At 41.2% G+C, this 54,096-nt stretch overlaps 2 protein-coding genes across 3 annotated transcripts in view; one reads left to right on the top strand and one right to left on the bottom strand.

The window, feature by feature from the left end:
• Positions 1-25,158: 25,158 nt before the first annotated feature.
• Positions 25,159-43,155, top strand: LOC111868409 (serine protease persephone). The gene is made up of 7 exons (XM_023859013.2): positions 25,159-25,268; positions 28,886-29,071; positions 34,246-34,337; positions 38,284-38,405; positions 39,857-40,113; positions 40,259-40,416; positions 41,133-43,155. Exons 1-7 carry the CDS (start codon positions 25,187-25,189, stop codon positions 41,295-41,297), a joined length of 1,062 nt encoding a protein of 353 aa, XP_023714781.1. The 5' UTR covers positions 25,159-25,186; the 3' UTR covers positions 41,298-43,155.
• A 6,880-nt stretch (positions 43,156-50,035) lies between these two features.
• Positions 50,036-54,096, bottom strand: part of LOC111868407 (putative alpha-ketoglutarate-dependent sulfonate dioxygenase) — a 6,325-nt gene continuing 2,264 nt past the window's right edge. For both annotated transcript variants that reach the window (XM_023859011.2, XM_023859012.2), the window contains 3 exons: positions 52,368-52,609; positions 51,999-52,154; positions 50,036-50,323 (listed from right to left, as the gene is read on the bottom strand). In XM_023859011.2, coding sequence (XP_023714779.1) covers positions 50,180-50,323; positions 51,999-52,154; positions 52,368-52,609 — 542 coding nt within the window. In that variant the 3' untranslated portion in view covers positions 50,036-50,179. The remainder of the gene's footprint in view (positions 50,324-51,998; positions 52,155-52,367; positions 52,610-54,096) is intronic.

The raw sequence follows: 54,096 nt of genomic DNA, 5'->3' as shown, positions 1-54,096 counted from the left end.
GATGTTGAGAAATGGTGTCGACAGTGTGACACATGTGCAGCCAGTCGGGGACCGCGGACCAGGAATCGTGGGCAAATGCACCAGTATAATGTCGGTGCTCCCTTCGAGAGAGTAGCCATTGATATCGCAGGGCCCTTCCCACGAAGCGACCAAGGAAACCGATACTTACTGATCGCTATGGACTACTTCACCAAGTGGCCGGAAGTGTACGCCATCCCGAATCAGGAGGCTTCAACAATAGCGGAAGTTCTGGTTGCCAATTTCTTCTGCCGCTTCGGCATACCTCGAGAGTTGCACAGTGACCAAGGCCGTAACTTCGAGTCTCATCTACTGAAAGAAGTTTTGCAACGCCTGGGAGTGAGCAAGACGCGCACCACACCCCTGCACCGTATACACAAGGCATACTGTGTATGCCTTGTGTATACGGTGTGTATGCCTTGTGTGTGCCTCGCTCGACTACTACTGATCTCTGCGACTGCCACAGTACAACTCGACTCGGCGACTCTTACGTTACAACTCAACTCGCAGGCTGCTGCCTTGAGAACTGTTGATAACTCACTCGGCGACTGTCACATTACAACTGACTCGTAGCTGCTGTGCAGTTCCCTTATATAGGCGCAGTGGTGCCTGTTGCGTGTCACGTCACAGGAGTTGTAGACGGCTGCCTAGCAACCGCGATATCCCTTGGTGACGTAACCGCTGTTGACTCGCGTTGCATAGCTACCAGGTTGCGGGGGCTCGGCTATCTTCGGCTCCGCTCGTGACGTCACCGCGGGGAGAGTGGCGGGATGATGACTCGCCTCTTACGCGAGCGCTACGTTACCGCTACGTGCCGCTGGGGAGGCAGGGGTTCTTCGTTGCGCAGCATGTCACACTATATTTACTTTACTAGTAGACCAACCTCAATACTAGTGCCAATTAAAGCTCTTATGTTTCTGTTTATGATATTGTCGCGTATTGGGCGTATAACGCGACAAATAACTTCACGCCGTATTTGATATAGCGAATTTCATTTCACATTCGCACTTACAATCACACAATTGACAGTTTTAGAACTACTGCTATCTGCAGTATTACAAATACTACACTCCAAATGCCACAATACAACTGACTGGTTGCTGGCTAACTCGGTACTAACTCGGAGGTAGCTCGAGGACTGGCTGTGAATAGCCTTCACTGCTCCTCATGTAGCCTCGATCGGACAATACAGAAAACGGCCACGTAATAAGCACTCTTGTTGCCTGGCGCTGTGTTGCTAGTAACGCTAGCGGTAGTAACCGCTGTTACCACCGTCGTCTCTCGCAATCCTGTTTCCCCGCGCTGCCTAGCAACCCGCGGTACACTTGGTGACGTCATCGCTGTTGACTCGCATTGCCTAGCGACCAGGATGCTAGGACTCGGCTAACGTCGGCTCACTTCGGCTTCGCTCGGCGCAACACGGCTGGCGGGGGGGGGAGGGGCGTCATCCATAGCTCAACATATCACAATATCTATGTTATCACCCAGTAGATTCACATCATCAGCAAAGACCAGCAGCTGATATGTTCCATTTAATTGCAGCCCCACCTGGTTTTCCTGGACCTTCCTGATGTCATATTCTAAAGCAAAGTTGAAAAGCAGTGGAGATAAAACATCTCCTTGTTTTAGACCATTCTGGATATGAAAATTATCAAACAAATATTCACCTATACGGATTTTACTATACATTTTGTTTGGACACATTTTAATCAGCGTAACTAGTTTCATGGGTACCCCAAACTCTAGAGAATATTGTATAATACTTCCCTCCTAACTCAATTGTAGGCTTTCTTCAAGTCTATGAATAACTGATGCATTGTCTCATTGTGCTCCCATTTTTTCTCCAGTATCTGATGAATGCAAAAGATCTAATCAGTAGTTGATCTGTTATATTGAAACCCACGCTCATGATCCCAAGTAATTCCATGTATATATGGATTTAACCTTGACGAAGAATATTGGATAACATTTTGTATCAAGTTAATAGCAGTGATATCCCAAGATAATTACAACAGTCAGATTTATCGCTCATCTTCTGACTTGGTACCATAATAGACACCTTCCATTGATCAGGCAATTCTTCCTTATTCCAAATACATATTAGCAGTTCTATAGTCAAAACATACAGAGGAAAGAACGAACAGACTTACACAATATGCGTTCCTTTTACGCCATCTTACAAAAAACGTATGATAACTTTGTCAGCCACAGGCTTGCGCCTTTCTCTTCCGTGTAATAAATCCGAAAAGGGAAAAAGGAGAAGAATGTGATAGATTTTCATGGCAGTAAACGTTTGGATGTGTTCTTCTGGGTTGTTAAACCATGTACTCTGGTAGGTAGTTACCTGCTTTTCAGAAGAACTTCAGATGACAGAGCTACATAATTCGACAACTTCACCAACATTACTGGGACGACCAAATTAAGGATGATGAGAAGAATAGGATGCATAGTGCGCATTAGAGGAATGAGAAATGCATACACAGTTTAGTTGGAGAACAAGAAGGAAAAAGGCCACTTGGAGAACATGAAAGATTAACGACAAAATAGATATTATAGAAACCAGGTTAGATGATATGAACTGGATTTATATGGCTTAATTTAGGTTCCGCTTTCAAGGTCTTGTGAACATGGTAGTAAACCTTCTGGTGCCATAAATGGCGATTGATTTATTAATCTGCTTGTCCACTATTACCTCCAAAAGGAGTCTTGCTGTATGCAGGTAATTGTTCTTGGATGAACTTAATAATCATTGTAACCTGACATTCAAAACGTTTTTGGTCCATGTTTTTTTTTTATTTCAACCGTCTTCCAGTGCATACACTCATCTATCTCACTCCTCTCTCTCGCACTACATGTTTCGGCAAAAAAGTGCCATCTTCAGGTGCTTATTCAATTTACGTTAAACTAGTTCACTGCATGCCTTGCCGTCTTCATATTAAAATAACTAAAATATATATCTATCATATATATTGATAAATATCAAACGTTAAAAATATTAAAACTGTTCAGGATTTTTCATCCCCATGTCGCATCCCACCACGCGAGTCACACTTATCCTCCTCCGTCGAAACACTCTTTCCACTTTCGTGTGTGTATTGTGCTTTGTGTTGTGTCTTGCTCCTGTGACTGCGTGTGTTATACTGCTGGGCCTGCTGGGTATGTGTGTGTGTCACGTTTTTGGTGACATGTTATAATTTAATACATCAATAGTAGCTGCGGTTTTAGAAGCAATATTCTCAAATCCTTCCAAATCCTACAATACTGCACTCCCGTAGTGAATGCTTATACTGACAGTGAGGTGTGGTGATTGTGTATCCCATCAGGAGATGTCAAAGTAAATTTATGGATATTGAAACATAAAAAGTTATTATACAAAACTGTAATTTTGCCTATGGTGCTGTATGGGTGTGAAACTTGGTCTTTAACATTAAGGGAAGAACATAGACCGTGGGTGTTTGAGAACAGGGCGTTGAAGGGAATATTTCGATGTAAGAGAGATGAAATGACGAGGTTTTGGAGAAAACTACATAATGAGGAACTTCATAATTTGTACTATTCGCCAAGTATAATTAGAATGATCAAGTCAATGAGGGTGAGGTGGGCGGGGCATGTAGCACGAATGGGGGAGACGAGGAATGCATATATGATATTGGTGGGAAAGCCAGAAGGAAAGAGGCCACTGGGAAGACCAAGGCATAGGTGAATGGACAATATTAAAATGGATCTTAGAGAGATGGGATGGTATGGATTGGACTGATCTGGCTCAGGATAGGGACCAGTGGAAGGCTCTTGTGAACACAGTAATGAATCTTTGGTTTCCATAAAATGCTGGGAAGTTCTTGAGTAGCTGCACAATTGGCGGTTTCTCGAAAAGGACTCAGCCCCATGAGTGAGTGAGGTGTGGTGACAGGTGAGGTCTCACATTGACGCTAAACCATCTGCGCAGCCGCAAATGTAGATGGACAACCGGCTCTGGGTGCGCACAGGGCTGCCATTTTGCGATTCCGGCTATGGATACTATGAAACTGTTGACCAACCAGCAGCAGTGCGTAGGGGCGAAAGGAATATTCACAGCTCACACTCAGCAATTATCAAGGATACGATTACTACGGTATGAGTCACATTCAGAAATTCAACGCAGCCATATGGATATCTCATAAGGAAATGCATGGAATTAACGCATGGTGAGAGGTATTGCATATCTGTCTGTGTGTCCGTTTGGCAGCATATTGCAACTCAGGAAGTGCTCAGCTCATTTCTGCAAAGAAAATTGGTGTTGGGGTCGAGACTAGAACTAATCAGGCAAATATACAAACTAGTATGAAACAGATTCCTCTTAAAATTAACTTCATACATATGCACATGTGTACATCACAAACACCAACTGGCACGGTTAGTTCAATTCTGAATACGGTGCCGAAATTTTATTATAATTAGAACAGTGAACTCAATGTGGTTAAAATGGACTGGATATATATCTGTGACATGTTTATTTCTCGTCAAGTCAGTCTCGCATGCTTTTAACTTAACATATATATCATATCCACAAAACGAGTTGTATTCCTAGAACATATTTTCATAAAAGCGATGATTTGAATCCCATTATTTTAATGTAATTAGAATTTTAAAATATTGTTCTGTAACTTTTTCTCATACACAGGCGAACCACACGACCTCTGCAATGAAATTCTGTCTCAAAATTCTGACTCATTCCAGCGTCTGTTGTCTGTAGATTTATCTAAGAAACTATCTCACATTTATGTAATATTTAGTGTGTTTGAATATGCGAGGCGAATAAGGGGCACGCAAAATATTTTCGCTACACCCTATGAAACGTGAGCAGATCTGAATCATAAAATATTACATGGGCATACGCCAAAAAAGATTAATGTCGGATGGAGAGATATACATGTATAATTCTATGCATATAACTCGGAAATGATTTTCTTTTTTAGACGTTCAGTATGCACGTGCTTATCACAAAGTACATCTTTAGGCAAGCGGCACCCTTACATGTGCTTTCTATGTTTACATGTAAGGTAAGGTAAAGTTGTCCTGTGCTTAACTAATTAAGTAACACGCCATGAAGATGTATGGGGGAGTGTAGGTATAGCTTCACTATTCTTGGCCTCGGCATTAGATGGAGGTGAGTGGTTAGCTTCACGCACCCGCCGCTTTACCCCCGGTACACATTAGATAGGAGACTGGGTAGACCCCATAGCCGGCCTGGACTTTATGGAAAATAAAAACATTTTACCCTAGCCTGGAATCGAAACCCAGATGTCCAGCCCATAGTTATACCGACTGAGCTATCCCGGCTTCTTATATTTACATACATGAAACTTAAAACGGAAAAGGAACTGTAATTTTACTTCTTAAATTTGGTTTAAAGCTCAGTATTACACGTAAGGTTAGTACTAGCACTAGCTAGGGTACGGACTTGACTTATCTGGCTCAGAATACGGCCCGGAAGAGGAATCTTACGAAAAATACTAATGGATCTCGGATTCCATACAAGTTGAAGAATTTCTCGATGGTCTGAGATTGCCAAGAAGGGCTATGCTCGATTGAGTTAATAGCTGTGGATCTTAAAAAGAGAAAATGGGATACAGATTGTATTAAAGGGCTGCGGAAAAAGTCCAGTGGCGGGTTTTCGTGATTATTAATGATCTTTCAGGTTCCTTACATTGCAAGGAATTTCTTTGCCATCTAAACTACTATCAGCTTATAGGATTTGAGATTCTCACGGCAGTATTATGAAGAGTTCTATCTCCTGGGATATAACGCAGTGTAGTCCACTTAAAATCAACCGACGTTTCGGAGGATCATGTATTCATCTTCAGTATCGAAGAATAAGCCGCGCAAGAAACTATCTCTGGTCTGATCGTCCGAAACGTCGGATGACTTTAAAAGGACTACACGACGTTATTCCCCAAGAGATAGAATTCTTCGGCTATTAGCTTGTCAGAAAAGGCTGTTCTCCTTGGAGTTAGGCCACACAGTCGCAAAACGCTCAAACCGGACTTATTCTCTGACTAAGATTCAGATCACTGTGTATTACGTCCGGCCACTAGCTGCACTGGGCGGAGCAGGAACTGCAGCACACGTAAGCAGAGCCACGTGTCCCGGATAAAGGTTATGTCTATAGTGATCTAGATGATCCGTGATAATGAGGGCAGGAACGCATGAAAAAGGACGCAACACCTGTTCGTGTTTATAATGGGGGGATTCCCGCTCAGAACTCGTTACACTGTAACTTGAGTGCTGAATAAACTGTAAGGTATAATAAGGTAAAGTTGTCTCAGTGCCTAACTAATTAAACACTAGGCCATGTAGAGGTATAAGGGAGTGCATGTGTAGATCCACATTTCTTTACCTCGCCTCTGGTTGGAGATGAGTGGTCAGCTTCCCGCCCCGGCACCTTTCCCAGAAGGAAAGAGCTCCGGTACCCATTGGCTAGAGGTTGAGTGGACCTCAGAGCCGGTCTCGACGACTTGGAGAAGAGAAAATTCTTGGCTCTACCTGGACACGAACTCCGACCCCTTGGGCGTCCAGCCCGTAGCTAGTCGCTATACTGACAATCCAGTTGTCCAGCTGTCCAGGCTCCTATGAATAAATTGCTATTGGTAGAAAGGTTTCGCACTTTGGGTTTCTAACTAACTGGTAGACAGGTTTCAGCGCATAAAATAACAAGAAAACAGATCCTTTTTGATACAATACCAATATTGTTCCTGGACTTTATCCATCGCCCTGTTTTATTTAAAACACAACGTTGCGGAGTCTGGATTCCGTCTAACTTCTTCAGGTAAAACTTACACAGTTGATAGAGCTACTCTCGCTTTCCGGAAATTTGGAAGCATTTTTTCATTTCTATTCAATGTTCACGGTTCAAAGTTACTTCTCATGGCAAAGGTAAAGGTACAGTTATCCATGCACTTAAATAATTATCAAGCCATGAAGATGTATGGGGGAGTGGAGGTATAGCTCCACTATTCTTATACTCTGCACTAGATGCAGGTGAATGGTCAGCTTCGTATACTTGTCGCTTTACCCCGGCAAACAGTGCGCGGTGCCCATTGTATGAGAGGCTGAATAGACCTCAGAGCCGGTCTGGACGTTATGGAAGAGGGAATTGCTCCCTGAATCGAAGACCGGGACTCGAACTCTAATCCCTCAGTCACCCAGCTACCGAATGAGCGATCCTGAAAAATTAGTTCTAATGGAATGGTGAGGGTAATAATAATAATAATAAATTTGAGTGCTTGTCGACAGCGAGTAGCATACAACAGGCGAGCACTCATTGTATACAAAACTAAAGCTAGGCTAGAAACAAGACTAACTCTCCAGAGATTAAGAACTGAACGCTAAAATCTACAAGAATGCGGATAACACACTAAGAAAGCAACAGGAAACATGAACTTAGCAGGATTAAACAAACGAAAGAGTATCTTCAAGGAAAATAATGCGATTATTTACCGCAAATGTTAATTACGTATGAGCATATTATTTACATAGTACAAATTAACGCTACACTTTTATGTGGTATTACAATCCGTACTCACAGGTACTAAACAAAAAACTCCTTGGCTTTAGTCAGCAAGCGAACTATACCGAGCGACCGACGCTTGTCGGCGAAGTTAGTGCCAACCCTTGCGTATAGAGAGTGTCACGTGGTCAGCGCAACGGAAATCCACGGCCGTTAATCTCGGTTTTCTAGACCGGAGCCTCTATTTTCTTGAAATAACTCCTCAATTATCCTAACGAGGCTGAGTGGACCACGTTCCAGACGCACTACTCAGAAAATCTGATAGCACCGGGAATCATACCCGGGACCTCTGGACTTAAGCCAGGAACTCTGACCACTAGACCACAGAGGCGGTCCTCAACTGTACTGGGAATTCAAAAATATATATTATGCACAAAAGGTATGACTTTTTAAGATATATTTGGAGTCGCAACATAGATCTGTGTCCTAATCTCAGGGAGGTGTATTATTATTATTATTGGAAGGAGTGGGTTTCCCCATGCACCGCGACTAATAGTCTATTTACGTCCCCCTTTGATATTCTATCAGTCACCATACCCTACCGGTATTGGTGCGTGCTATCAGCCCCGTTCAGCCAACGAGGTCGGCCTTCGGTACGCGATACTTCCCCCATCTACCAGAGGCATTGGAAACTACTTGGGCGGGAAAGTTTTGCCTAATTTTGCTCAGAGGTCTCCTAGAGACATGAGGATCTTTTACGTGCCGTAAATCTACGACGCGGGACTCACGGCTTAAAGTCCCTCCCGGAGGAATTGTTCCCTGAATTTTTCCGCCCTTAAAAATTCCACGACCCCTAGACTACGGAGTCCGCTCAGGGAGGTGTAAGAGCTGATCCTAAATAGCCTTGCCCCCTTCCTCCCCGCTGTCTCTACAAATACTAGGTAAGGAGGCAAATTTGTCCTTGGACTTAATTACTCAACGCGCCAGTAAGGCACGTGGGAGTGTGGTGGAACCAACGATTCTTAACCATGGAACCAGACTGAGGTAAGCCACTTTACCCCTGGGTATGCAGCCCTTGATACTCATTTGAAATTAGGTTGGGTAGGGCCCAAAGCCAGTCGCAATATACAGGAGAGAAACCTGCTGTCCCTCCTCGGAATCGAAATCACGTTCCAATGTCTACACCATAGCCCATTAGCTTTACCGGCTGAACTACTCCGCCCCCCCCCCATAAATATCTTTAAGAAATTCTAAATGTCTTATCTTAAAGCTGCTTAAAAGCCCTTAGGTAAGGTAAAGTTGTAAACTAACTAAGCACTACTCCACGAAACGTATGGAGGAGTAGATGTATAGCTCCACATATTCTTGTCATCGGCATTAGATGGAGGCGAATGGTCAACTTCACGCCCCGACCGCTTTACCCTCGGGGAAAGAACCCCCGATATTCATTAGATAGGATGGGTGAGCCCCAGAACTGGTCTGAACGACGTGGAGGAAAGAAACATTTTTCCCGGTCGCGCCATAGCTCAAGAAGTTAGTCGCTGACTTCCCACCGCGGTGGCCCAGGTCTGGTCAAGTGGGATTTGTGGTGGACAAAGTGGCGCTGGGGAGAGTTTTCTCGGAGTAATTTGGTTTCCCCTGCCAATTTTATGCCACCAAATTCTCCAGCATCATAATCACCCGGGGCAGGATACAATAGGCCAATCAGTGGCTGCCATGCCGAGTGGACCCAGTTGGACTCCACCCCCACTAAGCGAACTTTTAACATTTTTCCAGCTTTGGGACTCGAACTTCTACCCCCTGCCCGTCAAGCCCGTAGCTCGTTGTTATACCGACTGCGCTATCCCGGCTCGCTTAAAAGCCCTACTACTTTTAAATCCCCTTATTTCATAGGCAACTTCTTTGACATTTATATAATGCATGTAGCCTAACAAAAATTTGATGGGATGAACGTGATGATAATTCGGAGCAGTTGTTCACAGGCGTCTCCGATTCACAGCAAAATGCTGTGGGAGTTCCGGGGACCGATACTCCTGCTGTCTCGAACTGTACAATATAAGGAATAATCTCCAAATCTAATTAATGGTGACGGAGATAAAAACTGAGGAGCGGGAACGGACATAAATAAACCAGGGCCGGTCCTGGAATTAACGGCGTTGAACAACAGGATTTTCCCAAAAGAGGAATAGTTTATTGCTGTTGCTCTATCACTCTGTCTATGGCTCTACAGCCCTTTGTACCTTAGCCGCTTTTTCAGTTTCTTCATCTACACACAGTTGCTAGGACTCCTTTGACGAGTGATCAGCCCGTCGCAAAGCCGCTACCTACACATGGAATAAACGCACACAAATCCATGCCTCGAATAGGGTTCGAACCCATGACCTCAGTGTTCAAGCGGGCGAAGACATGTCATGCCTTAGACCGCGCGGCCACTGTGATCGGCTTATTGCTGTTACTATCTACATTAGTTGTCTTTGGAAACACTAAACCACATTATAAAAATTCTCAGTTGTGGCTTACATGTGTGGTTTAGGGCATTCCTTCCAGATTTCCTGTCGTGGAAAGTGGCCTACCGAGGCTTTCCTAGTCGCAGTTCCTTGCGGTGGACAAAGTGGCGCTGGGGCAGGTTTCCTCCGAGTACTTCGGTTTCCTTTGCCAATCTTCATTCCACCAATTGCTCCACAATCACCCTCACCTATCATCTGGGGCTGGTACAATAGGCCAGAAGTGGCCGCAGTACAAGGGACTTAGTCCCACCCCACTAGAATTAAAAAAAATAGTGTCGGGTTTCGAAATATTGTGTGCTAACAGGTACTCGTGAAGTGTAGCGACATCCTCAGAGCTTCCTGTCAGGTACTCGTCTCTGGACTCTAATTTCGCTGGCGAGAGGCTCTTGTTGTGTTAATCTTAATTGCAACCACTGTACAGTATTTTTTATCCTAGCATCTTTCTCTCTGTTGCACAAAATCTTAGTCATTCGTACCCCGAAACCCTAGTTCATTTCATAAATTATCCCGAAAATAGTAGGAAATGATGACCATAGTTGTGAAATTGCTCAGTCCCAATTCTTAAATAACTATCATGAGGCTATTAGTCTTCTCGATTCTGTCTGAGAAAGGTTTCACTCTGATCTCTATTCATAATAATTTCAACAAAATATCAAGGTTAGTCCTGCTGAACACATATGTCAATGTCTTTTCTTTTACTGCGTAAATTCAGATTCATTTTTCTAACATTCCCTGCGATTTACTTAATCACCAGGATATTGGTTAATAAGATAGTCATCAGGTTTGAATAAATGATTATGCAACTCCCTGATCAAATATTGTCACAGCACGGAACTGCAGTTATTTTCCACTGAACTGTAAAGTTCACGCTACTATAAAGAAACAGGAGTAACCAAACTGTGACATCGGGATCATAACAAACATACGCAGCTGATTAGTATCTAAGAGATAAAGGGTTCAGTTTTCGATTGGGAAACGGGCTTCATTCGCAACTTTCTTCGGAAAAAATGAATGCCGAAAAATATTTTAAATTACATTATGATTGTTTCCTTCGAAATACTTCTTCAATTCATAATTCATAATCATTCTGCCATGCGTCTTTATACGTCATATAATTTGAAATATTAGATAAAATAACGAAATAAAAAACTGAAGAGAATTAATGCCCATGGTGCGTATTTTCAAGGTTGTTTCTTGCAAAGGATCTTCTATACTTAACGAAAATATTCGCCTTTTTTTGTATAAAAGACTTGTCAGACGGGTCTCTCCCGATATTGCCGCGTCTCGCGGATGCGTATTTAGAATTATGTGACGCTAAGTAACTAACTCCGTCGGGGGAATTCCCTCTTGACGAATTTATAGTCGCGTAGCTGGTCAAAAAAATTCTCCGCATTTTATTAAACCAGGAAATTAATCACAGTATTTGTAACATAAAAATTAGAATATACAAAACTATAATTTTGCCTGTGGTTCTGTATGGGTGTGAAACTTGGTCTCTGACATCAAGGGAGGAACATAGACTGATGGTGTTTGAGAACAGGGTGCTGAGAAGAATATTTGGAAGGAAGAGAAATGAAGTGACAGGAGGTTGGAGAAAACTGCATAATGAGGAGCTTCATACGTAACTTGTACTCTTCTCCAAGTATAATTAGAATGGTCAAGTCAAGGATGATGAGGTGGGCAGGGCATGTAGCACGAATGGGGGAGACGAGGAATGAGTATAGGATATTGGTGGGAAAGCCAGAAGGAAAGAGACAACTGGGAAGACCAAGGCGTATGTGGGTGGACAATATTAAAATGGATCTTAGAGAGATAGTATTGGATGGTATGGATTGGACTGATCTGACTCAGGATAGGGACCAGTGGAGGGCTCTTGTGAACACAGTAATGAATCTTCGGGTTCCATAAAACGCTGGTTAATTCTTGAGTAGCTGTAGAATTCGCGGCTCCTCCAGAAGGGCTCAGCTCCATGAGTAAGTAAGTAATTTGCAGGGAACTGTCACTATTTGTATCCTGGGCCAGATGATTCAAGTTCACACCCTCACAACACATTTAACAGTCACATTACGTGCTTCACCTTACATCTTATAAGCAATTGAAGTAGCATCACAAACTAATATACAAATTAATATATTTTAATACAAACTATAGGAGCACCGTCTTCATTACAATTTACTGTTGAGATTCAGTTTCTACGTCTCTTTTTGTTATTCTTCTGTAATGCATGAACCAGTAGCTTAATTATAAAATGTTAATTAATTCCGTCCAGTGTGACTGATGAAGTATAACCACACAGCGCTCCTCAAACGTCAACAGGACGACACTAAGGAATCCTACTCTCCAAACAACAGAACCATAAGGCGGTAGACGCTTGCCTTTCTTCAAAGAGAAGAAATAAAAAGGACACGACCAATTTAGTTTAAAAAATTTTAACATCTTTTTGAACATATTAATTGTAATTTATAAATATTTTAACTTATTAGTACAAGTCGCTATAGGTGTTAAAACATTAGATGTGTACTCATTGTATTATGATAACATTGTATGTATATATTAATATTCACAAAACATATTGTAATAGTGATTAGTTAGTTAGTTATTTAGAGAGGATGGGTTTCCCCAAGCACCGCGACCAGTTTGATCTATTGTGCTTCCCTCTATGATATTCTACCAGTCTCTTTACCCTACCGATAAATGGTGCGTACCATCAGTCCCGCCGAGCAAGCGAGTTCGGCCACTTGCTTAGCGGTGTCTATAATGCTTCCCCCATCTATCAGAGGCCTTAGAGACTATTGTTGGGCGGGAAACGTCCTGGAATTTGGCTCAGTGATCCCCTTTGGGGATATGAGGTTCTTTTACGTGCCGTAAAGTTACGACACGGGACACACAGCTTAAAGTCCCTCCCGGAGGACTTGTTCCCTGAATTTTTCCGCCCTTAAAAATTCGACGACCTCCGCCGGGTTTGAACCCGCGTACCACGAGTCATGAGGTGGGAACGTTACCTCTAGACTACGGAGGCCGCTTGTAATAGTGGTTTCTAATCGTATTGATATCCTTTTGAAGATGGTCTAAAAGATTGAAACAAATCTTCTTCAGTCACACTGGACGGAATTAATTAACCTTTGTAATATTGTTAGTGTGACGGACCAGAATGAAACAAATGAAACTTACAGTAGCTTAATGTTTGCTTCGGCCTCAAAATTTTATTCCCAAGGTATCCTTACTTTTTCTCCAGAAATTCGTCCTGTACCTTCATGATTTATTGTTATTTTCGGCCTCCCGTCTCCACTCACTCTTTATAAAGAATGTATCCTCCAGTTCTTAATAAATACATCCATTCCTTCAACAATATCATCGACTGTAAATTCATCAGCTTTCTCGGTAGATCTGTTATTTTTCAACAGCAAATTAATTTTTTTTATAGTTCAAATTAGGAAAATAATGCGAAAGAATGGAAAGTCTAGTGTAGTATTCAATGTCTTATTCATGGCAAAAGTTTATGTTGCAAATACAGTTGTTTAATGATAATCGCATTTTGAATTGAGTAACAATACGCCGAGGCTCCATATCTGCGGTTGTTGTACACGTCATTGAGAGAAATGTCACATGGCTTGGCAGTCTCTGGCGTCAGTTCGCGTCCGCCCTCACGCTGCAGAGGGGGATCACACTCACGTGTACTATACCGGGTGACTAACGATCCCCAATCTCATACTTCCCCTAGTATTTCTCTGTTACTTTCCAGCATAACAAAGAGGTGCGAAGCTGCTACACAGTCTGAAACATCTCTGAAAGTTCGTCATGAACGTACATTGTTGTGTCATCGTTAGAAATTTACTAGAATCTGTAGGATTCGAGGTTCTCACAGCAGTGGTTATGAAGCGTACTATCTTCTGAGATACAACGCCATATAGTCTGTTTAAATTCACCTGAAATTTAGGAGGAACATATCGCCTCCATCTTCAGGGTCGAAAAATATGCCGAACAAGAAACCTGTATGAAAGCAGGTAGCAGGCGATATGTTCCTCCGAAACTTCGGTTGACTTTCAACGGACTGTACGGCGTTATATCTCAGAAGATATTACTCTTCCTACTAGAATGTATTTTCAGCACATAGACCGGTCTGTTCCACCTGCTCACGCTGGTTCGTTCGCAGATTTTTTCTTTTCTTTTACCCTGAAGATGGAGGCGATACGTTCCTCCGAAACGTCGGTTAACGCAATGTCTACAGGGCGCCACATCCCAGAAGACCGCTTTCTTCATAGTTTTGTCTGTTGTATTATCATCATCATCATCATCATCAGTAATCTGTCAGGCGACAGGTCCACAGTCTCTTCCAAAACAATTCCTCCATTTAATGCGATCTAGAGCTTTCTCCTTCATATTATATGGACGTAAAATTTTTTCCCCTTCTTAAGGGAGGAATATAATTCGGGATGATTTAAAGGAATTACTGAGAGAAATATTCAGACCTAAGACAGGAGAAGTAACAGGAGATTACATCAAACTATACAATGAGAAGCTTCGCATTTGTATACTTAAGACATAATTAGGATTATCGTGTCAAGAAAGTTGAGACAGGTGGACACATGACATTCATCAGGAGATAAAAAATGCATTCAAAATTTTATTCGGAAAAATCGGAAGGGAAGACACCAATTAGGATACATCGGCATAGAAGGGACACTAATATCAAACACAGATCTTCAGGAGATAGGGTGTCATGGTAGGTGTCGGGGCAGCTCAGTCAGTTTAGTGACGGGCTACGTGCTGGACTGCCGGGTGTTGATTCTCGGTAGAAGTTAGATTTTTCTCCACAGCTTGTTGACCGTCTCTGGGGCGAACCCAGCTTCCTATCTAATCGGTAGAGAGGACTTTTCACCGGTAAAGAGCCAGGGGCGTGAAACTGACCATTCACCTTCAACTCGTGCCGAGGTCAAGAATGGTGGAGCTATACCTCTACTCTTTCATTCATATTCATGACATTTTGCTTAATTAATTTAGTATAGGGACAACGTTACCTTTTTTTCTTGGCACTACAGTCCCAGTGGGTCTAGGCCTACCTCCGTGAACTTCTCCGTTCACTTCGGTTTTTCTAGATCTTACACTTTTGGTAGAACTCCTTGGGCGGGTGATCAGCTCGTCGCAAGGCTTCTACCTGTACACAAACACAGAAAAACGCACACACACAAATTAAACATCTATGCCCTGAGTGGGATTCGAACCCACGATCCCGGTTTCCGAGAGAGCGGAGACAGTACATGCCTTAGACCGCTCGGCTACCGTGACCGGCTCAACGTTACCTTTATACTGTGTTATTTTGTGTAATCAACTCATCTGACTCATGAGTGGATCCAGCGGCGGGACTTAACTGGACAGGAGCCTGAAGCAGCAGATACCAGAATCACGAAAACATACTAAGCGCAACACTTGTGAAATAAAGACGAGGCCGTTGCGCAATGCTTGGTAAGATATGAACTATTATTTATGCATCTTTCTTCGGGACTTCCCCTCAGTGAAATATCAGGTTTTGTACATTATGTCTGTTGCTGCTTGAAGAAGAAAGCAGACACACGCAGCTTTATGGAATTAAAATTACGTTCATGGCTACTTTGCACAATGTGGCACGGAGCGAAGATGGTAATAGGTGGTGATGTCAGTCCGTCTGGTCTTAAGTTCAAGCCACGAAATTTCTGACAGGATCCCGATTACATCCGGTCTACAAGTTATGGGGCAACCTTATTACAGCCCTTATTTCATGTGGAGTTTAAATTGAATTTAACACAATTTCTTAAAAAAGAGCCAATCATACATAAAATATTCATGTAATTATGGTCTACGTCTTTCAAACATTTCTTAGTTCCAATGACTGTGTGACGAAACGTTACAAAAGGAAAAATAAGATGTGGTAATTATATGTGGTATCTTTCGTGCAATTGTTTTTCCTAATGTACTGTAAAAATGTAAAGTAATCCCTGTAACAGGCTGTGGAGGCCCATAGGGTTGTGAGATGTCACGGCTCCCACATTACATAGACAATCGGCTCACAAATGGCGGTGAGACTCTCAGCCTTACGCCCCGGCCGCCCTTCACACCCAGGACTATACCTGGTGCTTATTTCTGTTAGAGGCAGAGTCGAACCCAGGGCCATAGTGCGACTGGGAGAATTAGGCAAATTGAAAAATATAATGACCCCATTGGAATTGAACCCACGACCTTCCGGCTTATAACATAGTGCCTGAACCAACTACGCTACCGCGTGTCGCCTCCTAATATACAGTAATATTCATATCTGGAATGTTAGAAGATCGAAGTCAATTGCGTGTTCATGTGCAGAAGAATAGATGCAAAACGTCTGCTTTGTTCTTATTTCCACTCATATTACACTGAAAGCCATGCTGATACCAATTAATTGAGGGGTTTCAGACTGGACAGCAAGCAATTAATTAAAGTCAATGAAGCTTGCACTAAGTAACAGTCATATTAAATTTCATTGCAGAGAGTCAAAAAATTCGATAGATAAATATAAATGTCAATTTAGGTCCTAAAGATGATCAAACCTAAATGAAAATCAAAACTACTGAACACAATTCACTCCAACCCTACTGTACCGAGTTTGGTTAAAATCTGTCCGGGTAGTTCTGGCGTTCTTACACGCTGATAGTAAATGACATCTGTCAGAAAAAAAGGCTAAATTTCATTGTAGAATATCGTAGAGCAGATGAGAACGTGTAAGCTAACTTCATGGAGCTGAGCCCTTCTTGAGAAGCCGCCAATTGTGCAGCTACTCAAGAACTTGGCAGCATTTTATGGAACCAGAAAGTTCATTGCCGTGTTCACAAGAACCCTCAACTGGTCCCTATCCTGAGCCAGAATCAAATCAGTATATATGACACTTCCCAGTTCTCTAAGATCCATTTTAATATCATCCACCCACCTACATCTTGGTCTCCCTAGTGGTCTCTTTCCTTCTGCCTTTTCCACCAATATACTATAAGTAAGCCTCTTCTCTCCCATTCGTGCTTAATGTCCTGCCCATCTCTTCCTCCTTGGCTTGAAAATAAGTACTTAACGATGTTTTTTTCAAAATGCACGTAAAACAGACATTCTCTCCGGGTCAGGGTTCAAACCAAATTGTACAAAGCGGTACGTAATGATGGTTCATGTTGCTTTAAAACGTGCTGCACTGCATCACTTTAACAATGGGTCCGCATTCCCTCAGGGTATGAACGAGTCTCTACGTACTACGGATTTTAAAATATTACGATGGATCGATCTCCTTTATATCGATCTTGCGAATACGACTTAGGAGATCTCTTCGATTGGAGGAAGACTGCGTCCTGGAGCTGATACAATTACTCGGTAAATGAATAACATGTTATGGAAACTTCCGCTGATACACAAAACAACTGAGAGTGCAGCTTATTACCGGCAGTTTGCCTCTTCTGTTAGTTAACCGCTACTAAGAAAAATCATACGAACATCCTTTTGTATTCCCATGAAGAGAAGAGAGGTTGTTACCCCGAGATGAATAACAAACATGTCACAATAATGGCAGCCTGCTTCTGTTGTTACCAACTGTTACTGACCAATCGAAACATTTCCATTACTTGGGAAGTTAGGGGACAAATCCGTGCTTCAGAACCGGTCCTAAGAATCTGACAGTTGCTCAGATGGTCGAGAAATCCCCGTCATTTATGGCACCAGAAGGTACATTACCGTGTTTACAAATCCCACCGCTGGACATGATCCAGCTTAGTCAAATTCTCATACTCACATTATATTTCTTTCAGATAGATTTTAGTATTATCCTCCCATCTAGGTATTGTTTCACTAGATCTCTTCCCTTCAGATTTTCGATCCAAAACTGTGTATGCATTTATCGACGTCCCAATTCGTGCTACATGCCCTGTATATCTCATTGTCCATGATCTTCTTCTCTCATATTAGCTCTGACCTCCTTGAACGGGCGATCAATCCTTTCGGAAAGCCGCCACATGCACAGGACAACACAAACAGAAGAAAAGAGGGCAGATATCCATGACTGGAGTGGGATTCGAATTCACGATCCCAGTGATTGAGAGGGAGAACATATTTCATGCCTTAGACAGCAGAGCCACTGTGATCCGCATCCACGGCCTGATCAACCTAATAATAAATTGTGAAGAGTACTCATCGTGAAGCGCCCATGAAACCGTTTCCAGGTCTTCCCTTCTCTGGGGCATGCTAACCGCAGTGCGTCGCGTCAAGATGACTCAAGCCTTGACTCATTAACTTACTGCAACGTCAGGTTCGTTTGTTTGCATACAATCCTTCCATACATCTGTCACACTGCGTGAGTGTGGAGCTGAGGACCTGCCTTCGAAGTATCTTCCCCCACCCTTGGCACTACAGCCCCAGTGGGCCTAGGCCTACCTCCATGAACTCCGTTCACTTCGGTTTTTCTAGATCTTACACATACGGTAGGACTCCTTGGGCGGGTGATCAGCTCGTCGCAAGGCCTCTACCTGTACACAAACACAGAAAAACGCACACAAACATCCATGCCCTGAGTGGGATTCGAACCCACGATCCCGGCTTCCGAGCGAGCGAAGACAGTGCATGCCTTAGACCCCTCAGCTACCGTGACCGGCTTCTAAGTATCTTAGCGAGCCGGAAATAATTCGAACGAAACTGGGCTCCATTCGGTTAGTAATGCCAGCAGACTTAGCTCCAAATATTCTCCTCAGTGTTCCGTTCTCAAAAAGCCTTAGTCTTTAAAGCGGCGTTTTAAATTTCACAACAATACAAAACAACGCGTAGTCTTAGAGCTCTGTTGTACTCTGATTTTTAAGATTTTAAATAGAAGACAAGAATAAACAAGATTCTAAATTGAGTGGCGGGGCACGCGTAGCGTAGTGGTTGCGGCACTATGCTACAAGCCAGAAGATCGCGGATTTAACTATCGATGAGACCAATGGATTTTTCAATTTACCTAATCTTTCCAGCCGCACAATGTCCCTGGGTCGACTCAGCCTCTAACAGAAATGAGTACCAGGAATCTTCCTGGGGGATAAAGGGCGGACGGTGCGTAAGGCTGACATCACCGCCATTTTTGAGCCGATTTTCTAGAAAATGTGGGAACCTCAATATTTCACAACCCTACGGGCCTCCACGGCCTGTTACAGAGCTAGCTTTATCTTTTTTTTTTTACCTGAACCTAATGGTAGCAACTATTCCCAAATTTAATCTGATCCTAATTCCGCGGTTTGGGTTAGTTACTGTTGTTTCAAAATATATCAGATCTGCCATATTTTCCAAGGATTTATTATCTATGGTTATAAAGAGAAATATATCATACCATCGTTACAGCTGTGGACGTTGAATTTAGCACAGGAAGTAATCACATGGGCCGGTCACGGTAGCCGAGCGGTCTAAGGCACGTACTATCTTCGCTTGCTTGGAAACCGGGATCGTTGGTTCGAATCCCACTCACGGAATGGATGTTTAGTTTGTGTGTGTGCGTTTTACTGTGTTTGTGTACAGGTAGAGGCCTTGCGACGAGCTGATCACCCGCCCAAGGAGTCCTACCGAATGTGTAAGATCTAGAAAAACCGAAGTGAAACGGAGAGGTTCGTGCAGGTAGGCCTAGGCCCACTGGGGCTGTAGTGCCAAGGGGGAAAAAATAGAATTATTAACATTCATTTTCTTCATATTTAACCTTAAGGACCCGAAAATAAGGCAAACCTTCTTCTCTAAGAAGCAGCATTTGAAGAAATCACCTGCCTTATATTCGGCCTAATACGATAAGTGTTTTAATCAGGAATTTAATTTATATCACAGCTGATTGTTTTGATATAGCGGGACATATTTTCAATATGGGAAATGTTCCATTCTTATGTCCGAACCTCCTAACACGAATCGCCACCACCTACCGGAGCAATCAGCTAGTTGACCGAAGTAAGAGTCTTGTAATTAAACCAAGATGCGAGAACGGTGTTTGCCTGGAAGGACTCAGAGGATGGGGGTAATAATAATGTTGATAAGAAAGTCAGACCACCCTCACTGGAGGTTAACCACAAAGCACGTCAATCGACAGGCAAAGGAATGTAAGATCTAGAAAGCCATAAGGAAAAGCGGGAGGAAATGAGGCACTTCCTCCTGTAACCGATCGATGAGCTTAGCTGTGTCGTGCGTACGTCTAAAGAGGAAGATCCAGGAGGATAACTTAAGCAGTTTTTTTTTTAGTTTCTTGGGGTGGGGTGAGACTGAGTCCACTTGGTACGTCGGCCACTAACTGGCCTATTGAACCAGCCCCAGATGATAGATGATGATGAGTGTGAAGCAGTCGGTGGAATGACAATTGGCAGGGGAAACCGAAGTACTCGGAGGACCTGCTCCAGTGCCACTTTATTCACCACAAATCCCACATGATCTGACCTGGGTTCGAACCCAGCTGGCGACTAATCGCCTGAGCTATGGCACGGCCAAGTTAACTTCTCCGCTGCTGTTACAGTAGTTTGTTACAAAGGTACTCGTATATTTCACTTATAATTTAATTCGCCCCTTTAATAATATAATTTAAACATGTTAGCTTACACGTAGAGGAGTCGGGATATCTGAGTGGGTATAGCTCCAGAGCGGGTGGCCAGGCTAACAGGGGCAAGATATTTTATTTTTCTTCACAGCATCCAGACCGAGTTTGGGGTAAATCCAGCCTCCTATCCGATGGGTACCGGGGGTAAGGAGGCCGGGGCGTGTAACTGACTCACCTTCATCTAGTTCCGAGGTAAACAATGGTTTCCCTTGTAGGTCTTCATGGTGTGGTGCTTAATTAGTTAAGCACAGGAACAACTTTGCCTTCCCTTCACATTCTTTATCTTATAGTCGTGTGTAAAATCCTTTCGTCTTTCCGCCTCTGATTATGTTGGTAGGTGACCATATACGATCATTTATTCAATGCCCGTAGAAATTCCGTTGCTTGGCAACAGCAGAGTATGTAAAACAATTATTGTCTTCTGTCATGGCGGAAACTAACAATAACGATGTGTGATGTCACATCCTTTCCCTTTTCCTTCTGCTTTTTCTTTTTTTAAGTCTGCTATTCAGCGGCGCGGTCACTATCAAGACCATAATAGCGTCGGTGAGAGGATGATTAATGAACGTGGAGCAGTTGGTGGAATGAGAATTGACGGGGAAACCCAAAATGGCCGGCAGACAACCCGCCCTGGTTCCTTGTCCACCACAAATCTCACATAAATTGACCTTGGATTGAACCCGGGACGCTGTAATGGGAAGCCGACAACTAACCGCCTAAGCCATGACACGTTCTGTTTCTTCTTCTTCTTCTCCTCTTCATTATTATTATTATTATTATTATGGTCAAGAATTAAAATGATTCAATGGGGTTTTGGATTGAATAATGGGTTTATTGACCAAATATACACACAACTCGGAACTACAAGTAGTTAGAGTGCTCCATCGCTAATTTCCACATTTTACAAATCAGTACAGCACAAGTTAAGTCTTTTCCATTCTGTTGTGTGTTCACCAGCCGTTACCTCGTAACGGCTTCAGAGAGTGGAGATTTTTCAGTTTCCGCGTTCAAGTCCTCACTCAATGGCGGTTCCCTTCCAACTGACTTCTTCTTCATAGACTCCCTTACAGAACTGACTTGGTTGCCCCAGTTGTCTTCCTTATAACTCCTCGGCACGGCCCGCGCAGAGAACACTGTTCATTCTCGTATTCTAACAGTTTCCGAGAGAACGTGTTTACCGAGCTGTTCCATAGGAGCGGCCGTCTATGCTTGCTTATTAAGAATATGCTGCCTAGCAATGTACGTCGTCCCTTTGTTTGTTTCGCGGCCGTTGCCTAGAAACGAACGTTGTTTCAGAGCCTTTCGGTAGCAACGGCTGTTATTCTGGCTTCACAGTTCTCGTTTCGAGTAAATGTGTCACAATGTTATTATTCCCCGTTCTCCTTCATGGATTAGACTTTAGCCAGTTCCGGCCTCACATTTCCATGCGGCCAATGCATCCGTAAGGCCTTCACTCGTATTTCATTATTCGCTTTGGTGTTCTTCCGTCCGGTACTCTCCATAAATGTGATCTCTACGTCTCTCTGCAGCTTCTTACTCTCTGCGTTATTGGCCCCACTCCTAATTACTTTCGATTCTCTTCGTTCTATAAACCATCTTCTCTTGTGCATCTTTTGGTATTATTATTATCATTGGTTCTGGTATGTTTTTGTTTACATGTGTTTCATTATATCTGTGCTAGTGCTTATTTTGTAATTGGCCTTTGGGCTCTTCAGTTAGCACGTAAATAAATAAGAATTGAATTCGTTTATTACTTGTGGCGATAGTGTGGAATGAGAACCCGCGAGACCCCTTTCTTATGCAGTCAGTGGTGCAGCCTCTGTTGCGTGTAGGGGCGTTGGGACTATTTCCGTCGCCGCGAAATGCAGAAATGTTCTGGTGTGGGGGGATGGAATTTCCCTAGAAATAAAGGCTACCGGGGGGGTCCGACAAGGCTAAAGAATCCTACAAGGAACGGCCTTGCATAACCTTGCACAGCTATCTTGTAATTCACCATGTAAACACTGAAAAGCTGACCGCATGATTGCGTTTTCTACAGCCTTCGTGAAACCAAACTTCTTTCTCGAATTATAAGATCGTCAAAGGCACTTGAGATGAACCCACACGTATGTTGGCGGAAGTGTTTAATTTTACAAGCCGACGGCTCAAATTACGTCCCATCTACTGCGATTTCAGATACAAATATATCCGCCAATTATAGTTGCATTTAAGTATCAACTGCCTGTAATTTAAGAGTCTAAATACATCTCTGGTCACGGTAGCCGAGCGGTCTAAGGCGTGCACTGTCTTCGTTCGATCAGAAGCCGGGATCGTGGGTTCGAATCCCACTCAGGGCATGGATGTTTGTGTTCGTTTTTCTCTGTTTGTGTATAGGTAGAGGCCTTGCGACGAGCTGATCACCCGCCCAAGGAGTCCTACCGTATGTCTAAGACCTAGAAAAACCGAAAGTGAACGGCGAAGTTCATGGAGGTAGGCCTAGGCCCACTGGGGCTGTAGTGCCAAGGGAAAAAAAATACATCTCTATGCAACGTTGGCCGAAACAGGAAAAGACCACCTAACCTCAATTCACTATATATGATGACCATCTCTTATCAGAGGATCCCTTTTAATACAATCTACTCGTATTTACTTTAGAATGTCGCTATTTTTCGCGTTTCTTTTTTTCAGGCTACTGAGAACAGTCGCTATAGCGACGGGCTAAGGGCTGGACGGCCGGTTTTCGATTCTCGGCAGGGGCAAGGTTTTCCTCCGCTGTTTCTAGACCGGCTATGTAGGCCACCCAGCCTCATATCCGATGGGTACCGGGGGGGGCTCTTTCAACAGTGGTAAAGCGGCAGGGGCGTAAAACTGACAATTCGCCTCTTTCTAATGCCAAGGTCAAGAATGGTGGCGCTATACCTCCACTCCCCCGTAAGTCTTCGTGGCATAATAATTAATTCTTTTTTTTTATTGCTAGTGGGGTGGGACTAAGTCCCTTGTACTGCGGCCACTTCTGGCCTATTGTACCAGCCCCAGATGATAGGTGAGGGTGATTGTGGAGCAATTGGTCGAATGAAGATTGGCAGGGAAAACCGAAGTAGTCGGAGAAAAACTGCCCCAGCGCCACTTTGTCCACCACAAATCCCACTTGACCAGACCCGGGATCGAACCCGGGCCGCCGCGGTGGGAAGCCAGCGAGTAACCGCTTGAGCTATGGCGCGGCCTAATGATTAATTAAATAAGCACAGAGAAAACTCGACATTTTACTTCATTAATTTTATTTTTATTAATACAGAGTGTCCCAGGAGGAAAGGTCAAAATTCTGGGAGGTCAGAGTATCGGTCATTCTAAGCAAAAAATTGTGTATATGTGTCCTACAAGTATTCCGAACGGTTTCCGAGATAGAGCTATTTCACTGTACAGTTCAAAAACAGCTGATAAGAAAGAGATATTACGTACTGATTTAATACCGGTATTTATTGTTCAAGTAACAAAGTTGGTAGAGTTTACCTAGTGTAACACTTTAAAAAAAATCCACCGTTAATATCAGTGCACTTTGCAACTCGTGTGAGGACATGGCGTGATGCTCGTCTGTACAGTGTGCAGTGAAATGTCTCTATCTCGGAAACCGTTAGGAATAGGATCAATATACACATACATTATTTGCTTAGAATGACCGATACCATGACCTCCCAGAATATTGACTTCTCCTTCTGAGACACCCTGTACGTTCCTCCACTTCTTTCTCTACCGAGGAAGTTCGGTCAAGAGACAGAGCTTCTGATTTGTATTCTGGAGTTACAAATTTCAAATCTCGACCAGAACACCAACTATCATGACTGAGGTGTTTCGTAGTTTCTCGGAGTCCCTTCAGACGAATTCCAGGATAGGCCACGACCGCTTATTTCCATATCTTTCCAGTTCATTATCATCCAATCGTTCGGCACTATATAGTCTGAGTTACTGCAGTGTCGTTAAGTAAACTACAAAGAGGCCGCGCCATAGCTCAAGCGGTTAGCGCTGGCTTCTCACCGCGGCGGCCCGATCCTGGGTCTGGACAAGTGGGATTTGTGGCGGACAAAGTGGCGCTGGGGTAGGTTTTCTCTGGGTACTTCGGTTTCCCCTGCCAATCTTCATTCCACAAATTGCTCCACAATCACCCTCACCTATCATCTGGGACAGAGACATCCATGCCTTGAGTGGGATTCGAACCTACGATCGCAGCGTTCGAGTTAGCGGAGACAGTTCATGCCTTAGACCGCGCGACCACTGTGATCGTTCCTGGTCAAACTATGGGCCAAATAAATATAATTTGTTCACTTTATTGACGGTGAATGTAGAACGCATGAACTCCGCTGTGATCCGAACATCTGTCCTAATGAGCGCAGATGATTTCTTTCCGTCGTGACTGCTTACGCACAGCAGTTGTAAACGGAAGCTGCCTTGAGAGAAGTGGGCGCAAGTTGCGGCTACCAACTGCGAAACTTCCGACTGTCTCCACACGTGCTTTCCCCTTCTTCAGGGACGCAAGTTCGTCCGCAGCGTCCATGTGTATAAATACCGGCCTGCCCCCCTACCTGCTTCATTGTCTGTGACGCCGGGACTTAGAAGAGTGCTATAGTAATGGCTCTTACTCTGTGCCTGATGGTACTGACAGCGGCTCTTCTGGCGTACATAGCGTCTGCTATGCCACGTGTCTTATACGGTAAGTGACGTCACTAAGCCTTGCATGTCTTGATTGATCATGCTAGTGTACTTTCGTATCTGGGCCGGATTATCGGCTAAACTCTTTTCAGGTCAATAAGGCTAAAAATAGGACAATATCTACCAAGTACTAATTATATTATCTTCCCACGTCAAATTGTGATCTTGGTTGTGACACCCTGTATAATTTTACGTGTTTCCTAAAGTTCCCACGTGTTCAGGGTCGAATTCGAACCTGCTAAGGTTCATCTTACTTTTCGACCTCGAAGATGGAGACAGTAAGTTCCGCAGAAGCGTTGCCAACTTCTATCATACTGCATGGTGTCAAAGTCCAGTAGTGTTCATATGAACACAGTCCACACATACGATATTTTAGATACATTTTAATATTATCCAATCATATTTTTCTAGATCTCCTGGGTGTTCTCCTCCCTTAAGGTCTCCCGACTAATATCTGATCTGCAGTTCTCATCTCCATCCAAGCTGTATATCATGTCTCAGCCACTTTGGTATTACTTACTTACTTATTTACTCATGGAGCTAGCGGCCTCCGTAGTCTAGAGGTAACGTTCCCACCTCATGACTCGTAGTACGCGGGTTCAAATACCCGGCGGAGGTCGTCGAATTTTTAAGGGCGGAAAAATTCAGGGAACAAGTCCTCCGGGAGGGACTTTAAGCCGTGGGTCCCGTGTCGTAGCTTCATGTCGACCATGTCGACTTTCATGTGAAAGTTGAATGAAAGTATGAAAGAAGGGAAGAAATAAAAATGCATTAAATATTTTAATTAATCATAAAACGTAAGGAGATTCCAATATTCATATAGCAAAATGTTTCTAATTCAACACTAGCTGTTCCTCTAGATCACCAAGTTCGTCTCCTACATTTAATCTCCCTCAGCTCGAGAAGAAATAAAATTAAGATGTAAGGAAGGGCCGAAAAATTAAAAATATTCTCGACGATAATATAACAATAAAATGTCTGACTTCCTGGGCATTATCCATTGAACAGATACATTATTAAAACGACATTTCGGAGTCTGGAAGCTGTCTCCGTTTTCGGGTAAAAACCCAACTGAATAGGTTTCTTTTACCTGAGGACAGAGATGAAGTCAAGACTCCGAAAAGTCGTTTTAATAATATATTTTGTGGGTGTATAATGCCCACAATATTAAACACTAAAGTAAGAACTGATTATTATTTTCGATAACTTCCACTAAATTGAAATATACCGTCTCAAATTTCTGTCTTTAAACGCACATTGTGCAAATAACCCGCTATTTTACACGCTGAATATTTCTGTCGTCTGGGACTTAACGCCGTGTAATATAGTATTTTTATTTCTACCAATTACCAGCTACCAGGGTTCTAAACTTGTCGTGTTAATGAGTATACAAACTCATGCGGAATTTTGCAATAAGAGAAAGTGAAAGCAGAAGGTCACGAGGAAGAATGATCAGCTGTTTTGTGCACAAGAGTGGACGCCAAATCTAAGGGGCAATTTTCTGCAGTACTTAAGCAGTATGTTGCTTTGTACGAAGTTTCGATATGAAATTCGGCAAGATAATTGCAAATACGCACAGGGACGGACGTAGAAGGAGGGGATCCTGTCTAATTTTAACACTCTAACTGACGAAGATATAACATTATGCCTACTATTCGTAACATTTCATGTTCTGCATAAAGAATATGATGCATATATAATACAACCTACGCAAATCATAGTATGAGTTACAGAGGAGTTAAAACATTCGATATATTCTACGTTAGCAGAAGCCGGGATAGCGTAGTTGGTATAGAGACTGGCTACGGGTTGGACGACCGAGGGGTCGGAGTTCGAGTCCCAGTGGGTGCAAGAATTTTCACTTCTTCACGTCGTCCAGACCGGCTCTGGGGTCCACCCAACCTCCTATCCAATGGATACAGGGGAATCCTTCCCCCAGGTGTATTGCAGCCGTAGCATGAAGCTGACCACTCACCGCCAACTAGTGCCGAGGTCAAGAAAATGTGGATCTATACACCCACTCCCCCATACATCTTCATGACATATTGCTTAATTAGTTCAGCACAGAGACAACTTTACCTTTACCTTCATCACTCCTTAGAAGATTCTGCCAGGTTTGTCGTGAATTAGACCGTCCGGTTTCCACTTCTTTGTATTTCGTAACAATAATTTTTTGCAAAGCAAGATCGTCAGCCTTGCGTCCAACCCGCAACCTGGAGGAGCAGGTCTTTGTGTTTAAGTCCCCCAGCGACAGGGTGGCTTACTTATACCTCCAGGTACCGGGTTCTCTTTTCGTCGCCTTCTACGTCTCGCAGGGTTACGGTGGAGGTACTATAACGCGCCTCCATATGGTGGATGTAGTCTCTACTCTTACTGCTGATCTAATAACGATACAGATTATTCAATTCAGGTCCATTTTTGTTTGTTTGTTTACGTTCTGAGCTCAATAGCCGGTGGTCAGTTACAGGGTCAGCACGAGTAAGAACTACAACAATAAAAAATATATAAGGGGAAAAAAAAACAAGCAAAACAATGAATCGGTTAAGGTTATTTACATTAAACGTGAGTTTCTAAGCATATCTATAAACTTGCAAACTACTTGAGCGGCAGAAGCACTTCTAGCTGAAGGACAGTAACTGGAGCTAATGAACGTATGGCCATAATCTCTCGACACAAGTTGCTCATTCCTACCCTCCCCCACCCCATTTTCTTAAACTGGAACTACAGAAATATATTACAAATAGAATGTCAGACGCTGAAAGGACATTTTCTGTGTCCTCAATCAAGCAGTTTGTGACAGAAACAACTGGAAGTAAACACCGTTACATAATTACAGCTTCTATTGAAAATGGTTGGGAAGATCTGACAACCCTCTTTCCGGAATAAATTTAATTTATTTATGTTCCTGTCCCTAGGGACAAAAATCCTTGTGACGGCCTATCATTAATGAACCATCAATTTAAAAACATTTTTCTTGTTGTAGTGCAGTTATGTAGAAACTCATGCTCCGAGTAGGTAACGCTAAAGCTATCCGTGTAACAGGCCGTGAAGGTCTATAAAGTTGCGAGACGCCGATGTTCCCACATTTTCCAGACAATCGGCTCAGAGATGGCGGCAAGGTTGTCAGCCTTAGGCGCCGGCCGTCCTTTACACCCAGGAAGATTCCTGGTAGTCATTTCTGTTAGAGGATGAGTCGACCTCATGGCCATAGTGCGGCTGGAAGGACTAGGTCAATTTAAAAAAAAATCCAATGACCTCATCGGGATTCGAACCCGTGACCTTCCGGCTTGTAACATTGTGCCCCAACCAACCACGCTACCGCGTGACCCGTTCCGAGCAGGAGTGGAAAAAATGTAGTTTCGTCATAAATATTTATTAAAAATAAAGCGTCAGAGTGACTACACGTGATATTCAGTATCTGAAAATTTAATTTTCCAATTAATTTATTATACTTGTAGTACCGGATATCGGTAAATTGAAAATTTAAGTTGCGGAAAAGGGCCGAAAATTTTCTTCGTATGCGCCCAAGTTTATTGGATGTTACCTGTACGAGTACGACTAAATAAACACTAAGTGCTGTACGAGTACGTATAATCAGATGCTGTTATCTACTTGCAGAAGGAGACGTGTGTCGACTGGGAGCTAACAGGAAGGGTCTGTGCAAGCCTCTTAGCCAGTGTAAGCCAGCGTTTCGGCAGCTGTCAACGTCTGGGATCAGACCCATTCACTGCAGCTTCAAGGGTTTCGAAGAAGTAGTTTGTTGTGACGACGAGGTGTCGCAGCAGCTCCGAAAGAGCGAGCTGGGTAAGCAATGCTTGAGACAACCTGTTAACGTGGCATATTTGGACATTTTTGTAAGATCTGGGGTTTTTACGGCGGTGACTATGAAGAATTCCGCCTTTTGGGATGTGGCACCGTGTAGATCCTGTGTGACTGGTCACTCAGTCTGCAGTCACCTGCTCAAGCTGGTTCCTCGCTCGCGAATTTTTCTACCGTGAAGATGGAGGCGATACGTTCTTCCGAAACGTCGGTTTACACAGGATCTACATGGCGCCCCATCCCAGAAGACGGCATTCTTGGAAATTTTTCTTGGTAGGCGCCAACAGCATCACAACTACACTACAAACCAAACACTTGCTAGCCTTCTATAGCAAGATGTGTAGAAAGGTAAAGCTATCCCTGTAACAGGTCGTGGAGACGTCAAGGCCCCTACATTTTCTAGACATTCGGCTCACAGATGGCGGTGAGGTTGTCAGCCTTACGCGCAGGTCGCCATTTACCCCCAGGAAGATTCCTGGTACTCATTTCTGTTAGAGGCTGAGTCGACCTCAGGACCATAGTGCGGCTGGAAGGATTAGGTCAAATGAACTCATTGGGAATCGAACACTCGACCTTCAGGCTTGTGGCATAGTGCCTCAATCAACTACGCTACCGCATGCCCCCAAAGTTGTCCCTGTGCTTAACTAATTATGCACTACTCCATGAAGACGTATGGGGGAGTGCAGGTGTTTTCTTGACCTCGTCACTAGTTGGAGGTGAGTTGTTAGCTTCACGCACCGGCCGCTTTACCTCCGGGGAAAGAGCCCACGGTACCCACTGGTTAAGAGGCCGGGTGGGCCCCAGGGCCGGTTTGGACGACGTAGAGAAATGAAAATTCTTTACCCTACCGGGACTCGAACTACGACCCCTCGGTCGTCGAGCCCGTAGCTAGTCGCTGTACCGACTGCACTCTCCCGTCTCTTAAACTGTTTAGTACTGATCAAATTTCGGCAGAATTAATCCGAGCGGGAGGTAAAACTTTCTGTACTGAGGTTACCATATTTCTCAGTTACTTCTACAAGGAAGAGTTAGCATAGCAGTGGAAAGAATCCATTATTTTACCTATTTATTAGAAAGGTAATGTAACTGGCGGTATGGCACATAATTGTTTTCAACTGCGTAGGGAATTTGTATCCAATTTTCGTCTCTCAACTTTATCTCCATGTGGAGACACAACTGGGAACATCAACGTGGATTAATGTGGCTTCTTTTAATACGTTTTCAGTGTCAAGACGATATATCGTATGATAAGAGGGTGATTAATGAATGGTTGATTTTGGAACGTATCAGGGATGGATTGGATTGATCTGGCTCAGAATATGGACCGCTGGAGGGCTGTTGTGAACACAGTAATAAACCTTCGGGTTCCATGATATCCTGGGAAGTTCTTGAGTAGCTGCACAATTGGCAGCCTCTCAAGAAGAGCTCAGCTCCATGAGTGAGTGATCAGTGATGACCTAACTGAGATACTGTTCCAAACCTGGAGACACTAAAGAAGATCATGAAAGTCCTCAATATGGATTGTAGGTGTCCTGACCGAGCACCTCGCGAGCGAGAGCTATAACAACCGGCCCCGTATCAAAGTGGATTCGGTGTAATAGACGGGGAAATATTACATCATTTCACGTTGGCCATTTACGGGAGAGAACGCGGTATTGCAAAAGTAGAGTTCGTCAATTATTTATAGACTTAAAGGAAGCCTAAGATTCGGTGTAGTACAGTATTCTCATTGATTTCTGTATACCAATGAATCTAGTTAGGTTAATCAAATATATTTAAGTAAAAGAAAAAGTAAAGCTATCCCTGTAACAGGCCTCGGAGGCCCATAGGGTTGTGAGACGTCGAGGATCCCACATTTTCTAGACAATCGGCTGAAAGATGGCGGCCGGCCGCGCTTTACTCTCCAGGAAAATTATTTAATTAATTCCTGGTTCTCATTTCTGTTAGAGACTGAGTCGACCCCAGGGCTCATCGGGACCTGAACCCGCGACCTTCCGGCTTGTAGCATAGTACCTCAACCAACTACGCTACCGCGTGCCCCCAAATATATTTAAAACAATATAAAATTAAGTCTTCATAGGTAAACCTTTATCAGATGCTTACGGCCATTGCTTTTAACGTGGTTTTAGAATGTGCAACTAAGAATGCTAAAAAGGAAACAAGAAGGATTGGATTGGAATTAAATGGGACATATACACTGCTGGCTTAGACTGATGACGTAATGTATTTACAAAAAGGAAGTGGGGCCGATTACATTCGGGGTACGCTCTCCGCTGGAAAGAGACAAGTACATTTAGAATACTTCCTCTCCAACTGCTAACTAAAAACCTTGAGGTTAAAACATATCACACTACAATTTTGCCAGTTATTTTGTATGGGTGTGTAACTTGCTTCTCACACGAAGGGAAGAGAATAGTTTAAGGATATCTGGGATCAAGTTTCTGATCATGTTTAGACGTTACAAGAGATCGAAGAAAGTTATATAACGAGGAGCTTCACAATTTTTACTCTCTCCGAGATTATTATAAAATCACAAAAGATGAAAGGGGCAAAGCATGTAGCACGCATAGAAGAGATGAGAAATTATTGACGGCTTGATTGGAAAACTTGAAAGGAAGAAAATCACTTGGTTGAAATAGGAGTAGATGGAAGAAAAATATTAAAATGGTTGAGTGGGAAAATGTGGGCTGCATTCATCTGGGTCTGGAAGGGACCAGTGGACAGCTCTTGTGAAGCTTCGGATTTCATGGAAATTTCCTGACTAACAGACCAAGTATTAACTCCTTAGGCCCCCCATACACACACAGTTTGCCCTTCCGATCGACCTTACAGGTAAAACTGTGACAGTTTACCCCCTCCCTTTCCTCCCCATACACGCGCAGATAAAGCGACAGGCTTCATGCCACAATCACGGTCTCCCAGCCTATAATGGTGAGTCACACACGTCATGTGCTACGGTCCTGCGGGCATAACTGATGGACTGACGGGTTTCCCACAGACCAACAGTCCAAACGATTGGCCGGCCGCACCACACACGTCAGTTTTGCCTTTCAGTCTTCAGCTGTGCAGGCCGAACTGGAGGCCAAACTGTGTGTGTATGGGGGCCCTTAGGAAGGGCTCTGCTCCTTGGAATTATCGCAGTAACTAAAATGCTGTCAATTCTGATTATCTTGTATTATCATGAAAAGAATGTCTTGCCTATAGCAACACACTGCAAGATGCTTTGAGCATCTGAAACAATTGACCTCAAGAATACAACGCTGTTTTTGCAGTGTCCCTGGACTTGCCTGATGAGGAAGGTCGGGGACGACGAGTTCTCTTTGAACCGCTGGTCGAAGAGTTACACCATTTACATGCCATACGTTTCTTAACGACAATTAAGCGAAATTTACCTGGAGGGGCTAAGGAAAATCACGAAAAATCTCAATCAGGATAGTCGTTCTGGCCGAGATTCGAACCGAACAGCTTTCGAATAGAAATCAGAAGCGTTACTGTTTGAGTCAAACTGCTGGATGGAAAGTTTTTATGTAAACGTGGTGATAAATTTCGTGTTCCATAAAAAGCAGAGAATTTCTTGTTTTTCTGAAGAACCATCAGCTTGTCAAGAGTTGTCCTTTCATTAACAACAATTCCCGTACCTGCTGGCTATCGAGGAACTATTATACTAAAGAATATTCGTAAATATGAGCTTAAAAATTACGCGAAGTTTAGAGTATTGCCAATAAGCCCTCCAGTAGGAGAAGGACATTAACTTGATTTATTGCAACCTTGACGTTGCCGAATGTGGTGAGATGGTAATCATGAGCGTACAAGTGGGAGGAATGGGACAGGATATACCGTGGCCTGCTTCAACGCATATCCAGATATTCAACAGAAGTGAAGGAGGGAAATTACAATTAAAAAACCTGTCAGTATAGTCGTGTTCCGGCTGTGATTTTAAACGAATGTCCCCCGACCACAAGTCAGCGAAGTTATCACTTGACATCAGATGGAGTCCTAACACCACTATCCTGGGCCAGTTTAATCTAATCAACAATCTCCGATCTTATTTATTTAGAGTATATTTTAATATTATCTTGTCGTATACGGCTAGGAGCCGGGATAGCACAGTCGGTATAGCGACTGGCCTAGGGCTGGACGGCCGAGAGTCCCGATAGGGACGAGATTCTCTTCTGCACGTCGTCCAGACCTGTTCTGGGGGCCACACTGGAGCCTCTTTCTGCGGGGGTAAAGCGGCCGCGGCGTGAGCTGACTAATCACCTCCAATCAGTGCCGAGGTCAAGAATACGTGACTCTATATATCCACTCCGCAATACGTCTAGTTCTACGTGATAAGACAAGATAATCTTAAAATATATTCTAAATAATAGTTCAGTTGGTACAGCGACGGGCTAAGACCTGGACGGCAGGGGTTCGATTCCCGGCAGGGCCAAAAATTTTTTCTCTACTCCAAAGTGTCCATACTGGATCTCAGGCACAGCAAGTCTCCTATCCAGTGAGTACTGAGGGCTCTTTCCCTGGAAGTAAAGGGGCCTTGGCGCGAAGCTGACCACTCACCTCAATCTAGTGCCGAGGCCAGGAATGATGGAACTATACCTACACTTCCCCATACGTCTTCATGGTACAGTGTTTAATTAATTAAGTACAGGGACTATTTTGTCTTTATCATACAGTCCTACACCTAAGTCTCACGAGAGGTCTTTTCTTTTGAGTTTTCCGGCTGAAAATTGAATGCATTTTTCACTTCTTGCATGGGCAATAAAAAAAAACGAACTCCGTGACTTGAGTCCGCAAGCGAACTACACCGACCGAGCGACGGCCGCTTGTCGGAGAAGTTAGTGCCAACTTTAGCGGATAGAGGGTGTCACGTGGTCAACGCAACGATTCTCCACGGCCGTTAATTTCGGTTTCCTAGACCGGAGCCGCTATTTATCCTTGAAATAGATCCTTAATTATCCTCATGAGGCTGAGTGGACCCCGTACCAGACCCACTGCTTCTCAGAAAATCTGGTAGCGCTGGGAATCGAACCCGGACCTCTGGATCTGTAGCCAGAAACACTGACTACTAGACCACAGCGGCGGTCCTTGCATGTGTGATAAGAGTAAATATACCAATAATGCAGGTGGAAATAGGTTTAACTAGGCATCGTGTGTTCCAGCGTGTCGGGAATACATGAACGAGCTTCCGCTCAGAGTCAATCCTTTCATCAAGAGCGGCAGAGATGCAGAACCAGGGGATTACCCGCACATGGTAAGTGGTCAGGCAACCCGTTCTAACCGGACAACATATCTCTCAAGAATGAAGCCAAATGTTTATTTCATATGAAACATGAGTGACAAATACCAATGTAAATGTCACTGCGAGTCACGTAGCCACAAGTGAAATGACTAACACAAATACTACTCGCTTTGTTACTCGGTTATTTTCTTATTTTAAAACAAACACGTTATACGCGAATCCAATTCAGGAGAATTGTGTGTCCACTGGGATTATAGCCTGAAAATATATTAAAGAAGGTGAACAAAGAATTTCTGTGCATTATATTCATTAGTACAGACATCGACATTGTTAAATCTATCAACTTTTCACATCGTCGCATTGAATGCAATATTTCATACAGAATTTCGAAGTCTGATCTCTCTCTAGATTCTAAAGGGTTCTGACGATGGTGGATGGCACACACAATTACCGTTTTTTTTTTTTACTTTTCCCATCGTTCCGAATTCTAGGTAATAGAGGACACGACGTTTCGGAAACTTGATCTGTTTCCGTCTTCAGGTGAGAAAGGAAGACACCTACTCAGTTGGGGTCCTTAGAAAGAGAAAGGTCCAGTGACTCAGATTAGCTCTTTCTAAAATGCCCAACTGAGGTGCCTTCTTTTCTCACCTGAGGATGGAAATAGATCCAGTATCCGAAACGTCGTGTCCTCTATTACCTAGAAGTCCGGATGATGGAAAAAGTCCAAAAACCCAGTAGTTCTCTGCTCTCTCTCTCTGTATGTAATCTCCCATGCCTCCAAAGGTTCTTTAGCGGTACTCACAGACAAAAAGCTAACCTTAGGTTTCGTGCTGTACCGTGTTATTATTTTATGTTCTACAGAATATTATCTCAATGACAGTCGCAGTGTTTGCGAATACGTTACTATGCAACATTTCAGAACCTCACCATTCATTCAATACTGGGAATCACCCTTTAGGATTCTTAGCTGGCTTCCAGCTACGGGATTGGCCTCCACAATTAAATAACGACACTGAATAGAACGGTAATTAGCCCCAGTGGAGAACATCGAGCGGATGGAGTTGAGAGGGTGGAGGTACAATATGAACTGAATCTCATAAGAAAACTAGTTGACTTATTAAATAACTAATTAACCCATCGAACAATTCAGTGTAGCACGGTCCTTCGCGACAACCTAATAATTGCTCAGCTAGTAAAAGAATTTCCCCATTTTTTATAGAAACCGAAAGTTCATTACCGTGTTCACAAAAGCACATCAGCGGATTGTATCCTGAGACAGATGGATCCATTTCCCACAATCTCACCCTGTCTCTTCAAGATCCATTTCAATGTTGTTCCATCATCTGCGCCCAACTCTTTACAATTTACTCGTCCCTTCTGTGTTTCCGACCCAAAGTTTGCATATATTTCAAATTTCTTCCATGCGTGCTACATGTCTCGCTTATCTCATCCTACTTAGTTTTATCATTACCCTAAAATCTGGTGATGAACACTAATCAAGAATTTGCTCCAATCTATATTCTCCCTTCAATGTGAGACCAAATTTCACACCCATACAAATTAGGCAAAATTATAGTTTCTTAAGCTCATATTTAGGCAATCATAGTGACCGCGCTGTCTAAGGCATGAACTATCTTCGCTCGCTCGAACGCTGGGGTCGTGGGTTCGAATCCCACTAAAAACATGGATGTATGTGTGCGTTTATTCTGTGTTTGTGTTGTTCTGTGTGTAGGTAGCGGCTTTGCGACGGGCTGATCCCTCGTCCAAGGAGTCCTACTGGCTGTGTATAGGATTAAGAAACTGAAAACGCGGCCAAGGTCCAACAAAGGGACTGTAGAGCCATAGGTAGATAGACGGACAGACATATAGATAGATAGACAGGTTTATATTTATGTTTTCCAACAAAAGGACAAAAGAAAGTACACTGAAGCCTATTGCAATAAAAACAGATGCGGCACGTGAGTACAATAATAGTCACAAAGACTCTGCAAAATGTCATCAGCGGAGCAAGGGAAAATGGAATCTACTTATTAAGAATAATGAACTAGCCACAAAAGCCACGTGGTTGCCTCAGGCGTATGAAAGTACAGATTAAAAAAAAAAAACGAAATTCCTCTACGCACAGGAACCAAGAGAAAAAGAACAAGCCGTATACGAAAGGTCCTACAAGTGTCATTATAGCACCGTGCCAAGATTAAAAATGACGTATCATGTTCATTTAGGGGAATTCCACAAACATCAGATAAAAGGCCACTCCTTCTGATCGAAGTGAGCAAGGAACAGGATTATTTTACAAGCAACTTAATTAAAGTGCACGTGTTAGTGACAAAGATCACATAGCTGTTTTATCCTACGTGGAAGATTTAACGTCGCAATGGTAGATCGTGGGTTCGACTCCCATTCAAGAATGAATGTTTGTGTGTATTCTGTTTATTTTGGGTAGCGGCCTTGCGACGGGATGATCTCCCGTCCAAGGGGTCTTACCGACTGTCTTAGATTAAGAAACTGAAGTGAAACGAAGCGTTTCGCGGATGCCCTGTGCTTCAAGAAGGAGGAGGAGGACTGAATGCTGTCGCGGTGCAGGGATCATTAAACGCCCTCAGTCTTCAATCTATTCTATTCTACGAACTGAAACGCCAGAATAATTTATTTTGCATCTTCACCCTTTACTCCCATTTCTTACTTTCCTGTATTCCCTCTCAACCCTCTTTCTCTGCCGAAATGTGAATTGCTCGTAATTCTTTAGCGTCCAGTGTGGTTACTATATGTACCACTTGCTTTAACATACTAAAACTCTGCATTCTACCCAAAGGGTGTATTTGCATAGTTAATATGGTTCTCACAGTTAACAGCTATTGTTTCCTTGAACAGCATTAATAGGTTGATTTTATAGCTGAGAAGTGATCTGTTTACTATGAAGTATGAACTGGAATTTTTTCACATCATTTAGAAGAAATTCAGTCTTGAAAGGGTTAGGTTACATCTTCATCCTTCAGCTGGTACAGTTTCGAACACTGAGCCATGGTGATGATAACAAGAAATTTATTAAAATTTTCCTTTACTCTACTCATAAACACTTATCATCAAACACGCTTTCCAAAACATTAAGAGCATTTAAAAGTGAAGCCAAGAAGAAGAGTCCTTCTGGAGAAATTAATATCCCATCTGAGCCAGATGAATCAATTCCACACTCTCTCACACCAAATTTGTTTAAACTCCAGTTTAATAATACCCTCCCTTCTACATTTAAGTCTCCCCAGTAATATTTTCTTCATGTGTTGCAACCAAAATTTTATATTCATTTGATATCTTTCCTATGCATGCTAAATCTCATACTCCTCTTTAAGAGCAGGAATATAAATTATGAAGCCCCATACTATGTAACTACCTTCATCTTCCTGTTTCTTCTTCTCTGTTAGGTACAAATGTCTTTCTCTGCACCCTCAACCTGTTATTCCGAAGGGTGCAACATACATGCTGCCTACATGCTGAATACACTGTTGTACAGTCAATTATTTTATCATTGAAATAAGATTAACTATTTGTGCATGAGATTTGCATGGCAATTACTGAGAAGAGGACAGGCATTCTTCAATTTATGCAATAGATGTGTTACAAAAAAAATTGCAGAGGGTTAATTTGCATAAATCGAATATAGCTTTGTCCTCTCTCATTCCTCCTCAGAAAACCCACCTAATAAACTATACCCCTCCTTTCTCATATGGTAGTAACCATTTCACATTAAAGCGAGTGCCATAAATTGAAAGAGTTTTAAATTAGTTGAACAATTTTTTGTGGAGTGACTGTAATATATTCCAGAATGTGACACTGTGTAGTTTGGGAGGAGTTTACTGACACATTCTTTCCCTGACTAGAGACAAAATCACCTGAAGCACTCTCCTTCCATCCCCTCATGCAAAGAAGTGATCAAATATAACTTCAATAATTTCTGTTACAGGCTGCCCTAGGGTACATGGACCCCTTGGAGCCATCTCAGATTGCTTGGAATTGTGGTGGGACACTCATCAGTGACCGTTATGTTCTGACTGCTGCACACTGTGTTGTGCCAACATTGAGCAGGTAAATGCAGCTTGTATATTCAAATTGGCTAAGTCAGTGGTGTAGTTATCAGTGGTACCATTTGAAGAAAAGAATTTGGTGCAAAAATCTGTACATCACAAAAGAAAGGATACATCTTGCTAGCAAGAAGAATGGTGGGGGGGAGATTTATCTGTGCAGCTACAGTATTGCCATTGGCCATGTGAGTTTAAGTATACAGCCATGTATACCTGAACACTGAGTTCACACATCTGAAACAAAATAGCAAAATGCAGTTTTCTGTATTTTGCTATGTAGATAGAAGAATTTTGATGGTTTGACCACAAATCCAAGAAGTCTTACTGAATGTTCAATAAATTAAAATAAACTGAAAATTCTACACCATTACATAAAGAGCAGGAGAGGGATAATTTAGAAAGAAAAGTTATATTTTCAAACAAGAAAAACTATAGTATGAATATACTATATATCACTGTGAAAGAATTTGTATGCAGTAAATGATTTGGCATAAATGAGGACATAGCAGATAAGAAAATTATATACTGTATAAATGTAACAAAATGAAAAACAAAACATTGTAATTTTTATTGTTTCAAAACTAGAAGCAAATGGGAGAACAAAGCAAGAGGGGCTAAACCCTCACATGAGATTACCAAGGAATAAAAGCATAAGGTACAAAATGGACTGAGGGAAAAGATAGGAGAAATACAAATGGTGCATTTGTGGTGGTATTAGTAGTAGTAGTAGCAAGAGCAGCTAAATTGTCTTAACTAAGGAAATTTATGTATGTTAAGAATCTGTCCTCACAAAGCTTGGTGTTATGCTGGACATAGATTTATGTATTGTAATGAAACACAAATTATTAACTTCATTTTTACCTATATCACTGTGAAATATATTATAGGTATTGAAAAATTAAGAGTTCAGATCTTTCTTATAAAAAGACCTAGTCACTTAAATGTTTTTGCCAGCTACCATATTGTACAATTTAAATTAGGACAGAGTTTAATCAAGAGCTGGGATAGCTCAGTCGATATAGCAGTGGACTGTATGAGCATAATTAGATTCCCATTAGTGGCAAGAGATTTTTCTCTACTCCACAGCATCCAGACTGGGTTTGGGGCCCACCCTTCTCCCATGAATGGGTACTGGGGATAAAGTAGCTGGGGCAAGAAGCTGATCACTCACCTAAAACTAGTGCTGAGGTCAAAAATGGACCTATACCATGGTTCCCCCATATATTTTCATGGTATGGTGCTTAATTAAGTACAGGGACAACTTTACCTTTTACATGATTTAATCACCACAATCAGCACAATGGCTGACAACCTTACTGCCATCTGTGAGCCGACCGTAGAGAAAATGTGGGAGTCTCAATGTCTCACAATCTTATGGGCGTACACAGTCTGTTATAGGAATAGCTTGACCTTCATCACAATTGTATTATTAACACATCTACATATGTCCACTAGGAAGTCACCTGTGATAGTCCTATTAGGGGCTGTGAATCTCAATGAACCAGATTTCATGGCACAAACATACCATGTGAAGAAGTGGATGCAACATCCAGAGTACTCAACGACGACAGTATACAATGACATAGCAGTCATCGAGTTGGACAGAAGAGTCAAGTTTTCTGAAAACATTCAACCTGCCTGTCTGAACACAAAATCTGACATTCCAAATAATGGACTTGAGGTTACAGGCTGGGGAGTTACATCTAATACCCGTAAGTTCTTGGACATCTAATTTTAGACATTACAATTTTGCTCAAAATTATCCAATGAGGCAGTATTTTGTGATATAACGTGTGCAAATTATGAGTTAGTAAATTCATTCCACTTTCATATTACTACTACTCTTTTGTATTGCAGGTTCAACTAAAAGTGACATTTTACAGTATGCAACACTCAGTCTTGTCCCAAATGACAAATGCAATGAAAGTTATGTCTCTCAGAAGAAAGTGAACAGAGGTGTGCAGGACAACATGATCTGCGCTGGTGATCCTCAGGGCAAGATGGATGCATGTAATGTGAGTTGATTTCAAAACTGGATCCTTTCATATCATAACTTACCACATTCAATCCTGTCAAAACTGTATGTGCTCACTATACAATTTGGTGGGAATGCAGGAATTATATAATGAAAAACTTTATGATTTATACAGCTTGCCCTGTGGTAGTAGGAGATTGCAATAGGTTGGGTACATAGCATAGATATATGAAACACGAAATACACACACAGTTTTGATGAGGCAATATATTTGAAGGTGGTTACTTTAAAAACAGGCAAGAAGTTCTAGGAAGAATTAATTGCCTACTTTCCTTTCATTCGTATTATTTTATGACACAGACCACACAGAAAACACCATGTCCAACAGTTGTTCTATTGTTTCCATTGCTGCAGAAATGTTTACAGAGCCTTTGCCTAGCAACAGCCATCTCTTCTGGCTTTCAGGCACTGGTGGGGGGGGGCCACACAAACAGCAAGATGATCTCATAAGCCTCCTTTTACTTTTTCAAAATAAGGTAAATAGGCTAAATATGAGGCACAGATAATGTTACAGTGGACCTTTATGAAACTGGTCACAAGAATGTGAAATGAACCAAAATGGATCATGTTAATATCACATGTTGGGGTTTAGTATTAGGAGAATTCACTCTTTCTCGAGAACTAGCTAAGTGATATAACCAATTACATATAGATTTGAATAACCAAAGTGTTAATACTGCTCTACTTGGTCTGTAGGGTGATTCTGGTGGACCACTGCAAGTGAAGACCACAGAAACCAATGCATATTCCATTGTGGGTGTGACAAGCTATGGACCGTCTGTGTGCGGGGGCTTGACACCTGGCATCTACACTCGTGTCAACAGATATGTGGACTGGATAGAAAGCATAGTCTGGAAGTAACAGCTACTTGTTTGTGGTCATTCATTCTATACCAGTGCAAATACAAACATTGCACTGATCAGTTTCCTTACACTTGTTAAGCAAGAATTTTAAACCAATACATACAAATCCCATTACATTCATACGCTGTGATTAAGAACTATGTCTCATTTTCGCCAATGAGGCAAATTACAATTTTGCATTATAAATGAAAACGGGAGGTATGCTCATCTGCACCACATAAGAAACAAAAGTGAATATTCAGAAAAGTTAAAGAGTATATAAATAATTGCTTTTAAACTCCTACTGAATAAAAGCTTGCTAGTTACAAACACAAACACTCCAACACGTAAGATAATTTGGGAATGGATTCAGTAATGAGCTGAGTGCATGGGGCAACTAGAAGTTGTCCCACTCTACAGACAGACAATTTGAATGCCCACTTAAAGGACTAATAGAAGGCATGATCTCTGACTGAAAATGGCCAAACTAAATGCTCTAACTCTGTGATTGCACATGGTGATGATTATGTTAATCATGATACATTAGTTCTACATGTTATGTAAACTATATATTCATGACTGCTGAAAAGGTGTGTGAAAAATGTGACAAAGAATAAGGTCTGACCACCCATGGAAGCAATACAAATATGGTAACAAAAAAAAAATTACTATTTCTTTTATGAGTTTTCTGTTGGGGGGAGCAAAAACTTCACATTAATTTTATGAAATAAAGTTGATTTATATGATTTGAAGTTGCCATGGTGGTGAAAGTTCACACTCTTCTGGGACATAACACCATACTGAAGTCTGATATAAGAGTACAAAAAGTTTCAGATAAACACACAGCAATCCCATGACGCTTTAACCCAGAAGACCACTACAGAAATAAGATTCATTTTTAGGGTTTTCAAAAAATCAAACTATCAGCAAAAGAAACTACTGTCAAACTTTAATTACAGAAGTTGAAAGATATATGCATGGCATAAAACGAAACAGTATTTATAGGACCTGTTCTTTATACTGTCATATGAAATGACCAGCTTGCATCTAGTCATGATACTCTTTTGTGAGGACAGGACACTCTCACAGCCATGACTATGAAGATTACTGTTTTCTAGGATCTAATACCATGTAGTCTGGTACATAAGTAGTAAAGTTTGGGAGGAACTACCCTAAAGGTAAATGCAGCAAGTTCCTCCAACAGTAATCTTCACAATAGTTCTAGCATGTGCAAGTTACATTTCATATTACTACCGCATTTTACAAAGACAGGTCTGAATATGACTGCCAAGGAAACTTGGAAGAAAGAAACTTAACTGCTCAATAATTGACTCTTCAAAGAGATCAGTATGGCTATTAATACATTTACTGTCTTGAAAGTAAACACCAATTGAAGCTGGTGGCCCAATTGGCCTTGGCTAAACAGATGAACACATGTGTTTTAAATCAGGAAAAAGAAAATATTTCAATTCCTTGAAGACTGAGTTTTGATCTTTAAAATTTCTGTGGTACCTGGGTATGATGTTTTGCAGACAACACAGAATATATGAATGCTAAGTTGGCAGTAAATGTATTAATATGAAGTTGCACTAGAAGATGTTTAAAAAAAAATATCAAGAGAATACTAAACCTGAGAAAGTATTTGTCCTCAAGTGACATTCAATCTACTAAACAGGCATTGTAGTCTCCTCTATTTATTTTATAATATAAATATTTATTGAACTAATTTATTTTGTATAATAAAATATTTTAGAAACAAAACATCTAAAACTTTATTTCTACTGTCAATATTACCTAACCCTGATTCATTGGAGTTTTCAATTGACCTAATCCTTCCAGCTGCACTATGGTCCTGGATTTGAGTCAGCCTCTAACTAAAATGAGTACCAGGAATCTTCCTGGGGGGTGAAGTGCAGGAGGCGCATAAGGCTGACAACCTCACCGCCATTTGTGAACCAATTGTCTAGAAAATGTGAGAGCCATGACCTCTCAGAAACCTATGGGCCTCCACGCCCTGTTACAGGAATAGCTTTATCTTACCTCACTTGACTTATATGCAGTTCCACTGAAAGAGCTTTAAAACAAACCTCCCCGTAGTCTTCAGGTATATACAGAAATGCATTATTATTATAAAACCAAAAAAATTCTTATAGATATACTGTGGATTCAATTTTCCACATAATGTTTCGATGTGTGACTATTAGACGGGGTATAGATTGAATATTTGATTTATTGACCATGCTGAACTACACATAATTACAGGGATATCGCTGATCTACACACTTTACAGTTCACCATTACACACACACTGGTGTCCTCAGTCTTCACTAGTCATATCCTGGTGATGGATTTCAACATAGTAATTATACTAGTCTCCCAGTAACTGCAGCGCACATGAATACTTCTTTTCACATCTGCATTCTTGCAACTCGACTAACCCTCTTTACCATCTTTTCTCAATTATATTCGACAGCTGCCTCAAGAGACTTTCTCAGTTCTCATTCATCTGGCCTTGGATCCTCGTTATATAGCCTCAAGGTGGACCCAACAGAAAACACCGTTTCCATCGTTATGGCCAATTAATACCATGATTGTTTTGCTTATTCAGTGCCGTGGACACATTTACCGAAACACTGCCTAGCAACATACCTTTACTCTGGCTCCACTATTTTGGCTTTCAGGTATCACGTCACAATAATAAACTGTCTACGAGGATAAGAAATTATGTGTCTTGTGGCAAAAGTGTTAAAAACTGAATGTTTGGTGGTTATGTGACCAACGGCACAGTTGATTTGATAATCTGTGCAAGACCATCTTTTCCTTCTCGCCCCATCTGTCTGTATTAGTATCATGAGACATGATTTTTAAGCAATTAATGAGTTTTTGGATGTTATCCATTGTCCTGTTTTCTTTATTTAAAACACAAAACAAGGACTATGGAGAACGTTCAAAAACTCAATTAACGACTGTATTAATACACCGTAATCACACACTTTTAGACAAGGATTTTAATGCATTTTGTTAAACTTAGCTAATCTACTACAATTAACTCTCTTGAATGCAAAAGATTTATTTTGGTAACATCTGTTTCTGATGTAAATTACTTGAAGTAAATTTGTCTTCAACATTAATTGGAAGATTTTATTTACAATACCAAAAACAAATCAAACCATCAACAGTAAGTTATTAATACTGCGATTCTTCAGTAAGAACACCTACACATCTAGACATTTTGCATCCCACATATTTTCTGGAATTGATATGCAGTCATTGCTAACATTCACAAACATTCTGCAGAGTAAGTATTTATAAGTACTCACCACTCATAAAAGTATCATTAGATTAAAATAACAAATCAAATTTGTGGGAGGTCTACTGAGGGGAAGAACCTAAAGGATTATTAATTTCTAGCACAGGATTGAATATATGTAAGAGAGTTCAGGAACAATGGCGTTTCTCACTCAGTGCCACTAACTACTTATGCATGATAAATAAAATCTCCACCTTACTGAAGCATTAGCTTGGATGCTGAACAAAACCAGGTAAGCCACTCCATTCCATGACATTCTCTTGCACACTGAAGTGCATATCTTGGAAAAGTATGTTTTTCAAATCACAGGCAGGTGGTTAACATCAAACTGTATTTTAAGAAAACGGGCTATGATTTATTCAGTGGATGGAGTTGGCTAGGATACTTTCTAGTTTTGAGCTTTTGTTCTTGTTATGAATTCAAACTAATAAATTAGCAATCATGATGGCCTTGTTTTATATTTAAATGGTTATTTAATACCTTTCAAATATGTGGTAATCTAAGACCTCCAGGATTTTGATGTATGCAGTGAAATTCCTTGCAGGATTATCAAAAACAGAAGAACAAGCAATGGGTCACATTACAGAGTCATAACCCAAAACAGTGAACCTTCATGAAGCAAAGATGGGTCTGCAGTGGAGGGAAGCAGAATGTCTAAGAATGAATCAGTACCAGTGTATAAGCATGACTTTGCAGATTTAATCAAGAAGGTCCATGCATACAAAGCATGACTGGAAGAGAAGACGACAGCGATATGCTACAAAAGAAACTAGAATCTGACATGGATGTCTTGCAAAAAGAAAATGAATTGCTGACATGTCAACTGAAGAAACAGCAAAGTCATGTACCAAGTAGGGAGACTGAAACAGCATAGCTCTAGGTAGACTGTAGCAGACTTCAGTCAAATGCAGAAGCAAGTCAGGTAAGCCACGAAACACATGTTGAATGAGCCAGTGACCATTGAGAAAGCCTGTGATCACCTTATGCAAGATAAGGATAGACACCTACATGAACAAGATCATGAGATGCAAGAAAAAAATCATCTAAGATCTGAAGAAAGAAATGCAAAGCCCAAGGAACGTGACTAAAAATCAGTAGCTGAAGCACAGTTATCACAGAGTTAGAACTAATATGGACATTTTCATTGCCATATTCAAACAAACGTTAGATGTCATTGTGCTAAGAAATACAGATCCTCTATGGAAAGTAATTACTATTCTTCATGAAAGGAGGAGGAACACAGTGCAAGGGCAAGTACAGCATTATTAAGCTGATGAATACTTAGAATGTCATTTGTTATCAGATGTCTGTAAGTTCCTCATTCTTTAACAATGTATCATATCTCTTCCCCACCTTGCCTGCCTTTGCCTTCTCTTTGATCCTCCACCACTGACTGTCTTATATATTCTACCTGATTCTGAATTGACAAACTGATATTGCAACCCCCCCCCCCAATTGGAGGATAGCATAGTCAGCATAGTGACTGGTTATTGGCTGGATGGTCAAGGAGTTGGAGTTTGAGTACTGGAAGGATAAGAATTTCCTCTTCTCGACATTGTCCAGACCGGCTGTAAGGTTCACCCAAACTCCTATCCAATGGGTACCAGGGTAAAGCAGCCAAGATGAGAAGCTGACCACTCACCTAGAACTAANCTGGAAGGATAAGAATTTCCTCTTCTCGACATTGTCCAGACCGGCTCTAAGGTTCACCCAAACTCCTATCCAATGGGTACCAGGGGTAAAGCAGCCAAGATGAGAAGCTGACCACTCACCTATAACTAATGCCGATGTCAAGAAAATGTGGATCTATACATCCACTCCCCCATATGCCCTCATGGCGTAATCCTTAATTAAGTATGCACAGGGAGTTTACTTTACCCCGAAATGCAGTAATTCTGTGCATTAATCTTCCCTTTAATAAGCTAATACCTCTCAACACTTCCCTTATCACAATTCATGGTCATAAGTCTGTAAGCCCCTCATACTGCCTCACTGTAGTTTCAGTCTGTCTTTCTACCTTTGTCTCTTCTTTTCTCTCCCACCAACTGTTTTATAATTCTTCTTCTGCCTCTCCTGCTTCTTGATATCCTTTGTACTAAACTTCTGTCTGAGAAATTGATACAGCAACATCCCCCCCCCCCTTTTGACAAGCTGACACCTCTCAACAATCCTCATCATCGCAATTCATGGTCAAATGTTCCCCACTTCCCTTACCTGTATCATCTGTCCTATTCTGCCTGCAAGAATAAGTACACAATCACATTTTTTAAAGTTGAATGTGACTATCCTTTGGTTGAACTGCATGTGTGAAAATAATTAAACTAAATGTATATAAACCTAATATAAGTTTGTATACATCTCCTATAAGAGGAGTACCACATACAATTATACAACACTCCACCAAGCCACAAGACATCACTTGCTACCAATACACATCGTCTCACATGCAATCAAGAAAAACTCTTAAGGGTTACATCTGAACATGATGACCAGACTACAAACAAGTACCATCAAGTAAACATAACATGACTATAAGAAACCACTTTATTCTACATGTTATTTAATACAATCATTTTAACCTAGTAAACAGGCATAAACCATCAAATATGTTCATATACACACAAAATACACCTTATATACATACAATTACAGCTGCATATACATACAATTTTATTTCATACTGAATTCATTTTTACTGCCTGCATATTTAAAAAGAAATCCATGGTTTTTAGTCCGTAAGCGAACTATATTGACCAAGCTAGTGCTGCTTGTCAGCGAAGTTAGTTGCAATAATTGAGGAGCTACTTGAATGGAAAAGTAGTGGCTCCATTCTAGAAAACCGAGATTAACAGCCATGAGAATCCATTGCGCTGACCACACGACACCCTCTATCCGCAAAAGTTGGCATATTTTAATGTACTGTATATTATATTTTACTATTTAACAGATAACTAGCCAAATCGACCACACATCCAAATGTGAATATAGGAACAATATCCCAAGTACAATAGAATATGGCATGCAAACTCAATAGACTTCTGTAGGATTTGGGGTTCTCATAATGGTGGTTATGGGGAGTTCTACCTTCTGTGCAGTCATGTCACCTCCATCGGGGTCAAAACATGCAGTGGAAAATAAAACATATCGACTGTTAAAGAGTTGTGCTGATGGTATTGTAAGCATTTCCAAATACAGAAATTTGTTATTTAAAACTCCATATAGATATACAGAGATTAATTCTTAAAAATTTAGGCTCTTAGTTCATGACTTTAAATATGTAATAAATAAAATTTATATTTTTAAATGCTGCATTTTACACATTAAAGACGATTTCAGGAAATCTGGACCATCACTGAATGCAGTGAGTTTTAAATGTTTTACCACAAAGTTCAACTTTTCATGTAACAATCTACTCCTTCATATTCATAAGCATGTGGTTGTTTCAATGAATTCAAAGATGTGTTGAATGCTTCTATACTACATCAGTAAGGATGTAACAGAACTGCTATGTCCAGTATGGTCTCTTTGAGTTGTGACACTACAGTATCCATCTCCAAGAAGATACACAGTGTCACAAACCAAAGATGACAATCTGAACAGTCACTGCCACTGAAAACTAAAGTGGAACTCCTCTGGCTGAACACATCTTATACTGGAGGGTGTTACTAAATATTTACTGCTGAAACTCAATTTTTGCAAATAAAATTGTTCAGTACATGCTACAAGGTAAGGCATTTGCATTTGCTTGCTGCATGAAGAGACAACTGAGGTGGGTGAAAATCAAATTTGTTCTTTTTTTATGCTCAGGAGGAGAACAGAATACCCAACTTGGATTTTTTTTAAATACATTGTGAGGTCTGTTCTCCAAACATATGGATTTGTAAAATACAAGCTGTTGGTGCTGAATACTGAAGAACAATGAAATCCACCTGACTATGGGGTTGAGTCTGAGGAAAATGACATTTCACGTTTGGTCCCCTATGTCCATACTGTTTTTAACTGTCTAAATTTTCTCCCAAGTGTGGTCCTCCAATCATACAAAATTTGGAAAAGAAAAGACAATGAACATACTTTCTAACACATGACTGACCCCAATTACATTACTATCAAAACAAAATCAATTTCTGCATTGTAGACCATTGTTGGTTACTGGCCTAACACTTATTTTGTTTTTACACTGAAGTTTCTTGAACATTTTCATCAAGCCAGCTTGTTTACTACCTACTCTCCCCCTGCTGCTATGGCTCTCTCAGAACCTTGATCTCATCTACAAGAGATTCCCATGCTTCTCTCATTCATCTGCCTTTTGCCTCCTCCTCTTTTACTTTCAGCTCTTATAAATCATTCTCTGCTTCTTCCAGTCATTTCAGTCTGGACTTTCCCACTTTTCTTCTAGCTTCTGGCTTCCTATGAAGAATTGTTTAGCAATCCTCATTTGATATATTCTGACCATATGCCCCAATCACCCCAACCTTTTTCTTTTACTATCTGTTACCAGATCAGGAGTTTTATATAATTCCATCACTTCTTCGTAAATTATGCTTCTCCATGCCCCATGTGGAGTTACTGATCCATACACATTCCTTGACATTTTTTTTTTCCCTTGTATTAAACATGTAACATGAACCATGTTTCATTCCATACATCTAACTTACTTCCGGTACATGTATTCAGCTTATTTTCAAATTGTCAATACTCCTTAAGCTCTTGGAAATGAACTCATGTAACGTACATTTTCTTCTTATCCAGCCACATGGCTAATAAGTTCAAGAAGCTTGGCAAACTCTTCCTGAATCATCCTGTATAACAGACTATGGAAATAAAGTTATAAGCAATCTGCAGTCTCCATTCTGAATCTCTGGTATGTATTCCTAACCAGAGAATTCTATTTTGGCTTCCACAGAGACAGACTCAGCAAGCACATTGGTGCATCTGTCCCTGTGTAACACGTAGCAAGTTCCGTCCATGTTTAACTGGTAAATATATGAAGCACCAAAGATACTTCAGACTTCATGATTACAATACTGTTTCAAGACAGCTGTTAAATGAGATCTTGTTACAAAGATTTGTGGCTTGGTTTCTCTAGAAAGCAGCTGTAACTCATACAACAAATCGAGTTTCCCAAATTATATAAGCATAGATGTACTAAAATAGTTTAGACCAGAGGCTTTGAGTAGAACAGGGATATGAAACAAATGCAACTGGCCTAGGAAGCTGACAGCGAATACTGAATCATAACACATTATGCATGAGTGGATAATGTGATAAATACCGTATTTATGCATGTATAGGCCGCACATTTTTTGCACAAAAATTCAAGAGGAAAACTGGGGTGCGGCTTATATTCGAAATATTTGAAATCACACTTCATTTAAAAAAAATTATATTCATAATTAGTAATACAGGGTGTAATACTCCTGAAATAATATTCCAAGAAAATTATTTTTTCTATAATTTGTCTGAAAATTGTGCTGCAGCCTATACACGCACGCGGCCTACACATGCGTAAATACGGTATTACATATACCTGTTGCATTATAGTAACAGTTTTAACAATATAGGAAATTGCACAAAAAATTAGAATTTGGATGCTATCTGGCTGGTGGAACTGTTCCCTTTATTGTAGTGCGATGCAATACACGTAAACCAACTTCATCTCTGGGGAGCTGTGTTTCAGGTGTGGCTTCATGACCTACTGCCAGGTTATCAGAGATGATAAAGTCTCCCTCTTCCCACTGTAACACATTCTTATATTAAAACAAGAACACTAACTTATATGGTTCAGGAGTACTGAATGGTACTTAACACACATCATCAGAAAAAATGTATGTTAATCATAGGGCCGCACCATAGCTCAAGCGGTTAGTCGTTGGCTTCCCACAGTGGCAGCCCAGGTTCGGTCAAGTGGGATTTGTGGTGAACAAAGTGGCGCTGGGGCAAGTTTTCTCCGAACACTTCAGTTTCCCCTGCCAATCTTCATTCCACCAAATTCTCCAACACCATAATCACCCAGGGCAGGTACAATAGGCCAATCAGTGGCCGCCACGCCGAGTGGATCCAGCTGGACTCCACCCCCATTAAGTGAATTAAAAAAAAGTATGTTAATCATACTTTAATGAGGAGTATCAGATGCAAGTGGGAGCTTGAAGGTATGCAAAGTAATTAGATAACATTTACAACTACACGGTAAAGTTGGTTAGTAGGTCAGCCAGTAATGCTTTGTGTAGAAGTCATTGTGACAGATGGTTCATTCACTGGCCACCACAAGAATTAAAAAAAAATGTGCAGTTCATCAGTCCTTATTGGACAGTACAGTTTGAAGTGCATATTTTGAGTCTTGATTGATTCTTAAATTCTGTCTGAATTTTTAAAATTATTATTATTATGACTGACCACCCACTGGTATAATTCTATTTAGAAAAATATAAATGAAACAAGTACAATAAAACTTTTTTGTTTTCTTCAGATCCTGTCAAATTTTCCTTTTTATTTCAGTGGGTATACAGTATTTGTACTTAGGCTGGTAGCATTATCTGCAATTACAACTCAGATATCTTGATGCAACTAAGTGCATATGTGATAGATAACAAAATTCATTACCTCTGAAAACTCTTGGTACACATTTTACAAATAATTTCATGACACTGTAATCAAATTCATAAGAATATAAAATGCAAAATTANGAGGAGTATCAGATGCAAGTGGGAGCTTGAAGGTATGCAAAGTAATTAGATAACATTTACAACTACACGGTAAAGTTGGTTAGTAGGTCAGCCAGTAATGCTTTGTGTAGAAGTCATTGTGACAGATGGTTCATTCACTGGCCACCACAAGAATTCATGAAATGTACAAAAGATCTGCATTTAATCACAAATGAAAGTATTAAATTTCAGAACCTTAAATAATAACAAAGCAAAATAATAGTATTTTGGCATACAGACCAGTTGCTAAGCAGTGACTGCAAGCTGCAGCCATTGCTAGGTAACACCCACAAAAAGAGCTGTTTTCTATGTGGTCCACGCCGAGATGTTATAATCAGAAGGTGTGGAGCTCTGTATGGGAATCTGTGAAGAGAGGACTTGAGCCCAGAGGCAGAGGGATAGCCATTGTTGGAGCTGTTACCACAAAACATCCAGCAACAACAAACTAAGAACACTAGACTGAGTACTCTAGCGAACTGTGAAGTGTGGAAATAGCCACAGTATTATAGTTATTTGTAGCTGCAACCTGTAAGCTGTCAACAAATCTATTCATCAATCCTAACTCCATCTACAGTCAAACATACTATGTGGCAATATTTATACTTACATCGTGCCTGTCTGGTAATAAAACTACAAGAAATGAATAATATTGCTCTGGAATAATCTACACATAAACTATGGCCACTCATTTATCACTTTTACATCATACCTTGTGTGAATACTGGATTTTCCCTCCATCTTTTACAAATTCATAATGGATGTCCTTTGTTATTCTATCAAATTCCTCCTCTGTAGCCGCACGTTCATGTGATGTACCATAGTCCCAGATGTAGTTACTTGTCATTCCCAAATGGAAACACATTGTCTTTAACACACACACAGATTTATAAGTTATTGAATCTCTTTACACTGAGGGTTACTTACACAAATTTAAGATATCACTGAGATGAAGAATGGTTTACAAAAAGTTATACACGTTACAAACTGTTTAATTACTTCTAATGCCAGTGGTTGAAAAACTGACAATACAGAAGATACAATACAAAATCAGAAACAAATTTTCCAGTCAGAAATTTACCATCTTTCCTGTGACAGGATGAGGATAGATTAGAGGATGAATTGGTCCACTTCGTCGGTCACTCATCATCCACAGCCTCTCCCACTCTTTTCTTTTTGCAGATGGAAGACTCTCAACTATTTCATTGAGGGGTGCAAATACTGTGTCACCTTTCTGAGGTATTGACACCATGTGATAAAGGGAGTAAGCGAAAGGTGCTGGCTGGAAGGATCCATCAATATGCCAACCTGTCCGACCCACTCCTGTAAAGACAGTCGTTCATATGCTCAACATGACAAATGATAATTTTACTTCTGAATTTACATAATTTATGATTTGCTTTTCATTACAGTGGAAAATTTAAAAGGGATCTGAAATTAAAACTTACTGGCATATTTACATAAATTGTTACTTTCCTTCCATTTTATCAAGCCTCGTATGTCTGTTAAGATCCAAACAACACAATACTATTCAATAATTCAAACATAAGATAAAAGTTAGTAGTCCCATTAGGTTAGGTTTGAATGGTGTGGCTTATTTTACTTTACTTTAAGCAGTTCTCAATAAATATTACATTTCCTAAGGTTAATTCAAGTTCATTACCTTAAAAATATTTTCAGATCAACTACTATTGCTTACAGTGTGTGGATAGTCTGCATGACAGGGTCAGCAACTATTTCTAAAATTTAACCATTTCACAAAAGAAATATAAAAGACTATGAACATTTTAATTATTAAACATAGGCCAACCATGTTTCCATCCATCTTCTTAAATTCATAATTAATTGAATTAGGATATTGTTAGTTTATTCGGAAAAGCATAACTACTACACAGAAAATACAGAAGCTCTATTTCTTAATAGCAGGGAGGCTGGGCTCTACAAGAAACACAAGTGTACATTCTGTCTCATTATCAGAATGCAGGGCAAACACATAATATGAAAAGAGCCTAGTGCATATATGAATTATGTCAACCATCAACACAATAAATATATTCAGGTTTAATATTTGATCTTTAATCCTGCTACATGCGTTGGTCGTACAAGACTATCACCAGGCACTTATATATAGGAATACGCACAGTTATTGAACTACCAATATGGATCCATATCAGTGCAAAGTGTCATATTATATAGTAACATAAAACTTTTGCCTCAAGTTGGCGTTATAATTAAAGCAGCAAATACATAAATAAGATAAAAGATAAATATAAAAGTATACCATATATCAGGATTTATAATGTAGTGAATATAATATTAAAAATATTTTTAAAAAATGTATATTTGAGTATATTTGTTGTGTTGACAGTTGACATAATTCCTATATACAGCAGAACTTGGTTATAACGTCATCAAAGGTACCTAAAAATAGTGTCGTTATAAACGATTGTCGTTGTAACCGAAATGGGCACTTCCACAGTAGCCTTATGTTAGTCACGTAAAAATCTACCAAAAACCGAGTTAAAAGGTTGCATTTTTTAGTGAAATACGTAGTTAAGTACAGACTAACGTAACATTAACGTGGAATTGCCCAAATGTGTAATATCAAAGACATTACAGCGCTTTTCACTGACAATACACAACGCACTAATACTGTATATTAAAGGTATGCCTACTCACCAAATTACAGTAGATTACATCAATTGTTGTGCCTTACTGTACCTAGATACGAGTACAGTAATCAGTTATCTTCATCTGTTTCCTGTTACTTGCCCAATACACACTTTCTAAATTACGTTCAATGTCCATAT

The sequence above is a fragment of the Cryptotermes secundus genome, unplaced genomic scaffold (assembly GCF_002891405.2).
Source record: "Cryptotermes secundus unplaced genomic scaffold, Csec_1.0 scaffold106, whole genome shotgun sequence".
Taxonomy (NCBI): Eukaryota; Metazoa; Arthropoda; class Insecta; order Blattodea; family Kalotermitidae; genus Cryptotermes; species Cryptotermes secundus.
This window is presented reverse-complemented; position numbering and strand designations above follow the sequence as displayed.

Bases quoted from the DNA above. Each gene is read 5' to 3' on its own strand.
- LOC111868409 (XM_023859013.2), top strand. From the start codon at position 25,187: ATGGCTCTTACTCTGTGCCTGATGGTACTGACAGCGGCTCTTCTGGCG. The intron at 34,338-38,283 runs GTAAGTGGTCAG...TTTCTGTTACAG, and splicing joins CAGGGGATTACCCGCACATG to GCTGCCCTAGGGTACATGGA. The intron at 40,417-41,132 runs GTGAGTTGATTT...CTTGGTCTGTAG, and splicing joins GCAAGATGGATGCATGTAAT to GGTGATTCTGGTGGACCACT.